The following is a 72,089-nucleotide window of genomic DNA, read 5'->3' as shown; positions in this document are numbered from 1 at the left end:
TAGGTTTGTTCTTATCTATTTTATATATAGGAAAGATGATGCCCACTTATATGACTATGTGGTAGAGATTAATATGAAAGCTAATACCTTTGACAGCAAGTCTTCATTTTTCCAACACTTCATGACTGACTCCATCTTCAATCCTCTTCTATTTTCACTATACTGAATATGTTTTTCCCATGAATTCACAACTGCCCTCAAATTTTTAACTAAAACATGTAAGTAGGGGAAGGTGAGGGAAGTCATTACCCTTCCCCTAATACCTTCTCCTGTGGTGTTTCCACTCTTAGGCAGCAGGTACATAAAGCCACTATCATGGCTTAACATGTAGATTCTATAATGACACCACACAGTTTTGAAGCACAGCTCTTAGCGCTTAATAGTTGTATTCACTTGGGCAAGTTACCTACTTTTCTGTGCCTCAGTTTCTTCATCTAAAAAAAAAGGAAATCATTGATTCATTCATTTATACATTTATTCACTAAGTATTTATTAAATGTCCACAGTATGCAGGACATTGCCCTGGGTCCTAGCAATATATTAGGGGCAAATCAAATAAAATCCCTACTTATATACTAAGAGAAGACAGTCAACTAACAAATAAGTAATAGGTATGTTATTCATTAGGTAGTAATACATGAAGTAAAGAAAAAGGTTGGTTAAGAGGATAGAGAGAAATTGCAGTGTAGAGAGAAGAGTGCCATTTTAGGTGGAACAATCAGGGAAGGCATATTTTAGCTAGGAGAAGACATTTGAGCAATGCAGTGGTTCAGGTTATGTGTCAACTTGGCTGGGCCATGATTCTCAGTGGTTTGGCAGTCATTTGATGTTGTGATCACTTCAATGATGAGATTTGATATAACGTGATCACCTTCAGGATGGGATCTGCTTTGAGTAGCCAATCAGTTGAAACGGAGTTTCCTTGGGCATGTGACCTGCATGGAATATAAGTGGACATTCTGGCAAGGCTCAGAGGCTCTTGCTCACCCTGGATCCTGCAGATAGCTCCTGTTCATCTGACCCCTGGTTCTTGTGACTTGAGATAGCAGCTTACCTGCGATCTTGAATACCCGTCTTGGGATCATCAATCTTTGCAGCCCATGAGCAAGAGCCCTGCTCTCTGACCTGCCAATCTTGGGTTTGCCAGCCCTGTGGCTACATGAATCAGCAGAAGCTTCTGTCCTGAACCACAGACTTGGGATGTTCAGGTCTCTCAACCATGTGAGCCATTTCCTTGATAGAACTCTCTCTGCATATATATTTACAAGCTTTACTGGTTTTTCTTCCCTAGAGAAGCCAGTCTAAGACACTGGCTTATAAAATAAAGACTATCACCCATGAGTAACATGTTCATTCAAGCAATCAACTATATGAGACCAAACAATCAACATTTACCCAAAAGCAAAGATGAGAAAGCAAGGACGGGAAGGAAAGCTAGATGAATAGAAAGAAAACAAACAGAATGGAAACAAAGACAATGTTGACATCTTGTAAAAATTGTAACCAACGTCATGGAACAATTTGTATGAAAACTGTTAAATGGGAACCTAATTTTCTGTGTAAACTTGCCTAAACACAATAAAACTAATGGATCCCAACTATCACAGCTTCCTCCAGACTGAGTCCAGCACAACTAGATGGTGCCCAATAACCACCACCGACTGCTCTGATAGGGACCACAATAGAGAGTTCTAGACATAGTGAAAGAAAAATGTAGTACAAAATTCTAACACACAAAAAAAGACCAGACTTGCTGATCTAACAGAGACTGGAGAAACCCTGAAAGTATAGGCCCCAGACAGCTTTTTAGCTCAGTACTGAAGTCACTTCTGATGTTCACCTTTCAGGCAAAGATTAGACAGGCCCATAAAACAAACAATAATACACGTAACTCAACCACATATATAAGACTAAATGGGCACACCAGCCCAGGGGCACGGACTAGAAAGCAGGAGGGGACAGGAAAGCTGGTAATATGGAACCCAAGGTCAAGAAGGGAGAGTGATGACATGTCATGGAGTTGTTAATCAATGTCATAAAATAATATGTATACTAACAGTTTAATGAGACTAGTTCTGTAAACTTTCATCTAAAGCACAATTAAAAAAAAAAGCAAGAAGGAGAATCAATAGGAACAGAATAAGCAGAATGGAAACAATGACAATGTGGATACATTGTAAAAATTACAACCAATGTCATGGAAAATTTTGTATAAAAAGTGTTAAATGGGAACCTAATTTGCTGTGTAAACTTTCACCTAAAACACAATAAAACTAATGGACCACAACTACCACAGCCTCCACCAGACTGAGTCCAGCACAACTAGATGGTGCCTGGCTACCACCACCAGCTGGTATGACAGGGATCACAATAGAGGTCCTGGACAGAGTGGGAGAAAAATATAGAACAAAATTCTAACTCATAAAAAAAGACCAGACTTACTGGTCTGACAGAGACTGGAGAAATCCCAAGAGTATGGCCCTGGACACCCTTTTAACTCAGTACTGAAGTCACTCCTGAGGTTCACCCTTCAGGCAAAGATTAGACAGGCCCATAAAACAAATAATAATATGTGTAGCTCAACCATGTATGTGAGACTAAGTGGGCACACCAGCCCAGGGGCAAGGATGAGAAGGCAGGAGGGGACAGAAAAGCTGGACAAATGGAAATGGGGAACCCAAGGTTGAGAAGAGAGAATGTTGACAACTCATGGGGTTGGAAACCAATGTCACAAAACAATATGTGTATTAATTGTTTAATGAAAAACTAATTTGCTCTTCATCTAAGCACAATTTTTTTTTTAAAGAAGATAATCCTTTGCTATGGAATAAGAGCTGGCTTGTTCCCAGCTACCAATGCTGAATATTTTGACTAAATATTCTATACAAGAATCCTGATCAAAAGGGGGACCTCATACCACCAAGAAAGTACAGTTAAGAGCATGTGTCTTTTGGACCTGGGGTCCCTGCACTGAGAAGCTCCTAGAACAGGGAAAGATTGATTACAATGACCTTCCTCCAGAGCTGACGGAGAGAGAAAGCCTTCCCCTGGAGCTGGTACCCTGAATTCAGACTTCTAACCTTCTACACTGTGAGAGAATAAATGTCTTTGTTAAAACCATCCACTTGTGATATTTCTGTTATACAACAATAGATAACTAAGACGAGAAGAGACCTATTTGTGGGAGTGAGTACTTGGAAGAGAATCCCACATAGGGAAGAGCAAGTACAAAAGTCTGAAGCAGGAACTGCCCCTGTGTGTTCAAGGAAGAGCAAAGAGGTGAACCTAGAGCACAATAAGAGAAAGGAAGCAAACTAGTAGGTGATAAGGTAAGAGAGGTAACCAGTGGTCAGTTCATGTTGGGCCTTGATGGTCTTCATAAAGACTTTCAGTTTAGGTCTTGGTATGATGGGAATCACAATCAACTCAACGGCAATGGGTTTGATTTTGGTTTATGATGAGAATCGATAAGCACCTTTGAAACATGAGGATATCATCAGACTTACAAAAGATTGCTCCAACCACTGTGGGAAGAATTAGCTTCTGGGAACCAAGGCAGGAACAAGAAACCCAGTTAGGAGGCAGTTTGAATGATCTTAGAGAGAGACAATGTGGCATCAGGATTGGAGGAAGACTAACAATCTGCAATTTGCAGAGGACACAAACTTGCTTTTTGAAAGCAAAGATGACTTGAAGTACTTACTAATGAAGTTCAAAGATTACAAACTACAGTATGGATTATACCTCAGCATAAGGAAAACAAAAATCCTCACAACTGGGCCAATAAGCAACATCAGGATGAATGCAGAAAAGATTGACGTTGTCAAGATTTCACTTTATTTGGATCCGCAATCAATGTCCATGGAAGCAACAGTCAGGAAGTCAAATGACATAATGCATTGGGTGAATCTGCTGCAAAAGGCCTCTTTAAAGTGCTAAAAAGCAAATATGTTACTTTGAGGACTAAGGTGCGCCTGACCTAAGCCATGGTATTTTCAATCACCTCATATGCATGCAAAAGCTGAATAATGAATAAGGAAGACCAAAGAAGAATTGACGTCTTTGAATTATGGTGTTGGTGAAGACTACCGAATAGACTGCCAGAAGAACAAACAAGTCTGTCTTGGAAGAAATACAGCCAGAGTGCTCCTTGAAAACAAAGATGGCAAGACTTTGTCTCATGTACTTTGGACATGTTATCAGGAGGGACCAGCCCCTAGAGAAGGACATCATGGTTGGTAAAGTGGAGGGTCATCAAAAAAGAGGAAGACCCTTGATGAGATAGACTGACATAGTGGCTGCAACAATGGCCTCAAATATAACAATGATTATGAGGATGGAGCAGGACAAGGCAGTGTTTTGTTCTGTTGTATATAGAGTCACTATAAGTTGGAACTGACTCAATGACGCCTAACGACAACAATAGAGAGAGCCAACAGTGGCTTGGGCAAGGGCCGTTTTGATGATAGTGGCAAGGAGTGGCTATATTCAGAATTTTCTGATGAATTGGATCTGGAGGAAGGGAAAGGCTAATCAAAGATAATACCAGGACTTTTGGCCTAAGCTACTGGGTAAAAGTAAAAGGTGACCTCAAATATGAGTTAGAGAACACTAGGGGTGGACAAGTTTTGAGAGAATTAAAATGTCACCTACCTCATAGGTTTAATGTGAAGATGAACACACTCAGAATAGAGCCTGGTGTAATAAGCTGTCAATAAACATTAGATATTTTTAAGATCCATGACAGCATCAATGATTTTACTCTACTTGGGTCAACAATTAATGTTCATGGAAGCAGCAGTCAAGAAATCAAATGACTTAATGCATTGGGTAAATCTTCTTCAAAAGATCTCTTTCAAGTTTTGAAAAGCAAAGATATCATTTAGATGACTAGGGTGCACCTAATCCAAGCCATGTTCTTTTCAATCATCTCGTATACATGTGAAAGCTGGACATTGAAAAGAGAAGACAAATGAAGGATTGATGCATTCGAATTGTGATGTTGCCAGAGAATAGTGAATATATCGTGGGCTGTCAAAAGAATAAACAAATCATCTTAGAAGAAATACAACCAGAATGCTCCTCCGAAGTAAGGATGGTGCTTACATTGGTCAGGCCATTGGAAAAGACAAACTGTTAGAAAAGGACATCATGTTTGGTAAAGTAGAAGGTCAGTGAAAATAAGGAAAAGCCTCAATGAGATGGATTGACACAATAGCCACACCAATGGGATTAGGCATATCGAAGTTAACAGAGGTGACACAGGACTAGACGATGTTACATAAGGTCACCATGAGGTGGAACTGACTTGATGGCAAATAACAGTGACAACGTTTTTATGATCATTACCATCATCACTAATTAACCAAGTCCTGTAAATTTTGTTTCCTAAATAGCTCTCAGATGTATACCTTCCTCTGAATACACACTGCTATGCTTTGTTCAAGCCCTGATTATCTGTTACTTGGATGCTTGTAATAGCCACCAAATGGAGTTTTCTACCTCTAGTCTAGGCTGTATTCAATCCATTTTCTTCACTGCAGGCAGAACAATCTTCCTAATATGGAAACTCAGTCTTGTTTCTTCCAAGTATAAACTCTTCGGTGGCTCTCTATGACCTGTATATTGAAGCTATAACTCCTTAATAATCTGGTCACTGCATACTTCTAGGCACTACCTTCTTGTTTTTGTTTGTTTTGTTTTTAAAATCCGATGATATAAAAATATCTGTGGTTCTGCAAATACTGTAAGGTATTGTGTGCCTCCCTGCCTTTACCTATGCCATTTGCCTTCCCTGGAATAGCTTGCAGTCTCAAGGTATCTTGGAAAATGTTATTCATCATTTTAAAGCCTAATTTGTTGTCAGCTGCCATTGAGTTGGCCCCCGACTCATAATGACTCCATGCACAATGAAATGAAATGTAGATTGGACCATTGTGATCCATAGGGTTTTCATTGGGTGATTTTCAGAGGTAGATCACCCGGCCCTTCTTAGCCCGTCTTACACTGGAAGCTTCCCTGAAACCTGTCATCACAGCAATATACAAGCCTCCACTCACTGTGCGTAAGATGCATTGGCCAGGAACTAAACCTGAGCCTCCCATATGAAAGGCAAGAATTCTACTGATCAGGAATCATCTTTTCCATTAAAGCATTTTATAAACTCTCCCAGAAAGAAAGGTACCACCTCCCTCTTACCATGACTTATGCATAATTCTATAACTATAAATAGTGCATTCCTTTCTTCATATACAGAGATGAAACAAATATATAACATTTACACGTGTATGTTTGTTTCTCCTACATGGTTGTGAAATCCTTGAAGGCAAGAACGATGTCTTCTTTTCCTTTGAATGAATATATGTGCACAGTGACTGGCATATGTGTAGGTCCCTCTTGATTTTTGTAACCTAATAGTATATGAAGAAAGAGTTTCTTTTCATCAATCCATGTGTATCAATCTCAGAGATGAAGAGTAGAGGATTAGAGCACCTTCTGAACTCTGTTTTTTTTTAAAACAGTGCCTGCTTAATACAAGAGTTTCAGGGATTTTACCAGACTTCTTTAGCTTATGATGAATTTTCCAATGAAACAATGGCCCTTGACACTAGTGAGTTGTACTAATAAAGTATGAGTTATGATAATAAAGCATCATATATTTTTGATGTTGTGTACATTCATTCTTTTTTCTCATTATTACCCCAGACTACTTATATCAAACCAGACTGTTTTTACATTCCTTGGAGCTTTTATATTCCTGCTATTTTGAATATTCTTTCATGTTTTCTGAGACTGAAGTCCTAACTGAAGCAATTATAAATCACTACTTCCTTGAAATCTTTACCATTCACTCTGATTTGAATTAATACCTCCCTCCTCAGATGTTATAACATTATCTGCACAATTTCTGTTGGTTTCTAAATATGCATGGTCTCATATTATCTTAGTATTATTTCCTTTGTGGACTTGTTATTTCTTCAAATAGCTTTCATAATCCTTATCTGAAAATACCGTCACATTTTCCTTTTGCATCTCTCAAAGCCCATGGTACAGTTTTGACCTCAGTACAGGTGTTCAATAATAACATGTTGATGTGAAAAGAAAAATGTATACCATGTGATGATCAAACCCATAATTATAATCACTTCAAGCTTACATTGACAGACTCTTGCATGATCTCAGATAGAATATCTTTTTCAGGCCCCAAAAGCAAAAGGTAATAAACACCTTTTCTTTCACCTACAATCATATGTAGAAAAAAATGAACTAAATTACAACTCAAAATTGGATCATCAGTATTCTTTTTAGAGTTAGAAAAAGAATTTCCATTTGGAAAACAAAACAAAAACATGTTTTTCCTTGAATTTTCTAAGAATAACAAATTCACAGATGATGATTTGCCATGCAGAAATGAGGAAGTTGTATTACAACTTCGAATTTCCTTTTTTAAGGAACATTCATCTAATCCGAAAATAGTTGACTAAATATTTCTTCTTTAAGTCCTTCAAGGGACATCCTTGAGGGCCGAACTAAATGGGCCTGAAGGCTAGGGGTACTTGTGAGCCAGGATTGTATCATTTCTGTTCTCCAGGAACTATCAGGGAAACGAATTATCAGATTCACCAGGGTTGAGAGCTTTTGGGGAACCAGTAAAATCAATGCTATTTCGGTAATGTTGTCAGGTGCCATAGAATCAGCTTTGACTCATAGGGACCCTATGAACAACAGAACAAAATACTGTCCAACCCTGCACCATCCTCACAATCATTTCTATGTTTGAGCCCATTATTGCAGCCATTGTGTCAATCCATCTTGTTGAAGGTCTTCCTCTTTTTCCCTGACCCTTCATTTTACCAAGCATGATGTCCTTCTCCAGGGACTGGTCCCTCCTGATGACATTTCCAAAGTACATGAGACAAATCTCGCCATCCTTGCTTATAAGGAGGATTCTAGCTATATTTCTTCCAAGACAGATTTGTTAGTTCTTCTGGTAGTCCATGGTATATTCAATAATCTTTACCAACACCATAATTCAAATGCATCAATTCTTCTTTGCCCTGACTTACTTGTTGTCCAGCTCTCACATGAAGATGACGGGAATGAAAATACCATGGCTTCGGTAAAGTGTACTTTAGTCCTCACAGTGATGTCCTTGTTTTTCAACACTTTAAAGAGGTTTTTCACCAGATTTGCCCAACACAATACATCGTCTGATTTCTTGACTGCTGCTTCCATGGACATTGATTGTGCATTCAAGCAAAACGAAATCCTTGACAACTTCAACATTTTTCCCATTTATCATGCTGTTGCTTATTGATCCAGTTGTGAGGTTTTTTTTTTTTTTTTTTAACGTTGAGGCGCAGTCCATACTGAAGGCTGTAGTCTTTGATCTTCATCAGTGCTTCAAGTTCTCTTTACTTTCAGCAAGCATCTGCATATTACAGGTTGTTAACGAGTCTTCCTCCAATTCTGATAATGAGTTCTTCTTCATATAGTCCAGCTGGTCAGATTATTTGCTCAATGTATAGACTGAATAAATACGGTGAAAAGATACAACCCTGACACACACTTTTCCTGACTTTAAACCACACAGGTTCCCCTTGTTCTGTTTGAACAACTGCCTCTAGGTCAATGTACAGGTTCCAAATGTGCACAATTAGGTGTTCTGGAATTGCCATTCTTCACAAAGTTATCCATAGTTTATTATGATCCACACAGTCAAATGTTTTGCATAGTCAATAAAACACATGTAAACATTTTTTGGTATTCTCTGCTTTCACCGAGGGTCCATCTGACATCAGCAATGATATCCCTTTTTCCATGTCCTCTTCTGAATCTGGCTTGGATTTCTGGTATTTCCCTGTCCATGTACTGCTGGAACCACTTTTGAATGATCTTCAGCCAAATTTTATTTGTGTGTGATATTATTCAATGATTTCTACATTCTGTTGGATCACTTTTCTTTGGAATGAGCACAAATATGGAACTCTTTGAGTCAGTCAGCCAGGAAGCTGCCTTCCAACTTTCTTGACATAGCACCTTCGGTGCTTCGTCCCTTTGTTGAAACATTTCAGTCAGCATTCTGTCAATTCCTGGACCCTTGTTTTTCGCCATTCCCTTCAGTGCAGCTTGGATGTATCCCATCAGTGCCATGATTCTTTTTAATCATATGTTACCTACTGAAATTATTGCCTACTGAAATGGTTGAACATCCACCAATTTTTTTTTTGTTGTTGTTACAGTGACTGCATATTCCTTCCATCCTCCTTTAATGTTTCCTGTGTCAATATTTTCTCTGTAGATTCCTTCAATGTTGTAACTTGAGTCTTGAATTTTTCCTCAGTTCTTTTAGCTAGAGAAATGCCAAGTATGTTCTGTGTTCTTCCCTTTCGATTTTCTAACTCCAGGTTTTTCTACATTTCTTTATAATAATTTACTTTGTCTTCTCGAGCTGCCCTTTGAAGTCTTCTGTTCAGCTCTTTTACTGCATTTCTTCCATTTGCTTTAGCTACTCTAAGTTCCAGAGCAAGTTTCAGAGTCTCTTCCGATATTCTTCTTGTTTTTTTTCTTTCTTTCTTGTCTTTTTAATGACCTTTTGCTTTCTCCACATATGATATCCTTGATATCATTCCCCAACTTCTCTGGTCTTCGGTAATTAGTGTTCAATGCATTTCTATCACCAAGGCCATATTTTCCAATTACCAATCCTTCTTTGTTTCTAGCTTTTGCATTCCAGTCACTGGTAATTACCAGTGCATCTTAATCGCATGTTTGATCCAATTTCAGACTGCAGAAGTTGGTAAAAATCTTTAATTTTCTCATCTTTACAAACTTCTGTAATCTTCAATTTCCTCATTTTTGGCATTAGTGGTTGATGCATAATCTGACTAGTCGTATTAACAGGTTTTTCTTGTAGGCATATGGATATTATTCTATCACTGACAGCATTGTACTTCAGGATAGATCTTGAAATGGTCTTTTGAACAATGAACGCGATGCCATTCCTCTTCAATTTGTCATTCCCAGTGTGATCATTAGGGCTGTGTGCCAACTTGGCTGGGCCATGATTCTCAGTGGTTTGGCAGTTACGATGTCCTTTGGCAGTCATATGATGATGTAATCACTTCAATGGTGAGCTTTGATATAATGTGATTGCCTCCATGATGGAATCTGCTGTGAGTAGCCAGTCAGTTGAAAGGATGTTTCCTTGGGCATGTGACCTGAATGGAATAGAAGTGGACATTCTGGCAAGGCTTAGGGGCTTTTGCTTGCTCTGGATCCTGCAGCTGGCTCCTGTCTGCCTGACCTCTGGTTCTTGGGACTTGAGCTAGCAGCTTGGGATTTGTCAATCTTCACAGCCTTTGAGCAAGAGCCCTACTGCCTTATCTGCTGATATTGGATTCACCAGCCCCTGTGGCTAAGTGAATCAGAAGAAGCCTCCAGCCTGACCCACAAATTTGGGACATTCCAGCCTCTACAACTTTGTGAGCCATTTCCTTTATTTAAATTTCTCTATATAGGTATTATACTCTTTACTGGTTTTGCTTCTGTAAAGAACCCAGCCTAAGACACCCAGCATTGCAGATCATATGATTTTCTGATTCCAAATGGCCAATACCAGTCCATGTCAGCTCACTAACGCCTAGGATATTCATCAGTGGTTGCTAGGGACTGGAGAGTGGGTAGAATGGGGAGCTATTGCTTAATGGGTACTGATCTTTATGCAGTTCATTTTATTTTTGGCAACTTCCAATTTTCCTGGATTCATACTTTGTACATCCCACACTCCAATTATTAATGGATGTTTGTAGCTGTTTATTCTCATTTTGAGTCATGCCACCTCAGCAAATGAAGGTCCTGAAAGCTTCGCTACATCTACTTCATTAAGGTTGACTCTGCTTTGAGGAGACAGTTCTTCCCCAGCTTAAGTGCCTCTCATTTGAGGGACTCATCTTCCCACACTATACCAGACAATTTTCCACTGTTATTCACAAGGTTTTCATTGACAACTTTTTCAAAAGTAGTTCACCATGTCCTTCTTCCTACTCCATTTTAGTTTGGAGGCTCCACTGAAACCTGCCCACCATGGGTGACACTGCTGGTATTTTAAACACTGGTGGCATAGCTTCCAGCATCACAGTGACATGCAAGCTACCACAGTAGGACAAACTGAAAGATGCATAGGGACTTTCATGGCAAATCCTCTCTTTTATTCAACTGCAACCAGTCTTTGGTTTTGACTCCTGAGACAATGGCTTTTGGTGAAGAGGTCTGATGGAATTTCCTCCATTTGATGCATATTAAAAAGTTAAATAACACACGAATGTACTTTTCAGCATTATTCACAATGTCCAAAAGGTGGAAAAAGTCAAATGCCCATCAAAAGATAAATGGATAAGAAAAATGTGATATATACATGCAATGGAACATCATTCAGCCATGGAGAGAAATGAAGTTCTGATACATGCTATGATGTGGATGAACCTTGAAAACAAGTGAAATAAGCCAGACACAAAAGAAAAAAATTTGTATGATCCTACTTATATGAAATATCTATAAAAGGCAAATTCATAAAGACAAAAGTAGATTAGTGGTTACTCGGGACTGAAGAGAGGGTAGAATGCGGAGCTATTGCTTACGGGTACTAAGCTTCTGTCCGGGGTGATGAACAGTTTTGAAAATAGATAGTAGTGATGGCTGCACAACATGGTGAATATAATTAATATCACTGAATTATATACTTAAAAATGGTTAAAATGTCCAATTGTATTATTTTTATATCTATGCATATATACATATTTATGGAGCCCTGGTGGCACAGTGTTTAAGGGCTCAGCTGCAAACCAAAAAGTCAGCAGTTTAAATCTATCAACCACTCCTTGGAAACCCTCTGGGGCAGTTCTACTCTGTCCTATAGGGTTGCCATGTGTTGAAATCAACTCTATGGCAACGGGTGTATAAATAAGTAGATAGATAGATATGTTGTTATTGTTAGGTGTTGTCAAGTTGATTCTGACTCATAGTGACCCTATGCACAGGGAAACAAAACACGGCCCTGTCCTGCACCATCCTCACAATTGTTGCTATGTTTGAGCCCATTGTTGTAGTCACTGTGTCATTTCATCTACTGAGGGTTTTCCTTTTTCCTGATCCTTTACTATACCGAGCATGATGTCCTTCTCCAGGGACTGGTCTCCCCTGATAATATGTCCAGCGTACGTAAGGCAATGTCTCACTACCCTCACTTCTAAGGAGCATTCTGGCTGTACTTCTTCCAAGACACATTTGTTCATTCTTCTGGCAGTCCATGGCATGTTCAATATTCTTTGCCAACACCATAATTTGAAGGTTTCAATTCTTCTTTGGTCTCCCTTATTCATTGCCTAGCTTTCATGTGCATCCAGGCAATTGAGAATACAATGGCTTGGATCAGTCTCTGCATAGTTCTCAAAGTGACATTTCTGTTTTTTAACACTTTAAATAGGTCTTTTGCAGCAGATTTGCCCAATGCATCATGTTTTTTGATCTCTTGACTGCTGTTTTCATGGATGTTGATTATTATATACATATATATTTATGTATTTACCACAATGAAAAAAGTATGAATGGACAAAAAAATGCTAAATAAGGAAACATATTTTTATAATACACAGACTAATGATTTTTACATTGCCCATAAATCTAGTCTACAGATTCCTCAATAGATAATTCCACATTGGCAGTACAGAGATTCTATTACTTCCTTGTTGAAGATATTTTTAAAATGAAATCCAGGACAAAGGGCATTTTAAACAAATTAAAAACTGTCACAGCTGTTCTAAGCAGCTTGGGAAGACATATAGCAAATATTCCTCTTTTTCAAGTTACTGTATTTTTTCTTAAGATAACTATTGGAAAGTTGTCAGCCTGTCATGAAAGAGTCCAATTAAAATTATATATTATTACTAGTTTTCTTTTCTCTGATGTCAATAATGAAGGTCCTTCAGATAACCCTTCGATATCCACTTCTGGGTATTTTAATTTCCTGACAAATCTATCATCTAAAATTTGCCATCAGAAGTAGTCAGTCTCTGAACAGCAATAAAATAGCACAAATCCTGGTACTTCCCTTAGCGTCGTAACATAAAGACAATCTTTATAGATATTATTGTGACCTGTATTCTTATAATCTTACCTCTGTGTATTTCAGTACTATATAAGGATGAAATTCAGTCACAGATTTGATAAACTTATGAAGAAAAATCTGGAAATATGATATCTTAGACCAATGTGTCCAAATTGTCAGGTCTTCAAAGTCTCAAATTCTTATTATGATATTATAAGTCTCTTAAACATACATATCTTGATGACATAACCAATACAATTTTTATTCACTCTCCTTAAAAGGGCCTAATTTCCTAGACAATATATCAAGAATGAGTAGAGATATTTTAAAGTGAAAACATCATTAATAGAGGATAAAACTAAAAATTTTGCAATGCAGGAATTTACTGTTTTTGAAATGCTTTTTATCTAAAGGTATATAATTTTCCTTTGTATGTATAGAAATGCTTAGGATCGGAGGAGAGTAAGAGTTAGGTATTTTTGAGTTGTTAACAGTTCACTTGTTATTTGAAAAACCAAAGTGGAGGCCAGCAAATTAATCTAATTTATTTAGAAAACTAAACTGGATTAATCAACAGAAATAACCTCAAAGCATTTGGGTTAGTTATTTAGTTGGCTTTTCAATAGTGATGGCCTAATTTGGAATAGATAAATTGTTGAAAATGAATGGCTCAAATGTGAGACCTGCTAGGACCTCAGCAACACAGGGTAGTGTGCATGCTAAGGAAGGCCAAGACCCATTAGAAACTAACTTAACAGGGTCCTGAATGGAACTGAAGAAATCATATTTGCAGAAGAAGTTGTCCCCCACTTCATACACATACCTAGGAAGTAAAAGTACAAGAGAACAAGTTTCTAAAGGAAGCCATGTACCCAAGGAGCGTAAGTTTGGACAATGATACATATATATCTAAGAATGTTGCATTCTTAGATAGATATAGCTATAAACAGGCATAAGCAGTATATCAATTGTGAAATAATTCTGGTGGTGTTTTATGTCAGGGACTTTGTACAAAGAAGAACCGTTTGATAGGTGTAAGAGGCAACCAAAGCAGGATTTAGATCTAGGATAAGATGACTGGCAAGAATTAGTGAGGTACCAGGACCCTTAGGCACTGGTTGAGGTTTAGGGAAGGGCCATCATCCTAGAGGAAAACTTGATTGCAAGGTAGAATGGAAGAGAAATGAACAGACCCCCAGTGCCATAGAAAGATAAGAAATGCTGTGACCTAGAGGTTAAATGAACCTTGGCCTCCTTCTCTTTTACCAATTTTTTATTAGTATATATTAAAAAAAAAACCCTTTTGCCATCAACTTGATTCTGACTTATAGCAGCCTTATAGAACAAAGCAGAAATTTCTCCCTAGGGTTTCCAAGGAATGGCTGGTGGATTCAATCTGCTGACCTTTTTTTTTGTTTAGCAGCTGTAGCTCTTAAACTCTATGCCCCCAGGGTTCCTGATCCTTTGTATATGTGGCCACTGAAAGTATTTGGGGACATTGGAGAGTTGGTGGACGGGTGACTTAAGTGTACAGGTTTATGCAAGAATTCCTTAATAGCTGGTGCTTTTTTTCTGCCACAATTGATTCAGTAACTGATACTGAGGATGGGGTGGCGAGTAGGGTAGTTTGCAGAGTGGAATATACCTAAAGGGAGGACTCAAACGTAGTAAGCTGCAGAAGAGGCAGGGAAGTCAATGTGTAGCTTCTATTCATTTAGATAACCTACAAAACAACAAATACTTGATCCCCTTTTATAATGTGACTAGTTTTATGCAGGATTCATTAAGAACTCAAGAAAAGTTTAAAAGATAGTTTCAACTTTTAAGGAGTGAGTCTCTTTTTTTAGCAGAAAACATATTTAAATGAAAATATAAAGTATGTGTCCTAAGTGAAATGAGAGGTGCAGATAACTAAACTTATAAATGATCAGGTCATGGACCTATCAACGTGGATTGAGGTTTAACTGTGCCTTGTAAGTGCAGTATGCCTTGGGTTGGCACAGAAAAAAAAAAAAAAAAAAACTAAAGCATTGAAGCCAGCTAACCTGAGAAAAGATTTTGGATTAGTTGATTAGTGCAACACATTTTTAAAGCAGAAAACAAATTGATCCTACATGAAGGAAAAGCTTAGTTAAGAAGCAAAGGGAATTTGAGGTGTCAGGTTAGCCAGGAAGCAGGCTCTGAGATGGAAACAAAGATTAGTGTGCAGAAAGTGCACCAGGGGTTGCTATCAGGATCAACATCTGTGGGAGGAAAGAGAAGCAGAATTAAGCAGAGGGAGAAGTTGAGCTTCAAGGCTATCTCTCTCAACTAAGGCCGCAGCTAAAGCCAGTGGAAACTCTGAAGCTGAGACGACCCTTCAGAGTTGCAGCAAGAGGACTAGCCATTTTGTCTTACACTGACCTATTATTGAATCAGGTTGCCCCTAGGAACTGGATATGATCTCGGAACAACCAGTTTTCTCCACTTGAGGGCAATTTCTGGAAAGACCTGGCAGCTAAGTGAGTCAGCTGGCAGCACTCCCAGCACCTGAGAGTCTCAGTTTTTCAGTGCTGGAAGGAAATATGAACAACACATCACAGACTCCACTCCAGGCTACTCTTTGTACTTCTAAGATCCAGGATTTGTGTAAGTTATAGGAGAATATCATCCAGGATTCTGGTGTATCACTTTTCCTTAGGGAAAGTTGTAAGAACGTTAGTGGGACATACTACAGCCCCCACTGCTACTACCGATTTGGGGACCACACTGATGCTCATGGTCTCCCGCCTATACTAAAGTCTAAATCTTTTTATCCTCACTAGCACTTCAACTGATCTAGGTGGCTTACCTGATAATGTAACCCTGACACTCATCCCTATGGGGTCAGAGATGCCCTTCTGAGGCTGTAGTTTCTGCACCAGTCCATTTACTGTCAAAAGTGAGCAAAAAGGTATCAACAGGTCTCAAAATGAATCACTTAATGCCAAGCATTTCTTCCCTACTCCCTTGTGTAAAATCAGGCTGATGATAAAACTAAATTACTTTTGCTGATTCTTCTTCTTACCCTATGGTACCTTAGCACAAGGAATTCAGCATCCTCAGGCAACAGTCGGAGGCTATAGTCAGTCCAATGAGTGGGATAATCCTGAGCTGTATTTTACATGTTTCCAAGAGTTCTCCAGAAGTATTTAGTCGCAGTCAATACTAGCCTATAGTTTAACGGGACTCTTGATGTGTGCCCAGGTGGAGGCATTCTCCCTTTGGAAATCAGAACCTTTAAATCCACAGAACCCAGAATTATTGGAATAGGGAAGATAAAGTGATGGTAGGCAGGGTTATTCCTGTTTCCACATTCGTTCCTGTAGATACATAGAACCTTTAGTGTACACTGAATCCTAGAGTGGAGGAAGGCAATCAGTTGTGCATTATTGAGCAGGTTATAACTGTGGGCAACTGAGAGCAGATACTTCTAGAGAACTCTGGGAACCATATAAAGTATGTCACGTAGTTATTCCACCCAAAAGATGAGAAAGCTGGAATATTTTTCCCCGAACTCCCATTAGTCATTGACCGAGAGATGATTCCAGGACCACTAAGGCCTCAGCAATTCTGGCCTGCCCTGCATAACCAAGAGACACCCCTCAGGTGGACAACTACAAGTGCACATAGTGAGAAGCAATAGGCATTTGCCAAAAGTGAATGGGTACATATCTGTTAAACAGACTTTTCAGAAGAGAGCCCTGGAATTAGTATTTTTAATAAGTTCCTTAGGTAATTCATACAATCAAATAAATTTGAACAATACTTACTCTATTGTATGCTAACTGAAAGTTATAACAATGTTAGACAAGGAGATGGCAAACATAAATATATTACCTCCATTGGGAAGTAGGTAGTCACAAAGTTGGAACAGCCAGGGGATATAAGAAGAGTGAATGCAACAAAACCAACCAAAGGAATTCAGTAGCCACAAAATCAGGGGCACTTTGAGGATGAATTTCCAGGTAATCACAATATAATTGGAATTTGGGGAACCCTACTATCTTAACTTTCTAGAGCTGCCATAACAAAATACCACAAATTAGGTGGCTTTAAAGAACAGAATTTATTGTCTCACAGTTTTGGAGGCCAGAAGCTCAAATCAGAGTTTCAATAGGGACGTACTCTGTTCGCTCTAGAAAGAGACTTTTCCTTGTTTCTTTTGTCTTTTGGTAGCCGCAGATGTTTCTTGACATTCCTTGGCTCTGGATGTGCCTTCACATGGCATCTTTCCCTGTGTCTCTGTCTCCATGTTGTTCTCTCCTTTTATGAGACACCACTCAATAGGGATTAGGACCCACTTTACTCTGATACGACCACATGAATTTAACTTATAACATCTGCAAAGAAAAACGCTACTTCCCCAAACAAAGTCACATTCCTAGGTACAGGGGTTAAGATTTCAACATATCTTTTGGGGGGACACAATTCAATCCATAATGCTTGCCAACATGAAGTAGATTACTCCCCCAAATATAATGTGTTCAGTCTATGACCTAAATTACTATAGCTAGTCTTTTTTTTTTTTTGAGAATATACACAACAAAATATGATCTACATTGTAAGTCATGTTTAAAAATAAGAAAATATAGTGTCAGGTTGTAGGTATACTTGTATTCCAGTCCCAAAAATGTTAGTCATTAATACCCACCATTTTATCTGTATTTTCTTAGGATTTTCAAAACAGTTTAGTTTCCATTTTCATTTCAAGGCTTAGAACAGTGTGCTGGAAGAGGTAAACAGGGAAAAATCATTCAGGGTCTTAAAACTAATAGTCAAGAATTTGAATTATTCGCTGTCCATTTTCCTCTAAGTAATTCAATTATTTTAAACAAAGTTACTATTACCTTTAAAAAATCAGATCACTCTTAAGAATTAGATGCAGGCAAGGGTAAACAGTTAAAAGAAGACTGTAGTAGTCTAGACAATAAAGAAGAAGAACTTAAACTAAGGTTGTGAGATTTGATGAAGCAGAATGGACAACTCTGAGATAAATGTTTCAGATGGATTAGTTGAGCCAGCCGGTGAATTGAATGTGAGGATGAGAGTATACGGATACTTAACAAGTATTAACAATTTCTTCCATAACTATCACCCAAGAATGAAGGCAAACTATTAACAAACAGTGAGGGTTTGCTACCACCAAACTCACTGAAGGATGTTCCAAAGGCTCTGTTTTAGGAAAGTGAAAATTGATATCAAAAATAGGACTGAGATACAGGAATTAATGATGACAAAAAAAAAAATAGGCTAGCATGTGGTAAATACTACATAAAACAATGGTAAAATAGTGACCAGTCTAAAGAATTAAAATAACACAATGGAATTAAAACATAGAAAAAGAATGGCACGTAGGATGTCAATGAGTGAACAAAATTAAAGTGTTCCAAGTTTCTTGTATAGTTAAAGACGAGAATGGCTATATAAATTTAGATTTTGTTATACATGAAAACTAAACATTGGAGCATACACTGAAAGAATATAAATAGAACATATAATTTCCCAGCCAGTAGAAAAAAAAAAAAGCAATAAAGAAGAAAGAAAGAAAGGGAGGAAGGAAGAAAAGGAAAAAAAATGACATCAAGGAAGAAAGAAAACAAACAAACATAAAGATGGTTGGATAAAATGAAAGTACAAAATAAAATGGTAGAATAAATCCAAATATGTTGATAATTGCAATATATGGAAATGCTTTATGTTTACCAGTTAGAATTCAAAAATTGATAATTTACATTTTTAAATAATCCAGCTGTATGCTTTTTATAAGAGACACACCTAACAATAACAAAGAACCTTTTAAAACAAGCAGAGTGGATAAAATATACTAGGCATACACTACCTAGAATGTAGCTGGCATGGCGATATAAAAATCAAATAAATGATACTGTAGGATGAAAAGTATTATTAAGAATAAAATGCTTTCTACATACTAATTAGTGATTGACTCATCAGTAATACATAACAATTCTAAACATGAATGTGTCTAATAACATTAACCAATTATCCTTTTGACTAATTGCTCCCTTAAGTCTTAATTCTCTTCACTCCCCTTTGCTCTAGACAGTAAGAGAACAATAGCTGTATCGCAGATGGCTGCTTACAAGCTTTTAAGACCCTGGATGCTACTAATCAAAGTAGAATGCAGAACTTTGTCTTTATGAACTATGTTGTGCTAGTTGACGGAGATGTCCTCTGAGCCTAGGAACTCTCTCCATCTTTTAGTGATTGTGAATAATGCTTCAATGAATAGAGCCTGGATGCATACTGTACACCATGTACAAAAAATAACACAAAATGGATCAAAGGCCTAAGTGTAGAATCTAAAACTATAAAACTCTTAGAAGAAAACTTTAGGGTAATGCTTCCGGATATAGTTTTCAGCAATGGATTCTTAGGTATGACATCAAAAGCATGAGTAACAAATGAAAAAATAGATAAACAGGACGACATAAAAATTAGAAACTATTTGTACATTAACGAGGTGAAGAGACAACCTACAGACTGGGGGCAAAATTTGTGAACCATATATCTGATAAGGATTTAATACTCAATTCAATAACAAAAAGATAAACTATCGAATCAAAGAATGGGTAAAGGATTTGAATAGACATTTCACCAAAAAAGAAACACAAAAGGCTAATAGCAGATGTAAAAATGCTTATTAGTCGTTAAGAGAAATGGAAATCAAAACCACAATGAAACATCACTTAATGCCCACTAAGATGTCTATGATCAAAAAACAGAAAACAGCACATGTTGCCAAGGAAGTGGAGACATAGGAACCCTCATCCCTTGCTAATGAGATTGCAAAGCGGCAGAGCCATCGTGGAAAACAGTTTGGCTGTTCTTCAAAAAGTTAAACAGAATTAATACATGAACCAGTAATTCCACTTTAGGTATATATCGTAATTTTTTCATGGAGTTTGTTCTGACTGTTAAAAACCCCAGACCACTAAACAGCTTGGGTTAGATTGTAAAATATACCCTAAAAAAGTGCTTACATATTGTGATGGTTCATTTTATGTGTCAACTTGGCTAGACAAGACTTTTTCAATTATTAATACCTTACGTGGGATTAGTTAAGTAGATTTTCCTCTGACCATGTATCAAAGATCTTGTGGCAATGGGACATTAAATATGGACAAAGGTATTTATGTGTGATGAGAGAATGTGAAGAAGTCACTGTGAACACAATTTGTAGAAGGAGAGTTAGGAATGGAGGGTGTGCAGAAGAACGACAAGAGGAGAGAACACTCAGGCACACATTGCCTTAGAATAATCACTGACTTCAACTCTGAAGACATTAAAATATAGGCTAAGTTTTACATTCAGCAAGTTTCTCTTAAGCAGCTAGACACATTTTCTACCTTTTACCATAATTATTATCAAGAATTTATTTTAAATTAAAATTTTAAATTCTAATATGAGGTGATATGTGATAAGATTTTGGTTTGGAAGTCATGACAGGCCTCAATTCCAGACATAAGCCCAGAAAAAACAAGCAAACATAGTTCTGTATTAGTTGGGTAAATGCTATTGGAGAAATGCTCCCAAATAAATAGATGGGTCTGTGCCTCAATCTTCCTATCTACAAATTGACAGTCATAAATTTTATCAAATTCTCAGGAAGACTGTGGAGCTGATGATTTGAGGATGCTTTCGGAGGAAATCATATGTTCACTTACTCAGCAAAGACTTATCAGATGCTGATTATATACTACGACTTAGAACAAGAAGCCTGGGTGAGCTATAATGGTGACTTTGAGTAAGACGGTGATGGCGAAAGTGGTGAAGTGTGGCCAGATTCAGGAACTGTTTCAGAGAGAGAGCCAACAGAAATAAATGATGGATTGGATGTAGGATATGAAAGTAAGTAAAGAGTGGAAATGTTTCCAAAGTTATTGTTAAATTTTCTAGCTGATAATCGTCCAAATGTTTTTGTTCATCTGTTTTTTTAATAAATGTAAAGCCTTAAATTTTTGGTTCTTCCCTTCATGGTTTAGATCAGTATTTGTTAAAAGTGGGCTGGTACCAGGACCACCCAGAGAGCTAACAGAGAATGTAGAGGCACAGGCTCATTGATGCAGGGGAGGACCTGAGCGTCTACCTTTTTTACCAAGTCCCCAGGGGATACATGTCCAAGTTTAAGAATCGCTGGTTTAGATGAAGAAAACCTTTTATGAAAATTGACTAATAGCTGAAGTCATTTTTCAACTAAACATATACCATATTTTTATGCAAATAACTTGTACCTTCTGTGTTTGTTTGCTGATTGCACCCTGCTCCCACGAGGTATTTTTGTCAGTGTGCTTTGGTAATTTTTTTTTAAAGCAACAGATGAAGTGAGTGCCTCACAGAGGGGAGGAGAAGGTAGCCGGCAAACATATGGAGAAGGTGTGCGTTATTTGGCTAAAAATACAGTGTGTGTGTTTATGTAAATTTATTTTTATTCTGTGACTAAGGACTTTTTTTTTAATAAGTTATTTAGCATTCATGGAGTAGAAAATGAATCTCATTATTAATCACAGATTTCTTGTTCCTGACATCTCTTTTTCTGCGAAGTTTAACTCCTGTGCTGAGTAAGTAATACAGTTTTCCATATTGTTTTTGAAAACTGAGTTAAGTAGAATAAGGAAAAATCCACGTCTTGGTGCCTGTTGCCCATAATCAGCCAGGTGAGTGTGTAATTCTCTTGTTATTTTCACACTCTCAGGAAGGGATACCTGCTGGCACAACGGAACACCATGGTAATATTTTCTGCTTTGCTACCCTCATTGCCTGGCTCTTTGGGGCTTTCAGCCTCCCATTGTGCCCTCATTCTTCCAGCAGAGGAAATTGTACCACCTACAGGGATCATGCTGTGTTTTCAAATCCAAGCAGTAATGCAACAATGGTCATTCCTGGAAATGAAAAGCACACAGAGAGAGGAAAGCTGTCCCTGAATCTGGGTCATCCCAAGCGCTGATGGTTTAAGGAACAAGCAGGGAAGCCCCAGACACATGGGAACCTGTGGTTGATATCAGTTAATTTTTGCACAGCAGGAAGTCTCTGTATGCCTGAGAGGACGCTTGGTGAGATGCAGCGGAGTGATGGCAACTTCAGGGAAGAGAGGGGAACTTAGGAAAAGTATTGGCCAAAAATGTAAATGAAGTAAAGGTAATGGCCAGCATTACCAGGCTCCGTTGCTTTCAGTAACACAACTGTTTTCAAGAAGATGAATTTTTAGGACAAGGGAAAGACAGCACAGATATAATCTAATTGACAGAACTGTTATGGGCAACTGATTCTATTATTTTCAATAGGCTGAATCAGAGAATCTGTTCAAACGAAGTCATATCTTCTAATAATATTCAAAAAAGAAGGGATATAAAAAAAAAATTTTAAAAAACCTGTGCCGTTGAGTCGATTCTGACTCATAGCGACCCTATAGGATGGAGTAGAACTGCCCCATAGAGTTTCCAAAGAGCACCTGGCGGATTTGAACTGCCAACCCTTTGGTTAGCAGCCATAGCACTTAACTACTACGCCACCAGGGTTTCCAGAAAGGATATATGGGAGTAAAATTGAATTGAATGTTTTTGTACTCTTTGACAGAAATGTCTACTGATTCAAAGCTTCCAATAGGCCCAAAGTATAAACTTGATAAATAGAATCCATGCCATACTAAATCATTTGATTAACATAAATGGCACTTAAAGGAAAAATCAAAAGCAAAATCCTCTCAATCTGATAGTCATCTTTCATTAAAACAAAACCTCATCCTGAAAATTCATGCACCACCATCTATGGAATTATCTGAAAAAAAAAAGGCAGCAGATATTTCTAAAAACTATAATCGATTTCCATAAACTACTGATTTAGGTACTATTTTCCTAGCTCTTAACATATTGATAGCTATTTGCAATATTTTATTTAGCTTTGTTGGCTTAACCATATAAAAATACCTTTGCTTTTATTTTTAAAACCAATTTCCTAAGGTATTTTTTTTTCTCTGTTTTGAATCAGAAAGAAAAATATATATTGAGAGTTTTTTTTTCCCAAACATCCCTAAAGCTATGAATATCTATATATTTTTTCTATATTACTTATTTTAGAAGCACTCACTTCTAAAACTCTAGGGCTATAAGTCTAACTTATAAGTCCAATTAAAAGTCTAGGGCTATAATTTTGAATCACATCTCCACTGATGGAAGTAGACATTAGGTGAAGTAGATTCTGGACAAATCTTTGAACAGTATCTGAGTTTTAGTTTCCTTACCTGTTAAGTGAGGAGAATAAGAATCCTGCTCTACAAACTTTGTAAGAACATCATGAAGTTCATTGAAATTCTTATGAGAAGCGTGCCTTATATAGAATTACTAACATTTTTTAATAAGTATCACAGGGATTTAGACACACTGTACTTGAAAATTTAAAAAAAAGAATTGACCACTCCAGGGATTACTGTGAATTAATACTCCAGTGGCAAGGGTCTTTTAAGTGAGAAAGTGCTTTGTAAACTGTACAGTTTACAAAGAGTTTGAGTTTGGGCATTATTATGAAAAATAACCATCTACATAACAGTGATACGCTGCCGATCATGGTCAATCTCTAGCCCTGAAGAGAAACAATTAAAGGGTTTTGTTTTGTTTTATAAGATCGAGTAAAGCTTACCCTGTTTCTTAAAGTCAAAGTACAATTGGGCATTGCTTTTTTTTTTTTTTAGAACAGTGTGTACTCACTTAACCTACTGACTCAGCAACTAATTCCTTTTTTTTTTTTTTACCAAATGTTTATTATATTACCGTTCAAAGCACTTCTTTCTAAAGTAAGTGTTCTTAAAATTTTTGGAGCCTCATTTCCTTTGAAAATTGCTGCCCTAACCCCAGTACTTAAGATTTCAAGAGATCTTCAAACCATCTGAAATACATGTTAAGAATTTCTCATCTTCAGAGGCCCTGGGGTTAATTCACTCTACAATCATATCTTAAACACGTTAGGCAACTCTGGATGCTGAAGACACTGAAGATACCTAATTAATTAATACTTCACCAGGTATCAGGCCACTCCCAGTCACCTTCCCACCATGTCACTCACTTCCTCTAAGTTGTTTTTCAGACCCTCTGGAGAGCCCTGGAAAAGTCCAGATCTAACCTGCTCAGAATAGCCTGACATGCGCAGAGCAGACCAGGATGACTGACAGACGACCCTGGGCTGCCAGGCATGCTCGATAACACAAGAGAACTTATGTCAAGGAACCAAAAGACTCACGCCAAGGAACCAAAATCACCAGAAATGCATCGACAATGGAAGAGCCCATTTCAAAAGTGCTTGGTTTGTTGGCCACTTCTATGACAAGTCTTAGCCCTGCCTCGAAATAAACAATCAGTAGAAACTATGAATAGGTGAAAACCTCCGATCCTGCCTGCCATTTCCCTCCACCCCTAAACGAATATGTGTAAGTATAAATTGTACATTGCTTGCACAGATTGGGGAACTCAATCTGAGGATGATACCACTGAGTTCCCACTTGCTAGCCTGCAAAATAAACCTTCCTCTCAAAACCATCGTCTGAGACTTTGGCTTCTTGCACGCCTGGCATGGACCCACTGGCCCAGTTTTAAACACTCACTTTGTTCTAACAAATGCCCTAGGTACTGAAGACACACAGGGAAATGAGGCACAGTTGTTATCGGGTGGAAACCCCAGGTTCTTGCTCAACATGACTGGTATTGGCCAATAAATGAGACTGAGGTGGAAGAACAGGAAAGGCATCTTTACTTTCTTGTACAAGGAAAAGAAGTCAGTAGAAGCTGCTGCTACTGCCAAGGCTGCTCCCCAAGGGCGGGCAGGCAAGTTGGTTTTAAGGGGTTTACAAGTAGGGAGTTCATACAAGTTACCTCAGCAACATTCTTAATCATTCTACACAGGCACAATGGGGTTTACATTAAAAAAAAAAAAAATACATAAAAGCAGGATTCAAATGCGAAGCTGGAGAGGAAGGATCCAAGGAAAGAAAATAGGAGTTTTAATGCAGCGCTGTGGGGGCTGTTTCAGTCTCTATCCCAGTGGGCAACATACATACACTGGGTAAAACATGTGTCTCACCTCGGCCCAGAAATGAGTTCTTGTGGCATTATAAGAACAAATAGGGAGTAATTACGATGATTACAATTTTGAATGCATTAAGAGAATAGAAAATATTCAGCTAACGGAGACAATAAGCCTTTTCTTTTCACTTCTACCCTTCTTTTGCCTCGTTCTTTTCATAACCATAAAATGTAAGTACGCATTTTTCTTTCTTTCTTGTGTCCTTTCTTTTGCTTCCTTCGTTTTACAATCGTAAAATGTAAGTAAGCATGAAATCTAAAATTAGCTTTTAAAAAGTATGTTAGAGCTTATACTTGAGTCAATAAGCATTTTCTGGTGCCCACAATATGAAGAGCACTATATTCTAGATACCGTAAGGACATAGATCTAAATATTTCAAAGCCATCTTTTATTTCCATCCATTTCTATGCTTTCATAAGCATGTGTTTTCTTTCACTGAGCTCTTGCCTTTGAAAAATGGTATTTTAACACTTGACTGTCTCTTCAGCAAAAGTCATCTTATTGAAATAATAAAACATACTATATCCTGCTGAGCATGATCTTCTGTGAGGAAATAGAGAAAAGGAATAAAAAGGCTTGCTTAACATTGATGAATGTAAGGAAAAAGAAAATGTTAAAAGATAAAGGATAAATACCCAAAATTACATATCAATGTGTATGTTTGACACAGAGAGTCGTGAATAAAGAATGTGATAGTACTAGCCAGTAAGGAAACCATCCCTCTGTTCCTATGTTATTGTTTCTCATTTGGAAGCCAATTCCTTAGGTCACTGGAAAGCAGGTGAGTGGACTGAGGTGGACAATGTAAATATAGGCAAAATAATGGCAAGGATCCCCTAGGGGCCCTCTGGGAGTTTTCATGAAGTGGGTGTGTTCAGTACTAGAGACAAGAGAGAGACCCAATAAAATGCTTCTATTTCTGCAAAACAATTCTTCACCTGGAAAGGAAAGCAAGAAGCACAAATAATAATAATAATAAAAGGAAAGGACATCAGAATAACAACCACACACGGTCACTTCGGACCTATTCTGAAACAACAGAATACGCTTTAAAAAGCAGTGAAAACAATAAAGATCCAGTCATTGTGAAAAAGGAGAGCCTTAGTTGCAATAAAGACAGTCAATAAAGAAGCTCTCTCATTTAAACATCAAACGCACATTGTTTTGCAACACCTGTTATTCAGCCATAATAGCTTTCTTAACCTGTCAAAGTGTTTAAGCTGAGGAAAAGAAATGGGCCTCCAGCTGTGCAGTTCTGTGGAGAAAGCCTGTGCAAAGCGATATTAGTTTAATGAAATGTGTACAGATTGTAATTGTAGTAATAAGAGGGCAATTCCCTGGGGTGCCGTAGGAAGGCGGTGAGCGCAGCCAGGCAGAACACAGAAGCTTGCAGGCTGAAGAGAGAAAATGCAAGGCGGCCTGCTCAGGAGAGAGGGTGGGAGTGAGCCGGAAACATCCAGGAAAAGGGGGACCCTCCAAATATGTTGTCCTCAGACTCACTCCAAGAACGATGCACATCTACAAGGGGTTAAACCCTCTCCTTGCAACACAGCTGACCCAGAGCTAATCTGAATCAGTGTTAACCCTGTGCAGCAGGTACTGGGGAGCTCAGGGGAAACAGCACTTCAGTTTCCGATAGAACAACCCTTCTGAAACTCATATTCAGTGGGAAAGACAATGAATAATAAAAAATAAGTGAAGTTTAGAGGGAGTGATGCAAGAGACGAAATCAAAATAGATTGCATAGTCACACAAGAATTGCCTTAATCTTGTGTGCATCTGGTCATACCAAGATTTCTTCTGGAAAGAACATTCTTTCAAAGTATTACTGAGAGAAGGAGCCGCTTCCATCAATTATGAGATGGACAATTTGTCATTATTTTAATCTTCCCGAATAATTTAAAAACCCTAAGGTGGGACAATGTTCAGCAGGTCTCTGGAGACAAGCATTCCAGTTTTAGTTCTTTTACTATCCTGACTGTGTGCCTTTGGGCAAATCATGGAACTTCTCTGGACCTCTGTTTCATTGTCTGTAAACCTGAGGATGTCAGTCTATGCAATTATTCTCGATGATACCGACCAATTGTTCCTCGCTGACATCAAGGTCAAGTTTAACCTTGACCACTCTCTACTCATAAGGGTTCATTCATGTCCTGTCTATTTGACTGCAGACTTATACAGAATTATACCAAAATATTAGTGCTTCACCATACAAATGACACTGTTTAATTCCTCTATGACTTGACCAAGGAGAGCTAGCGATGCAGTGGTTAAGCACTCGGCTGCTAACCAAAAGGTTGGTGGTTCAAGCTACCCTGGCAGCTCTACGGGAGAAAGACCTGGAGAGCTGCTCCCGTAAAGATTATAGGCTAGGAAACCATATAGGACATTTCTGCTCTGTCCAATAAGGTTACTCTGAGTCAGAGTTGACTCAGCAGCATACAACAACAGCAACATGCCTTTTCTTCTTGTTTACATTTGCTCAAAAATTATATTCAACTTGTTCAAATGTATTTGTTTTATAGGGTAATAGTGAGGCTGACTTTGTTATGTATTCTTGTCTAAAATGGAGAGCTTCATCCACTCCGCCCACTGTGCCAGTATTACTCTTTCTCTTCCTTCAATTATCAGTTCAGATGTCACTTTCTTCAGAAAGCTTTCTCTTAATGCCCAAGTTTGGATAGGATTCACCCCATATATTTCTATAGCATCGCCTACTGTCCAAATCATAGTATCAATCCATGTAATAATTGCATTTTTAGTATTCTCTAATGTCAGTTAAACTCCAAACTCTTTGAGGACAAGGTTTATGTTAATTTTGTTTATGGTGATATCCCTATAGAGTAGTGTCTGGATGACTCATAATAAATATGTCTTGACTGAATAAATGCATAGATAACTAGGAGGTACTTAGCTTGCCCTCCAACTTGAAGAGGAATGGTGTTGCATTCATCATCAAAAAGAACTTTTCAAGATCTACCCTGAAGTACAATGCTGTCAGTGATAGGATAATATCCATACACCTACAAGGAAGACCAGTTCATACGACTATTATTCAAATTTACGCACCAACTACTAGAGCCAAAGATGAGGAAAGAGAAGATTTTTATCAGCTGCTGCAGTCTGAAACTGATCGAACATGCATTCAGGATGCATTGATAATTACTGGTGATTGGAATGCGAAAGTTGGAAACAAAGAAGAAGGATCAGTAGCTGGAAAATGCGGCCTTGGTGATAGAAACCATGCCAGAGATCGAATGAGAGAACTTTGTAAGATCAACAGCTTCTTCATTGCAAATGCCTTCTTTCACCAACATAAACTGCGACTATACACATCGACCTCACCAGATAGGACACACAGAAATCAAATTAACTACATCTGTGGAAAGAGACTATGGAAAAGCTTGATATCATCAGTCAGAACAAGGCCAGGGGCCGATTGTGGAACAGACCATCAATTGCTCATATGAAAGTTCAAGCTGAAAATGAAGAAAATCAAAGCACATCCACGTGAGCCAAAGTATGACCTTGAGTACATCCCACCCGAATTTAGAGACCATCTAAGGAAAAGATTTGATGCATTGAACACTAGTGACTGAAGACCAGGCGAGCTGTGGAGTGACATCAAGGACATCATCCATGAAGAAAGCAAGAGGTCATTGAAAAGACAGCAAAGAAAGAAAAGACCAAGGTGAATGTCAGGGGAGACTCTGAAACTTGCTCTTGAACATCGAGCAGCTAAAGCAAAAGCAAGAATTGATGAAGTAAAAGAACTGAACAGAAGATTTCAAAGGGCAGCTCGAGAAGACAAAGTGAAGTATTATAATAAAATGTGCAAAGAGCTAGAGATGGAAAACCAAAGGGGAAGAACACGTTCAGTGTTTCTCAAGCTGAAAGAACTGAAGAAAAAATTCAAGCCTCGAGTTGCAATAGCAAAGGATTCTCTGGGGAAAATATTAAATGATGCAGGAAGCATCAAAAGAAGATGGAAGGAATACACAGGGTCATTATACCAAAAAGAATTAGTCGATGTTCAACCATTTCAAGAGGTGGCATATTATCAGGAACCGATGATACTGAAGGAAGAAGTCCAAGCTGCTCTGAAAGCACTGGCGAGAAACAAGGCTCCAGGAATTGATGGAATATCAATTGAGATGTTTCAACAAACAGATGCAGCACTGGAGGTGCTCACTCGTCTATGCCAAGAAATATGGAAGACAGCTTTCTGGCCAAGTGGCTGGAAGAGATCCATATTTATGCCTATTTCCAAAAAGGTGATCCAACCGAATGTGGAAATTATAGAACAGTATCATTAATATCACACGCAAGCAAAATTTTGCTGAAGATCATTCAAAAATGGCTGCAGCAGTTTATCGACAGGGAACTGCCAGAAATTCAGGCCGGTTTCAGAAGAGGACATGGAACCAGGGATATCATTGCTGATGTCAGATAGATCCTGGCCTAAAGCAGAGAATACCAGTAGGATGGTTACCTGTGTTTTACTGACTATGCAAAGGCATTCAACTGTGTGGATCATAACAAATTATGGATAACATTGGGAAGAATGGGAATTCCAGAACACTTAATTGTGCTCATGAGGAAGCTTTACATAGAGCAAGAGGCAGTTGTTCAGCTAGAACAAGGGAATACTGATTGGTTTAAAGTCAGGAAAGGTGTGCATCGGGGTTGTATTCTTTCACCATACCTATTCAATCTGCATGCTGAGCAAATAATATGAGAAGCTGGACTATAAGAAGAAGAACTCAGCATCAGAGTTGGAGGAAGACTCATTAACAACCTGCGTTATGCCGATGACATAACCTCACTTGCTGAAAGTGAAGAGGACTTGAAGCGCTTACCAGTGAAGATCAAAGACCACATCCTTCAGTATGGATTGCACCTTAACATAAAGAAAACAAAAATCCTCACATCTGGACCAATCAGCAACATCATGATAAATGGAGAAAAGACTGAAGTTGTCAAAGATTTAATTTTACTTGGATCCACAACCAATGCCCACAAAAGTAAAAGAATAAAATAAGTAGCAGTTAAGAAATCAAAAGACACATTGCATTGGGTAAATCCGCTACAAAGGACCTCTTTAAAGTGTTGAAAAGCAAAGATGTCACCTTGAAAACTAAGGTGCGCCTGACCCAAGCCATGGTATTTTCAATTGCTTCGTATGCATGTGAAAGCTAGACAATGAATAAGGAAGACGGAAGAAGAATTGACACCTTTGAATTGTGGTGTTGGCGAAGGATATTGAATATACCACTGAATGTCAAAAGAACAAAGAAATCTTGTCTTAGAAGACGTACAACCAGAATGCTCCTTAGAGGCAAGGATGGTGAGACTGTTTCTTACATACTTTGGACATGTTGTCAGGAGGGATCAGTCCCCGGAGAAGGCCATCATGCTTGGCAGAGTACAGGGTCAGCGGAAAAGAGGAAGACCCTCAACGAGGTAGACTGATACAATGGGAGGTGGATTGATACAGTGGCTGCAACAATGGGCTCAATCATAATGACGATTGTAAGGATGGCTCAGAACCCGGCAGTGTTTGGTTCTGTTGTGCATAGGGTCGCTGTGAGTCGGAACCGACTGGACAGCACCTAACAACAACAACAACATCTTAATATGTTCCACATGAGTTAAATATTCTATGTCTTTATATCCATCTCACTCATCAGAGTATTAACTTCATATAAAAAAAAATTTTTTATATATATATATATTTATATATAAAGCAGGGATTTAATCAAGCATCCACACAACACCTATACCACTAAAGGTGTTCAATAAGTAGTCACTGAAATGTTTGTTTACAGCTTTAAAATTTTATACAGATTATATGAATATGAGCCATTTCCTGAAAAGTTTTTAACCTGATGGTATTCTTTACCTTTACTGACAAATACTGATTAAGAAATTATCTATCGAAAGTGCTCAGTATATGCCTTGTGTCTTAGAGAGCATACATAAAAATTTAAGGAAAAAAAAAGACAAAAACCAAATGTAGTAATAGAGTAGATCATAAATTTAACCAACTCAGCCTTTTCTTTACCCTGAGGACAGAGGTACTGTGGGAAATTATGATTCTTGTCCCCACAAAATCATATATATATAAAGACCCTGGATTATGAACATCCCACTTACAATTTGTACTCGCCCTTTAATACTACGTAAATTTGATGTCACTTTGAAACCAACCCCTACTTGCAACAAATTCTTCATCACAATCACCTTCGCTTGTTTCACATGCAGCTTTTAAATCATTGAAAAGGCTTGGAGCCTTTTCTTGCGCTAAATAACAGGCACATGCACCTGTTCTTATTTATTTACAAATTTGACTTAAAGACACATTTAGGAATGGATCTCGTTCGTAACCGGGGACTGCTTGTATATATATGTGTGTGTATAGGAATGTATATGTTAATATATGTGATTATTATAATAATATATATTACTATATATATAATTATATATATTAACATATAAGAATATACATATGAATATATATAAACAATTAGTGTAAAACTTTTTGCTGTATTTTTTAAGCCCATAATATGTGCCCAGGGATCAGTTTTTAAATGTAAATTAAATAAAAATTAGATTAACCCTTTCATAAAACTTTAATAAATCTGTTTAATTACTTTATCTCCTTTATAATCAGAAGGCAATGGAAGGTGGCTTAAACTTAGAAATAAAAAATAATAGTGCTAATTAGGTTTGCGTCCTGGCTCTACCAGTTTCCATTGGTTAGCCTGGCTGAGCCTCAGTCTCTGCATCTGAAAAATCAGGATAATAATGCCTACTTTAATTTCTATTGATTTCTCTAATTTCTAAGCTTTATGTAGCCCTAACAAGTACACATCCATAGTACAGACACCCTGAAGTTTTAAGATAAGAAAAGAAAAAAATCCATGAAGCACAGGACCAGCTGAGCCATATTCTTCTTGCTTTGTATGGAATTTGAGATTTGTAAGCCCTCTTTAAGTGCTGAATATCACTTGGGAACCAAAGATATCCTCGTTTCTTCCTCCATGTAATTACTAGACAGTGAAGTCAAAAAGATATTTAGTTAACTACTCAGAAATCACAGAGTACCCAGGAGTATTAGCTGATAATATTAGCTAATATTTACAGATAGCTTTACAGTTTGTACAGCATGTTCATTAACAGTTGCTCATTTAATGTATGTAAAACACTTGGAACTATGCCTAGAATATGGCAACCAAAACCAAACCTACTGCCAATGAGTCGAGATTTCGACTCATAGTGATCCTACAGGACAGGGTAGAGCTGCCCCTTAGGGTTTTCAAGGCTGCAAATCTTTATGGAAGCAGGGTGTCTGTAGAGCAGCTGTTGCATTAGAGCTGCTGACCTTTCAGTTAGCAGCCCACTGCTTTAACCATTGGGCCACCAGGTCTCCTTAGAATATGTTTAAAAAATAAATAAATAAAGGAATATATTGCCATCAAGTTGATTTTGACTAACAGCGACCCTACAGAACGGAGTAACAATGTCCCCTAGGGTTTCCAAGAAGCTGGTGGATTCGAACTGCAAACTTTCGATTAGCAGCCAACTGCTTTAACCACTATGTCACAAGGGCTCTAGAATACGCTAAGCCCTCCATAAATGGTAATTTTTATAATAAGATTACTTCAACAACTCTTCTGAGGTGAGGAAGGATAATATTTTTTCCCCTCCTAGGCTATAATGTTTTTCTCTTCCTTTTTTTTTTTTTTAAATTGTACTTTAGATGAAGGTTTACTGAACAAACTAGTTTCTCACTAAACAGCTAATACACGTATTGTTTTGTGACATTGGTTAACAACCCTGTGACATGTCAACACTCTCAGTTCTCGACCTTGGGTTCCCTATTACCAGTTTTGCTGTCCCCTCATGCTTTCTAGCCCTTACCCCTGGGGTAGTGTGCCCCTTTAGTCTAGTTTTGTTTAATGGGCCTGTCTAATCTTTGGCTGAAGGGAGTGGCTTCCGGGGGCCATACTCTCGGGTTTTCTCCAGCCTTTGTTAGGGCAGTAAGTCTGGTTTGTTCTTGTGAGTTAGAATTTTGTTCTACATTTTTCTCCAGCTCTATCTGGGACCTTCTGTTGTGATTCCTGTCAGAGCAGTCAGTGGTGGTAGCCAGGCACCATCTAACTGTACTGGACTTAGTCTGGTGAAGGCCATGGCAGATGTGGTCCATTAGTCCTTTGAACTAAACTTTCTCTTGTATCTTTGGTTTTCTTCATTCTCCCTTGCTTCCAAAGGGCTGAGACCAGTGGAGTATCTTAGATGGCCACTCACAGCCTTTTAAGACCCCAGATGCAGCTCACCAAAGTAGAATGTAGAACATTTTCTTTTGTACACTGTGTTATGCCAATTGAGTTAGATGTCCCCAGAGACCATGGTCCCCACAGCTCTCAGCCTAGCAATTCAGTCCCTCAGGGAGTTTGGTTGTGTCTATGGAGCTTTCAAGACCTTGCCTTGTACAAGTTGTCCTGGCTTCCCCAGTATTGTGTACTGTCTTACTTTTAACCAAAGTTACCACTTATCTATTGTCTATTTAGTGCTTTTCCATGCCCACCCCTCTCCTCCCTCATAACCATCAGAGATTGTCTCCTTTTTCATGTAAACCTTTTCATGAGTTTTACAGTAGTGGTCTCATACAACATTTATCCTTTCGTGATTGACTTACTTCACTCAGCATAATACGCTCCAGATTCATCCATGCTATGAGATGTTTTGCAGATTCATCACTGTTCTTTATAGTTGTGTAATACTCCATTGTGTGTATATACCATAGTTTGTTGATCCATCATCTGTTGATGGCCATCTAGGTTGTTTCCATCTTTTTGCTATAGTGAACAATGCTGCAATGAACATGAGGGTGCGTATGTCTATTCTTGTGATGGCTCGTGTTTCTCTAGGATATATTCCCAGGAGTGGGATTGCTCAATCATATGGTATTTCTATTTCTAGCTTTCTAAGGAAGTGCCATATCATTTCCCAAAATGGTTGCACCATTTTGCATTCCCATTAGCATTGCATAAGAGTTCCAATTTCCCCACAGCCTCTCCAATATTTGTTATTTCCTCTTTTTTTGATTCGGGCCAGTAATGCTGGGGTGAGATGGTATCTCATTTTGGTTTTGACTTGCATTTCCCTAATGGCTAGTGATGGCGAGCATTTCCTCATGTGTCTGTTGACTGGTTTAATGTCTTCTTTGGTGAAGTGTCTGGTCATTTCCTTTGCCCACTTTTTAATTGGATTATTTATCTTTTTTGTTGTAGAGAAGTTAGATTTTCTTGTAGATTTTAGAGATTAGACCTTTGTCTGATTTGTAATAACCAAAAATTTTTTCCCAGTCTTTAGGTTCCCTTTTTACTCTTTTGGAGAAGTCTTTTGATAAGCATTAAGTGTTTAATTTTTAGAAGATCACAGTTATCTAGCTTATCTCCTGTGTTGTTTGTTATGGTTTGTATCCTGTTAATGCCAAGTATTAGGGCCTGTAGCGTTGATCCTATTTTTTCCTCTATTATCTTTATAGTTTTTGGCTTTATATTTAGGTCTTTGATCCATTTTGAATTAGTTTTTTTATATGCTGTGAGGTATGGGCGCTGTTTCATTTTTTCACAGATAGACATCCAGTTTTGACAGCACCACTTGTTAAAGACTGTCTTTTCCCCATTTGATGGGCTTTGGGCCCTTGTCAAAGATCAGGTGGCCATAGGTGGATGGATTTACATTTGGGTTCTCAATTCTGTTCAGTTGGTCAACATATCTGTCATTGTACTAGTGCCAGGCTGTTTTGACTACCATAGCTGTATAGTACATTCTGAGGTCTGGTAGGGAAAGTCTTCCAATTTTCTTCTTCTTCATTAGTGCTTTACTTATCTGTGGCTTCTTCCCTTTCCATATTAGGTTAATGGCTAATTTTTCCATCTCTTTAAAGAACATTGTTGGTATTTGGATCGGGATTGCATTGTATTAGTAAATTGCTTTGGGTAGAATTGTAATTTTCACAATGTTGAGTCTACCTATCCATGAGCATGGTATGGTTCTCCATTCATGTAGATCTCTTTTGGTTTCTTGCAGTAGTGTTTTGCAGTTTTCTTTGTACAAGTCTTTTACATCCCTGGTTAGATTTATTCCTAAGTATTTTATTTTTTTAGTGGCTATTATAAATGCTATTGTTTTCCTGATTTCCTTTTCATCATTCTGTTTGTTGGCATATAGGAATCCAACTGATTTTTGTATGTTTATCTTGTATCCTGTCACTCTGCTGAATATATTAGTTCTAGTAGTAGTTTTGAGGAGTCTTTTGGGTTTTCTATGTATAGTATCATATCATCCTCAAATAGGGACAGTTTAAATTCTTCATTATCAATTTGGTAATGGACGCCCATTTGTTCTTTTTTTTTTTTTTTTTTTTGCCTTATTGCTCTAACTAGGACTTCCAGCATAATGTTAAATAGGAGTGGCAATAAAGGGCATCCTTGCCTTGTTCTTGTTTTCAGGGAGAATGTTTTCAGCTTCTCTCCATTAAGAATGATGTTGGCCATTGGTTTTGCATAGATGCCTTTATTATGTTGAGAAATTTCCCTTCTATACCTGTTTTATTGAGAGTTTTTATCAGAAATGGGTGTTAGACTTTGTCAAATGCCTTTTCTGTGTCAATTGAGAGTATCATGTGATTCCTCTCTTTTATTTATGTGATGGATTATGTTAATTGATTTTCTAATGGTGAACCATCCTTGAATTCCTGGTATGAATCCTACTTGTTTGTGGTATATTATTTTTTTGATATGATGCTGAATTCTATTAGCTAGAATTTTGTTGAGAAGTTTTGCATCTATATTCATGAGAGATATTGGTCTGTAATTTTCTTTTTTGTGATGTCTTTGTTATTTTGGTATCAAGGTTATGCTGGCTTCATAGAATGAATTCAGAAGTGTCACTTCCTTTTCTATGTTCTGAAATATTTTGAGTAATACTTGTGTAAGCTCTTCTCTTAATGTTTGGTAGAATTCTCCAGTGAAGCCATCTGGGCCAGGGCTTTTTTTGGTTGGGAGTCTTTTTATTACCTTTTCAATCTCTTCTCTTGTTATGGGTCTGTTCAGATTTTTGACATCATTTTGTGTTAGTTTGGGTAGGTAGTGTGTTTCTAGAAATTTGTCCATTTCCTCTAGGTTTTCAAATTTGAGTATAGGTTTTCATAATACTCTGTTATGATCCTTTTTATTTCAGTTGAGTCTGTTGTAATGTCCCCCATTTTATTTCTTATTTGGGTCATTTGTATCCTCTTCTGTTTTTCTTTTGTCAATTTGACCAGTGGTTTGTTGATTTTGTGATCCTTTCAAAGAACCAACTTTTGGTTTTGTTGATTCTATTGTTTTACTATTCTGTTTCATTTATTTCTCCTTGATATTTATTATTTCCTTTCTTCTGGTGACTGTGGGCTTCTTTTGCTGTTGTCTTTCTATTTGTTCGAGTTGTATTGTGTCCCTTTGGAGGAATAATATTTTAATGCATGGTGTACAAACAGGAAAACTGACTCAGAAGATAAAGTGACTTGCCTAACCTTTTGCCACTAGGAATTGGTAGGTTAGAATCTGAATCTAGACAATACAATGCAAAATTTTGTGCCACTGTCATTTCTTTAGAAGTCCTGGTGGCACCGTTTCAAAATTACACACTCCTTTTGCTCTCACCATAACTATATTCTCCTTTGACATTTTCATCACCAGTGTGCCTTATAAATAATTAACTTCCGTTGAGGACATACTATGTGTGAAATTCTATAAAACTAAGAGCTTTACCATCATTTTTTCGTTTCATTCTCACCTCACCCCTAGGTGGTAAATACTATTCCTTATTTAACAAATGAGGAATTTGAGGTTTAGAGTTGCTAATTGAATTTCCAAGTACACACAGTTAATGAACAGTAATGTTAGAATTTCAAACCAAATCTATCTATCATCACCACAATATAATACCTTGGGGAAATGATGGAAACAAAAGTCAAGCATCTGATTCAGAGCCGGCGGAGCCAAGATGGCGGACTAGGCAGACGCTACCTCGGATCCCTCTTACAACAAAGACACGGAAAAACAAGTGAATCGATCACATACATAACAATCTACGAACCCTGAACAACAAACACAGATTTAGAGACGGGAGAACGAACTAATACGGGGAAGCAGCGATTGTTTCCAGAGCCTGGAGCCAGCGTACCAGTCAGGTACGGCACAAGCACAGAGACCTGCTCCACCCTCCTGAACTAACCCCGGGAGGGGGACCAGCCGGTTCCACGGGCGGCGTGGGATGCAGCTGGTAGGAGAAGTTCCCGGGAGGCAGTGACTGGTCTTGGAGCAGAAAGAGCAGCATCCGAGCCGGGGAACCGTCCCGCAGGGACTTGGACTGGACGCAGAGGATTTTCTGGAAAAACTAGTTTCCCAGTGATGGCTCAGAGACAACAATCCATATCAAACCACTTAAAGAAGCAGACCGTGACAGCTTCTCCAACCCCCCAAACAAAAGAATCAAAACCTTTCCCAAGTGAAGATACAATCTTGGAATTATCAGATACAGAATATAAAAAACTAATTTACAGAATGCTTAATGATATCACAAATGAAATTAGGATAACTGCAGAAAAAGCCAAGGAACACACTGATAAAACTGTTGAAGAACGCAAAAAGATTATTCAAGAACATACTGGAAAAATTAATAAGTTGCAAGAATCCATAGAGAGACAACATGTAGAAATCCAAAAGATTAACAATAAAATAACAGAATTAGACAACGCACTAGGAAGTCAGAGGAGCAGACTCGAGCAATTAGAATGCAGACTGGGACATCTGGAGGACCAGGGAATCAACACCAACATAGCTGAAAAAAAATCGGATAAAAGAATTAAAAAAAATGAAGAAAGCCTAAGAATCATGTGGGACTCTATCAAGAAGGATAACCTGCAGGTGATTGGAGTCCCAGAACAGGGAGCGGGGACAGAAAACACAGAGAAAATAGTTGAAGAACTCCTGACAGAAAACTTCCCTGACATCATGAAAGACGAAAGGATAGCTATCCAAGATGCTCATCGAACCCCATTTAAGATTGATCCAAAAAGAAAAACACCAAGACATATTATCATCAAACTTGCCAAAACCAAAGATAAACAGAAAATTTTGAAAGCAGCCAGGGAGAAAAGAAAGGTTTCCCTCAAGGGAGAATCAATAAGAATATGTTCTGACTACTCAGCAGAAACCATGCAGGCAAGAAGGCAATGGGACGACATATACAGAACACTGAAGGAGAAAAACTGCCAGCCAAGGATCATATATCCAGCAAAACTCTCTCTGAAATATGAAGGCGAAATTAAGATATTTACAGACAAACACAAGTTTAGAGAATTTGCAAAAACCAAACCAAAGCTACAAGAAATACTAAAGGATATTGTTTGGTCAGAGAACCAATAATATCAGATATCAGCACAACACAAGGTCACAAAACAGAACGTCCTGATATCAACTCAAATAGGGAAATCACAAAAACAAACAAATTAAGATTAATTAAAAATAAATAAATAAAAATACACATAACAGGGAATCATGGAAGTCAATAGGTAAAAGATCACAATAATCAAAAAGAGGGACTAAATACAGGAGACATTGAACTGCCATATGGAGAGTGATACAAGGCGATATAGAACAATACAAGTTAGGTTTTTACTTAGAAAAATAGGGGTAAATAATAAGGTAACCACAAAAAGGTATAACAACTCTATAACTCAAGATAAAAACCAAGAAAAACGTAACAACTCAACTAACATAAAGTCAAGCACTATGAAAATGAGGATCTCACAATTTACTAAGAAAAACGCCTCAGCACAAAAAAGTATGCGGAAAAATGAAATTGTCAACAACACACATAAAAAGGCATCAAAATGACAGCACTAAAAACTTATTTATCTATAATTACCCTGAATGTAAATGGACTAAATGCACCAATAAAGAGACAGAGAGTCACAGACTGGATAAAGAAACACGATCCATCTATATGCTGCCTACAAGAGACACAGCTTAGACTTAGAGACACAAACAAACTAAAACTCAAAGGATGGAAAAAAATATATCAAGCAAACAATAAGCAAAAAAGAAGAGGAGTAGCAATATTAATTTCTGACAAAATAGACTTTAGACTTAAATCCACCACAAAGGATAAAGAAGGACACTATATAATGATAAAAGGGACAATTGATCAGGAAGACATAACCATATTAAATATTTACGCACCCAATGACAGGGCTGCAAGATACATAAATCAAATTTTAACCAAATTGAAAAGCGAGATAGATACCTCCACAATTATAGTAGGAGACTTCAACACACCACTTTCGGAGAAGGACAGGACATCCAGTAAGAAGCTCAACAGAGACACGGAAGATCTAATTACAACAATCAACCAACTTGACCTCATTGACTTATACAGAACTCTCCACCCAACTGCTGCAAAATATACTTTTTTTTCTAGCGCATATGGAACATTCTCTAGAATAGACCACATATTAGGTCATAAAACAAACCTTTGCAGAGTCCAAAACATCGAAATATTACAAAGCATCTTCTCAGACCACAAGGCAATAAAACTAGAGATCAATAACAGAAAAACTAGGGAAAAGAAATCAAATACTTGGAAAATGAACAATACCCTCCTGAAAAAAGACTGGGTTATAGAAGACATCAAGGAGGGAATAAGGAAATTCTTAGAAAGCAACGAGAATGAAAATACTTCCTATCAAAACCTCTGGGACACAGCAAAAGCAGTGCTCAGAGGCCAATTTATATCAATAAATGCACACATACAAAAAGAAGAAAGAGCCAAAATCAGAGAACTGTCCCTACAACTTGAACAAATAGAAAGTGAGCAACAAAAGAATCCATCAGGCACCAGAAGAAAACAAATAATAAAAATTAGAGCTGAACTAAATGAATTAGAGAACAGAAAAACAATCGAAAGAATTAACAAAGCCAAAAGCTGGTTCTTTGAAAAAATTAACAAAGTTGATAAACCATTGGCTAGACTGACTAAAGAAATACAGGAAAGGAAACAAATAACCAGAATAAGAAACAAGAAGGACCACATCACAACAGAACCAAATGAAATTAAAAGAATCATTTCAGATTACTACGAAAAATTGTACTCTAACAAATTTGCAAACCTAGAAGAAATGGATGAATTCCTGGAAAAACACTACCTACCTAAACTAACACATCAGAAGTAGAACAACTAAATAGACCCATAACAAAAAAAGAGATTGAAACGGTAATCAAAAACCTTCCAACAAAAAAAAAACCCTGGCCCGGATGGCTTCACTGCAGAGTTCTACCAAACTTTCAGAGAAGAGTTAACACCACTACTACTAAAGGTATTCCAAAGCATAGAAAATGACGGAATACTACCCAACTCATTCTATGAAGCCACCATCTCCCTGATACCAAAACCAGGTAAAGACATTACAAAAAAAGAAAATTATAGACCTATATCCCTCATGAACATTGATGCAAAAATCCTCAACAAAATTCTAGCCAATAGAATCCAACAACACATCAAAAAAATAATTCACCCTGATCAAGTGGGATTTATACCAGGTCTGCAAGGCTGGTTTAATATCAGAAAAACCATTAATGTAATCCATCACATAAATAAAACAAAAGATAAAAACCACATGATCTTATCAATAGATGCAGAAAAGGCATTTGACAAAGTCCAACACCCATTCATGATAAAAACTCTTACCAAAATAGGAATTGAAGGAAAATTCCTCAACATAATAAAGGGCATCTATGCAAAGCCAACAGCCAATATCACTCTAAATGGAGAGAACCTGAAAGCATTTCCCTTGAGAACGGGAACCAGACAAGGATGCCCTTTATCACCGCTCTTATTCAACATCGTGTTGGAAGTCTTAGCCAGGGCAATTAGGCTAGACAAAGAAATAAAAGGTATCCGGATTGGCAAGGAAGAAGTAAAGTTATCACTATTTGCAGATGACATGATTATATACACAGAAAACCCTAAGGAATCCTCCAGAAAACTACTGAAACTAATAGAAGAGTTTGGCAGAGTCTCAGGTTATAAAATAAACATACAAAAATCACTTGGATTCCTCTACATCAACAAAAAGAACACCGAAGAGGAAATAACCAAATCAATACCATTCACAGTAGCCCCCAAGAAGATAAGATACTTAGGAATAAATCTTACCAAAGATGTAAAAGACCTATACAAAGAAAACTACAAAGCTCTACTACAAGAAATTCAAAAGGACATACTTAAGTGGAAAAACATACCTTGCTCATGGATAGGAAGACTTAACATAGTAAAAATGTCTATTCTACCAAAAGCCATCTATACATTTAACGCACTTCCGATCCAAATTCCAATGTCATATTTCAAGGGAATAGAGAAACAAATCACCAATTTCATATGGAAGGGAAAGAAGCCCCGGATAAGCAAAGCATTACTGAAAAAGAAGAAGAAAGTGGGAGGCCTCACCTTACCTGACTTCAGAACCTATTATACAGCCACAGTAGTCAAAACAGCCTGGTATTGGTACAACAACAGACACATAGACCAATGGAACAGAATTGAGAACCCAGACATAGATCCATCCACATATGAGCAGCTGATATTTGACAAAGGACCAGTGTCAATTAACTGGGGAAAAGATAGCCTTTTTAACAAATGGTGCTGGCGTAACTGGATATCCATTTGCAAAAAAATGAAACAGGACCCATACCTCACACCATGCACAAAAACTAACTCCAAGTGGATCAAAGACCTAAACATAAAGACTAAAACGATAAAGATCATGGAAGAAAAAATTGGGACAACCCTAGGAGCCCTAATACAAGGTATAAACAGAATACAAAACATTACCAAAAATGATGAAGAGAAACCCGATAACTGGGAGCTCCTAAAAATCAAACACCTATGCTCATCTAAAGACTTCACCAAAAGAGTAAAAAGACCACCTACAGATTGGGAAAGAATTTTCAGCTATGACATCTCCGACCAGCGCCTGATCTCTAAAATCTACATGATTCTGTCAAAACTCAATCACAAAAAGACAAACAACCCAATCAAGAAGTGGGCAAAGGATATGAACACACATTTCACTAAAGAAGATATTCAGGCAGCCAACAGATACATGAGAAAATGCTCTCGATCATTAGCCATTAGAGAAATGCAAATTAAAACTACGATGAGATTCCATCTCACACCAGCAAGGCTGGCATTAATCCAAAAAACATAAAATAATAAATGTTGGAGAGGCTGCGGAGAGATTGGAACTCTCATACACTGCTGGTGGGAATGTAAAATGGTACAACCACTTTGGAAATCTATCTGGCGTTATCTTAAACAGTTAGAAATAGAACTACCATACAACCCAGAAATCCCACTCCTAGGAATATACCCTAGAGATACAAGAGCCTTCATACAAACAGATATATGCACACCCATGTTTATTGCAGCTCTGTTTACAATAGCAAAAAGTTGGAAGCAACCAAGGTGTCCATCAACGGATGAATGGGTAAATAAATTGTGGTATATTCACACAATGGAATACTACGCATCGATAAAGAACAGTGACGAATCTCTGAAACATTTCATAACATGGAGGAACCTGGAAGGCATTATGCTGAGCGAAATGAGTCAGAGGCAAAAGGACAAATATTGTATAAGACCACTATTATAAAATCTTGAGAAATAGTAAACCTGAGAAGAACACATACTTTTGTGGTTACGAGGAGGGGAGGGAGGGAGGGTGGGAGAGGGTTTTTTATTGATTAATCAGTAGATAAGAACTGCTTTAGGTGAAGGGAAAGACAACACTCAATACATGGAAGGTCAGCTCAATTGGACTGGACCAAAAGCAAAGAAGTTTCCGGGATAAAATGAATGCTTCAAAGGTCAGCAGAGCAAGCGCGGGGGTCTGGGGAACATGGTTTGCGGGGACTTCTAAGTCAATTGGCAAAATAATTCTATTATGAAATCATTCTGCATCCCACTTTGAAATGTGGTGTCTGGGGTCTTAAATGCTAACAAGCGGCCATCTAAGATGCAGCAATTGGTCTCAACCCACCTGGAGCAAAGAAAAATGAAGAACACCAAGGCCACACGACAACTAAGAGCCCAAGAGACAGAAAGGGCCACATGAACCAGATACCTACATCATCCTGAGACCAGAAGAACTAGGTGGTGCCCGGCCACAATCGATGACTGCCCTGACAGGGAGCACAGCAGAGGACCCCTGAGGGAGCAGGAGATCAGTGGGATGCAGACCCCAAATTCTCATAAAAAGACCAAACTTAATGGTCTGACTGAGACTAGAGGAATCCCGGCGGCCATGCTCCCCAAACCTTCTGTTGACACAGGACAGGAACCATCCCCGAAGACAACTCATCAGACATGAAAGGGACTGGTCAGCGGGTGGGAGAGAGATGCTGATGAAGAGTGAGCTAATTATATCAGGTGGACACTTGAGATTGTGTTGGCAACTCTTGTCTGGAGGGGGGATGGGAGGATAGAGAGAGAGGGAAGCAGGCAAAATTGTCAAGAAAGGAGAGACTGAAAGGGCTGACTCAAGAAGGGGAGAGTAAGTGGGAGTAGGGAGTGAGATGTATGTAAACTTATATGTGACAGACTGATTGGATTTGTAAATGTTCACTTGAAGTTTAATAAAAGTTATTAAAAAAAAAAAGTCAAGCATCTTGTTTTAGATTTTTTTTAGAAATTCTCAGGTCTTTAATATACTAATGTACATTAGCTTCTCCAGATGAGGGTATGTTTTTGTCATTGTAAGCCACCATTTAGTTGGCCCTTAACTCATGATGACCCCATACACAATAGAACCAATTGCTGCCAGGCCCTGGGCCATCCCCATGATCAGTTGTGAATTGGGCAATTGTGATCCATAGGATTTTCACTGGCTAATTTTTAGAAGTAGAACACCAAGTCTTTCATCCTAGCCTGTCTTAGTCTAGAAGCTCCCCTGAAACTTGGTCAGCATCACAGAAACATGCAAGCTTCCACTGACAGATGGGTAGTAGCTGTGCATGAGTTATGTTGGCCAGGAATCAAACCCAGTTCTCCCGCATAGAAGCCAAGAATTCCACTACTGAGCCAACAATGCCCCTAGATGGGAGGATAGAATGCACTATTACTCATGTTTCTTTGACAGTTTAACTCCCCCACCCCAAGAAGATCCTGTAGAATTCTAAGTCTGTAAACTTTAAGAATTAATTAGACAATTTCTAAGGAAACTTTCTGTCCTAATATTCTACAGTTTTAGTCTTAAGTTTACTCACTGGACCTCTGTTCCTTTTATATCTGGATTTGCTTCTTTTTTTCTATTTTTTTTTTTTATTGTTGGAAAAATCTATATAATACATTTTCCAATGCAACATTTTTCACATGTACTATTCAGTGATAACCAATTACATCATGTTGTGCAACCATCACCAATATTCATTGCCAAATTTTCCATCACCATAAACTTAGCCAGCTCTGTTTTTTCCATGTAAAAAGGTATCATATAAACACAGATAGTTGTTGTGAAGGTCATATATGATATTGGACACCAATAACAAGACAAAACAACACAAAACAAAAAGTATTTGTTTCTGAAAGGTGATGAGTACTTTGTGAATTTATATAATATAAAAATAAATTAGATCATCAATTGAAAAGCCAAGATAGGTTTTCCTAACTAGCTTAAAAAGCATTTTTAAAGTAATTTTCAAATAAGTCATATAATTTACCAAGTGTCCCAGAAGATTAAATGTGAGCAGAGTCAGTGAGAGAATTCTAATATCTGTGTCCAAACTAATCATGACTTTTGGAACCAACTTTGTCATTGTTTACTCCCATTCACTCTATATTTTTTGAGATAAAATTTTGGACCAAGTTGAATTCAAGAAGTCCAGCTAGCTGGCCTTTTAATCTCCAATGTGTGTTCCTTTTAATGATGGGCTGGAGGGTCTCTGAGACCCTCCCCAGCTGAGACGTCGCATTGTGCGGTGACACCATCACCTTTCATCATCTGCACTTGCTCTGATCCACGATGTCATGTGGAGCTTCATGACTAATCAAACCTGACACACCATGTCATGGAGCCAGATGCACCAGCTGGGAAGCCTACTGAGCAACAAGCTTCAGCAAAGGGCAACTTGGAGGTTAAAAAGATGGATTTTTCCTTGTAGACAATTTACTTGAATTACAGAGAATCCTTCCCAAATCTAAGTCAAGCAAATGACTTAGAATCAGATTAATGTTCATTTTGACTCTAACAAGATTCTAAGCCAATACTACATCTATATCTACTTTTGATTTTTTTTTAATTAAAAAAAGTGTTTTTTCTTTTAATATTGAAACAAACAAAAAAGAAACTATTAGACTAGTATATTCTTATTAAAGCTCCGAACTATATTTGAGCTAACTGATACTAGTGGATTTCTTAAAACAGACTACAGATATTACTTTTACACTGAATTCTAGTAGAGTTTTAGAAGGAAAATGGTCAAGACCTAAGAGTAACTTATATTTTGAGTACGGGGATGTGGGAAGGGTATTTCCACATGGCAATCAGCATTAGCTTTATTCTTTTAGAAAATACCTGGTAATGTTTCCATGGGAAACAATCTGCCTAGGTATTAAACTGATGTGACATTATTCCTACTACTTTTGACATTTAGGAGTCCCTGGGTGGCACAAAATGGGCTAAACATTTGACTGTGAGCTAAAAGTTTGGCCATTTGAACCCAGCCAGAGATGCCTGGGAAGACAGGCCTGGCCGTCTGGTTCTGAAAGGTCACAGCCTTGAAAACCCTAGGGAGCAGTTCGATGCTGCACACATGGGGTTGCCATGAGTCAAAATCAACTTGAAAGCAACTAAGAAGAACAACAACAAGAACTTCTGACATTATTTAATTGTGCCCCCATTTCAAAAAGAAAACTTGACCTCTGTGGTCATAATAGAAAATAAACTTAAGCTTTGGCCCTTGCACTAACTCGTCCATTCCAGTGGCCCTGAATTCAGCACGTAAGAGAAACTTCCCATGTGAAAAACCTCTGGAAACATTTAAAGCAATGCATAAAAATTAGTTGCCGTTGAGTTGATTCCAACTCATGGTGGCTTCATGTGTGTTAGAGTAGAACTGTGCTCCACAGGGTTTTCAGTGACTGATTTTTTGAAAGTAGGTTGCCAGGCCTTTCTTCCAGGGTAACTCTGGGTGGACTCACACCTCCAATCTTTTGGTTAGCAGCCTAGTGCCTTAACAGTTTACACCACCCAGGGACTTCAGAGCAGTCAGCACCTATTGCCCCTACGTTACGTAGCTGAGCTTTTTCTCCACTTACTTTTTCCTACCCAAGGCGTCTTCTTCCATTCTACATCTGAACCCCAAGAAATTATATCTTATCTTACCTCATCTCCCTCTGTCAGCAATGTAAGATGAATTTATTTTCATTTAACGTGAATGAGTTTCAACCAATGTGTTATGCTTCCACAGATATTTAGGCTATTTCTCAAATAATGGAAACAAAAATCCCTTGTACCCCATTAAAAGAAACAGTTTTACGTTAATTGAATAGAGTTAAATGCAGAAAATGTTATTGCCAGTGGAAGGAAAATCCCCTAAATCCCCTCTAGAAAAGGAAAATTTCTGACCAGAATGGCATTAGAACAGGATTTAGCCCTTGCTCTATGTATTCGTTCAACAGAGTCTATACCTATGCAAATATTTCCCTGTTAAAGAGTAAAAAGCTTGATGTCTGATAGTTTGCAGAATGAGCTCTGTTCATAATGTCATTTTTGCCATCACTAATATCAGCAAGGTGAGACTCGGCTATTTCTATTCTACTTTAGCCTTCAGCTTCAGCAGAAAACTTATAAGAAAATGTATGAGCTACTTGCATTGAAAGACCTTGTTCACTGAGTCTTCTGTATGTGCTCCCTGGGCACCCAGAAGTTCTGCAGTGCTTTGTTCAAGCTGCTCAAGGCTGAGCATTTATTCACACTACTTTGAAATTGATACAGTCATAGATTTTCTGAAGCAACCTGCCTATTAGGTCCAGGCCTTGCCACCTCTGGTCTCAGGGAAGATAATCAGAACAGCTTCCTTTTCTCTTTTCTGTACTTTATTTTGTGTTTCAAGGTTGAAAAAATACAAGATCAATGATTTTCCTTTAAAATATGGCAGAGCTATTTCTTGCACACAGAATAGATATCATAGATTTTCTCAGGGCACTGGTCGTGATACCAGATGAGCTCGAGTTTAATGAGTTGGTTTGGGGCTGCTTGATTCCTCTACCCTTTAGAGGACTGATTCACTTACTGTCTTTACACATCCCTACTGACATTTTAAAATGGTGCATTTGTTTCCTTATAAGCATAGCCCACAATACGAAGTCCAACAGCAACTTCATCCACCCAGAAGCAAAGACCATATTTTAAAAACTAACAGACGAACGAAAAAAAGATCTATTAGAAGACATAAAACGTTAATTCTGGCTTTGCCTAGGATACTCATCAAACATAAGGAACACTATTGGCCATTTGCTGTTGTTAATCAACGCAGCTTTTAGCACTTTGATTTTCATTTATTTTGGTGATATGGCTGATAGCAATCTGCCTGCATTTTTTATTTTTATTTTTCAGATGATCACTCCCAAACCTGTGAATCTCTACTACTGGACCACAAATTTTCCTTCCACACAGGCTTTCATTGAGCAAATCTGAGCCACTCTTCCTGGTATTAGGAAAATAATATCTTCAATCTAGGTGAATATATTCAAAAGAAACAGTATTTTCTAATGCTGGCTTGTAGCTTTCAGTTTCATTAACATGTTGACTACCACAGTAGAATTTCTAATGAACACATTCTAATAAAAGTAGCTTTTTAGCAGCTTTAATCCAAACTAAGACTAAGAGAGTTTCCAGGTCCATGAGAATGCCAATAATTTTCTCTTCTTTGAAATAAAATCAGAAACCAAGAAACATAGAATTTAAGAGCACAAACTTTCAAGCTAGCCAGATTTTGCCAATTATTAACCATTATTTTACCCATGTGATCCATGTGTATGTAGAGATGTTGTACATGAGATAACACATAGCCTGGCATATAGCTAATGTTCAATAAACTATGATGCTAAGCTTTATTTTTTTCTTAACATTTGCTGACAGCAAGGATGAGTTCCTCCAAGTTTGCAGAAATTGGATAATAGTTCTAGACTCTTAGGCTAAAGGTTATCATTCTATAACACAATAACCAATGGATATTTAAAACATTCACTTAATCTCGTACTCTCTACAGGAGTGAATAGGAACCTTCAGCATTTGAAGGTTCCATGTTAATCATACCCTGGAACATAGAATGAGTTTCACCTCAGGTGCTGCTACTGCCATGTGATTTTACTGCACATTCTAGTTCTTACAAGCTATGCTGTTTATACAAAAGCAGGTCATAAAAGGACTGAAGTCTGTGACTTGGAAATCAAAGTTTTTGATTTAAATCACCAGTTCCTTTAACCAATATGTCTCCTAAGTAGGCAATTCCTATTATCAAATTTTATTTTCTTTCTCTACGATTGTATTTCACCCATCACTAATTCTCCATTTCTTTTTGTTCTCATTAACTGCTTCCTTTATATCTTTTTGCTTACCAGTCCTTTGAGGAAATGTGCTCTACAAAATGTTTTAAACAGTAACAAGGCCATATTTATTTACTGACTGAGAAAACGTTAATAAAACATCTACTCTGTGTAAAGAAATGTGCTAAGGATGGTCAAGTATACGATGATAAACAGAGTAAAGTTACTGTCCTTAAGGACATAACAGTTACTAGAGAAAATGGCAAAAACATTCGCACCAAAGAATAACATAAAACAGATTCTGGTAAATTCCATAAAGCTATCATCTCATTGGATTTTAAATGATTTCATAGCTTCCAGTCTTGCCTAGCTCCAATGTTTACCTCATTCTGAAGTAATAATACCAAAAAAAGAAAAAACTCGTTGCCATCAAGTCAATTCCAACTCATAGCGACCCTATAAGATAGGATAGGCCTGGCCCATAGGGTTTCCAAGGAGTGGCTGATAGATTTGAATTGCTAACCTTTTGGTTAGCAGCTGAGCTCTTAACCACTACGCCACCAGGGCTCCAAAGTCATAATTATCTTTATAATATGTGACTCAGAACATTGCCACCTTAAATCCCTTGAATGGATATCATTTTCTGTCAAGAAAAACTTCAAATTCCACAGCATGACTTCAGTGCTCTTCAAGGTTTGATCCCTGTTCAGTCCTCCAGTCTCCCCTCTTATCCTTATCTACCCCAAGCCCACTCCACAACTGTTTACTTGTGTCCACCACAGAAGCAATGTCCTGTTTATTGCTCTGTCCTCAGCACCTGGAAGTTCCTGGCTCATTGAAGCCAACTGATAAATATTTTCATTCAGGAAAAAAGTGATGAGTCTTTATTTGGAAATGTTGATTTCAGTTCTGACATAATATTCAGACAAAGATGTCCAGCATGCAACTGGAAATGTCAGAATGATACTTGAGGTAGAAACTGGAGTCCATTATATAGATATCAGAGTTATCTTCAAACAAATAACCCTTTAAAACAGAGCAATAAGTGAGAAACCAAAAAAAGAATTTAAAATAGTGTTAGATGTTTAGTTAAATACCTTTACACAGTTTTCTTTATTCTAGGACTTAGAAGAGAATCCAATATACTAATGTGAATCTTCAAGAAAAGGGTATAATTTGAAGTATTTGTCAAATTTATGTGCTCAAAGAGCACTTTAATTGTATTTTATCATCGGTTCACAAACATTAATATAGAGAAAAAAAGAGATAAGGAAATGGGATGTGGTCTGAAAGGCAGAAAAGAGATCCAGGTAAGTGGAATATCTTGAAAACAAAAGAATCAACTTTAAGAATGAAGTAGTGTCTGATAAATGTAATAATCTTGTAATCAAGGAGAATTTCACTGACTTAAGATTTTCCAATAAAATAAAATATAACCAGTTCAAAAACAAGGTGGAGTAGAAAGAGAATGGGAAGAGGGCAATGAGTAATAGATGCAGGCAGACAATAAGACAACATTGGAGGAATGTATTGAACTTGAATACAGCCATTTTGAATCGCTATTGTCCTAATGCTATAAAATCAAAACCAAACCCATTGTCTCGGAGTCGATTCCAACTCATAGTGATGCTACAGGATGGAGCAGAACGGCCCCATAGGGTTTCCAAGGCTGTAATTTTTTTTTTTTTTAATCTTTAGGAGGAAACCCTGGTGGCCTAGTGGTTCAGTGTTACCGATGCTAATCAAGATGTTGGTAGTTTGATGCGCCAGGCACTCCTTGGAAACTCTATCGGGTAGTTCTACTCTGTCCTATAAGGTCGCTATGAGTGGAAATCAACTTGAAGGCAGTGGGTTTGGGTTTTTTTGGTAATCTTTAGGAAAGCTGACTGCCACATCATTCTCCTGTGGAGCAGCTGGTGGATTTGAACCACAGTCCTTTTGGTTAGCAGGTGAGTGCTTAACCACTGCACAACCAGGGCTCCTCCTAATGCTCTAAATGAGATGAAACCACCACTATCTGCTTCCAGCTCATGAACCACACCAAACTGAGCCAAGAATTCTGCAGTCTTAATTCATTCAGTACATATAGACATAGCCCAAAACAGAATCTGGCTGATGGTTGTGCCTGCTGGAGTTAGATAATTGATAGGCAATAGTCCCCAAATTGAGCTTTTTTTTTTTTTTTTGATAGCCCAATTCATTAAAATAAGCACATTGTTTAACATTCGAGAATCACTAGCTAGGCGACAAATAATAAATATGACCCCAGAGAGACTGCTGGGTGCCAATATACCTGTGCTTCCCACTTCCGTTCCATGTTAACTATCAGTCCTCTGTTTTACTTCACTTTTTCCCTTTAGAGTCATTTTTTTGGTGAGTCTCATTTTTCCACCCTCCTTTTTTTTTTTTTTGTCCTCCTTTCTCTGACCAAAAATACTGTACAGCAGACAGACTCATTCATCTCTAGAACCTTATCTGGGGGAGCATATGTTTCTTTTCTTTGAGGTCAGATTAACTCTTCCTTACATGCAACACAAAGAAGAAATATGCACTGGCAGCGGATTCTGCTATGCTGAAAAATCATTTCTGCCCACTGTGTTAAGCCCGTTTAACATGCTTAAACATGCCTTTGTCATTGACAGCAAAAGCAAAAGGCAGCTGAACTCTGGTTTGTAAATCATTTTGTGAGGCAGAGAGACTGCTTGGGAAACATGATGCCAGACATTTAAGACTGTTCTCTAAAGAATCTTAGTTGTGAGTTCACCCAATTCCATCACAATGAAAATTGTTTCAACAAAAGATATTTAAAAGACCAAAAGGAATAACTAAATCTGAAAATAAATTCAGTGAACAGTCGAGACAGACTTTATATCTGCAGTTGGGTTCATTAGATAAATTATTATTCCACAGAGAAGAATGAGCAATAGGAAGAGATTATAGAGGTAATTCAACCTCAAATATATGAATTATAAGAAATGTTAACATGTGTATTTCCAAAAATCCCAAATATTCAACCTTTCCCTCCCTGAGCCCCATTTTCATTGTTAATTTAAATAAAATACTTTATTCCACTATCAATAGAGTATATAGTAATGAGGCTAATGTGATCCCTCAAAAGCATATTGTAAAGAATTTACCACAGGAGGCAGACTTCCTCAACACAAAGAAAGGTTCCACTTGAAATGGTGACAAAAAATGAGAGGTAAACTTGTGGAGACTACTTATTTACCTGAAACAGCCCCATATTGGATCACAAGCATAAGAACCCACTTTCTCTTTCACTCACAAAGGTAAAGTGACTATTACAGTAAAAAATTCTCAAATGCCAGGTTCTAATTAGCATACTATAATTATCACTGCCAAATATTTGAGATGATACCATAAGCAGGACTCACCATTCACATTCTTGCATTTAATTTTATTACATTATTAAAAAAAAAAGAGTGCTGTAAGGTACATTCATTTTAGGTATTCCATGCATTCATTTTAGGTAGAGCACTTTCAGATCAGGTGATGTGTTTAGCAATCCATCTTTAGGTGGCCTGGGATGAATTTTTCTGGCCTGACTTTTATCTTCTCCTCCCACCCAGCTGGTACATGACTTTTAGAGCTTGGATACACTTCCAAACTGAGCAAGCTCAGAGCGAAGGGGAGTAAAAGCTTTTGAATACACAGGTGCCACTGTACGCAGGATCACGTTGCCATGCTTACTGATGATATAGGGGAACAGTAAACAACCCCATCTACAATACACAGTCATTTCAGTCTCTGACATTGTTCCCAGATCGGATGAGCAAAATACCATAGTTCCTATGGGCATATATGGGGAAACTGGGCTGGATAGCTTTTAAGGAGATACCAAAAGCTATGCATATCTATAGGCAGTAGAGAAAAATAGCATATCTCTGGCTAGTCTATAGCTTGCTACTCTCTGTGTGACAACATTATATTTCTATGAATACTTTACCCTTAAAATAATTAGGTCCTTAATTTTGCTAAAAGCACTTAAAATAACCATAACACTTATTTGTCGGTTACTGTGCTAAATGCTAATTCATTCTCTCTCTTTTACGTAAGAACATTGAGCTAATAAATTATTTAGTAGGTCCTCTGTGATTGTACATTTTATTGGCTTTGCTTAATGCACAGGATACTGCTGAGAGACAACTTCTGCCTAAGTTTAAGGCTAGTTTTAGTCCATACATAACATCCCCACCATCTTTATAAGCTAATATTTATTAAAAAACAAAACAAAACTCATTGCCTGTCAAGTCGACTCCAACCCCTAGCAACCCTCTAGGACAGAGTAGAACTGCCTCATAGGGTTCCCAAGGCCGTAAATCTTTATGGAAGCAGGCTGCCACCTCTTTCTCCCATGGAATGGCTGGTCAGTTTGAACAGCCGACCTTTTGGTTAGCAGAGGAGCTCTTAACCACTGTGTCACCAGGGCTTCTGTATTTATCAAATACGTATGTGTTAATTATCTAGGGCTGCCATAACAAAACACCACAGATTGTGTGACTTTAAACACAGAAATTTATTGTCTTTATATTTCTGATGTCTAGTAGTACAAATTCAGGGTGTCCACCACACCGTATTCTCTCAGGAGACCCTAAAGAACGGAAGATTCTTCCTCTTCTGTCCCAACTCCTATTTAACCCAGGTGTTCCTTGACACATAACTGCATCTTCACATGTCCTTCCTCTTCCCTTTGTTTCTCATCTCTCGTTTTATAGGATGAGACCCAGATTGGATTAGAACCCGCTCTCTTCCTGTATGGCCTCATGTTAACTTATTAACATCTTCAAAGACCCCATTTCCAAATAAGGTCATATTCACAGATGCATAGCTCAGGATTGCAACTTGTCTTTTGGAGGAACACAATTCAATCCATAACAACATACTATTCCACAGGCAATTTTCTAAATGCCTTAGTCATTTAACCTTCATAATAAAGCCATGAAATATTGTTATCTCTTTCCATGTTACATACAGATGAGGAAACTGGAGGCAAAGAGGTTACTTGCCAAAAGTTATGCACGTGATAGGAGGCGCAGAAAGGATTTGAACTCTGGCACTTTGGGTGTTTGTTCTAAACCACTTTAATATACTGCCTTTTGGAAATCCTGGAATAGCTTACTTCTCAGAGTACTTACTTGCAAAAAATTGTAAGTTTTTAATAAAATAATTTTGATGAAGGGAGCATCGTATTCTGGTACTATGCAAACAGTGGTAATTTATTCATCCCTCCATCAATTTATTCATTTACTGCTGCGTTCAACTAAGGAATGAATGCATCTAAGTCAGTAAAATGCTGTTTTTCTAAGCCATTGTATTATTTCACGTGCTAGGCTGACTTCTCCCTTTCCATCTAGCTGCAAAAGGTAAATAATATTTATTGCAATCTATTCATTTTAAAATTATACTTTGCTAATCCAAATGTAGTTTGAAAGAGTTTAAAACTTTCAAATATCTATCACTAAGGTACACAATTTAAATTATGTTTTAATTTACCAGCACCTGCTTCCTGATAAAGCTTGAAAAGAAACTTTGCTTATTAATGTAACTGTAAATATCTCAGAGAAAATACTAACAACTTAAAATCAACTGCATGTGATAGCCTATCATAATCAAGTTTACACCAAGAATGCAAAGATGGTTAAATACTAGGATACGTATCATAAAATTTATTACATCATTATGTCAAAAAATAAAAAATCATAATAATAGGCAGCAAAAAGGTAATTTTAATATTTACCCCTTATTTTTATTCCACATAGCAGCCAAAAATATCCTTTTAAGATATTGAGCTTATAACGTCACTCCCTTGCTCAAAATTCTCTGATAGCCTCCCATACACTTGGAATAAATTTAAAAGTTATTACCATGTCTTAAAAGCTCTTGCATGATCTAGCCCAGACTGATCTCTCTGATTTTATTTCCCCAGCTGCTCTTAAGATACTATAAACTGGTTCCTGCCTCAGGGCCTTTGTACTTATTATCCCTTTGCCTAAAAACCTCTTCCTTTATATTTTCACATAGTCTTACATTCTCGCTTTATTCGTATTTCTACTCAACAGTCCTTAAAGAAGCCTTCCTTACCCCCACAATGGAAAAGGTCTTCCCACTTTCCTCCCACATCAAGTTACTTCCCAACACTGCATTATTTCTTCCTAGCATGTATATCACCCAGAAATCATATTTTATGTTTTTGTGACAGTTGTTTGTCTACCCAATGCCTGGCACACTGAAGATGTTCAATAAATATTAACTGAATTAAGGAATGAATACAAATTCGGTGATTGTCATGACGAATATAAGGATATGCCCTTAACATCACCAAAATAACTGAGATAAACTATTGCCAGCATCATATTTAAAGGAAAATTTTATATGCATATAAAAGAGTGTGTAGGGTACATAACAGTAACTTTGGAGAGAAAAAATAAAGCAAAATATATATTTATAGGAAAAAAAAAAAAAAAGACAAAGATATACCAAGATGTTACCAGTAGAATCTTTAAGAAATAGAGCAATTACATGTTTTTGTGGATTTTTTTTTTTTTACTTTCTTTTCATTCATTATTTCATTTTATTTTTATACTGTTTACAATGAATTTCTTTTAGTTTTCTATGTCCATGTAATGGTATAGAATATCTGTGTGTCAGAGAAACCATTTGGTTGGTAAAATGAACAGAAAAGTAATCAAGTCATAATCTAATTACTCATTGCCACATTGCATACTGAACTTAAGGACAAGAGTCCTGTACTTTTTGACTTTCTAGACTGTTTAAATTCAGAAAATAAATACTGCAAGTATTTTAAAGTGTTGAAAAGCAAAGATGTCGCCTTGAAGACTAAGGTGCGTCTGACCCAAGCCATGGTATTTTCAGTTGTGTGATGTGTATGCAAAAGCTGGACGATGAATAAGGAAGACAAAAGAATTGAGGCCTTTGCATTGTGGTGTTGGCGAAAAGTATTGGATATACCATGGGCTGCCAAAAGAATGAACAAATCTGTTTTGGAAGAAGTACAACCAGAATGCTCCTTAGAAACAAGGATGGCAAGACTGCATTTTACATATTTTGGACATGCTGTCAGGAGGGATCAGCCCCTGGAGAAGGACATCATGCTTGGCAGAGTACAGGGTCAGCGAAAAGGAGGAAGACCCTCAACGAGATGGATTGACACAGTGGCTGCAACAATGGGCTCAAGATTAACGATAGTAAGGATGGCATGGGACGGAGCAGTGCTTCATTCTGCCCAGTACAGAATGTGGTACACAGCGTAACTATGGCACCTAACAACAACAACAACGAGACTGTTTAAATTCAGAAAATAAATGTAAGCTTTTATTAGCCCAGTAACTATTACATGCATCTCTTTGATGAATACATCTATTTATGTAAAGAATAAAAGTCTATGTCTTAAGATGTACAAATCAGCACCTTATGATGCACACATAAAACTCTTCTGAAGCCAGTAATTACAAAAATCCACTCGAATGAAGGATCCAAATACTTTTGGTTTAAGATGTTCATTGCAATGTCAACGTGAAATAAATAATTTAAGTATATTTTTACAATAACATGGAGCTAATAAACATCATGTTTTAGAGTAATGCTATGGAAAATTACAACATAAGATTATGTGAAAATAGCAAAAGAAAAAATATTCTAGGATCTTAATTTTGTAAAAAAATTGAATGCTGTAGAAATACATTTTTAAGAAGCCTGGCACAATAGCACCTTTTAGATGTGGAATTGTGATAATAATTTAGATAATTACTATCTTTTTTGTATTTTTTTATTATTTCAAAGTTTTCTACAATGAACATAATCAGATAAAACAACTATAAATTGTATTTTTTTCAGTTAGAGCCTTTCTTCTTACTAAAAACCTGAGTATTACTGAGACATATTAAAGAATTAAGATTTTGTAAACCAAAACACACCAGAGGGACATATAAGGAAATATCTACGTTTTTTTTTTAAGTTGGAGGATGTACAGAAGTAAAAACATAAAATGTAAAAAAGGCTATCTCAAGGCCACCAGTTACTGCACAGTCGACTCCAACTCATAGCGGACCCACACGTGTCAGAGTAGAACACATGCTCCAGAGGGTTTTCAGTGGCTGATTTTTCAGAAGTAGATTGTCAGGCCTTTCTTCCGAAGCACCTCTGGGTGGACTCAAACCGTCAACCTTTCAGCTAGTAGCCAAGCTCATTAACTATTTGCACCACCCAGGACTTCGAATGTTTGCTGCAATTAACAGTATCTTAAACATCTTTGATGTACTAATTTCAGATTGGACAGAGAGTATTGCATGCCAAAGAGTGGCTGAGGAAATAAATAAGGACAGCCTGAAATAGTAAGAATAAGAGGAGGTTATCATGAAAGTTGAAGATACACAGTCACAGGAAGGAGCGACAACTATTCGTAAAGGGAAGGTTGCTGTCCGTGGATCAAAGGTAGAAAAAGCTCACATATAACAGCCTTAGCCTTTTACATGAAACAGTTATCAAAAGTTTTATCACTAATGAATCAGTGGCGAAGGAGAACGTAAAATTCTGGTCAATTCACAAACCAACTTAGGGCAGAAAAAACTACCCTATATCCAGTCAGATCTGCACAGCAGCCCTCTTCCCTACATGTACTTGCTCCGAAGTAGCAGAATCAGAAAATGAAGTCAAAATATTTCTCCCACAAAATTTCAGAATGTGAAGGTCAATGAAGAGAGAGGTTAAAGCGATAAGCCTTAGAGAAGTGGACAGTTAATAGCAATTATAAACTCAAAGTCTTTGAAACCAAGAGAATAAAAGTTTTCCTTTTCTTAGGAGGAGGCACCATTATTCATTTTCATAAGCCAAAAACCTAGGAGTTATCAGTAATCCCCTTCAACCAATTTAGTACCAGTTTTAACCACTAATTATTTCTCAAATCTAGTATCTTTTTCATCTTCAATTTTCCTGTAATCTGCACACTTTTCTTCCTCCAATACAGCTTCTACACTGAAGCCAGAATCATGTTTTTTCAAAACAATCTTATTCCCATCCCCACCCCTAACCTAAAACCTATGAGTGGTACCCCATTGACCATAGAGGGAAACCAAGCTTTCTTCCAGGATCTGCTTGGTCACGCCCTGCCTGGTTCACCTTCTGTAGCGCTCTTCTTCAGGATTCAGTCATAGCGGTCTGGTGTCAGTGGCTCAGAGGTACCAACCACAGAGGCCTTGCCCACACTTTGCCTACTCACTGTGCCGAGTCACCCTGAGTCATTCTTCACATTTGGGCTCAATGATTAAATCACCACAACTTTCCATGCTGCTTAGTAGGTTGCATTCCCTTATTAAAAGCATTTTTAACATCATGTATCTCTCCTTTGTGAAGATTACCTTGTAATAACACACTTATTTTCGTGATTATTTCATAACTATGGTTTTCTCTGTTCCCTTGTCTCAATGAAATCCTATGAAGTCAAGAACATGACCTGTTTTGACTTATTGTTATACTCCCAGGTCCAGCAAAATGTCTACCATGTAGTAGTTGATTAATAAATATCGATTGAATGAACATCATGACATTATTTTTAAAGCCTATAAATCAGAAAGACAAACTTTAAAACACCCATTACATAAATGGGATGAAGAAATAGAAGAAACAATAAAACTGATTGGTAAACACATTTTAAAAAGTAGCCTTTCAAATCATGTTTACAAAAGATAGAAACTGTATATGCAGAAATGAAAAAACTTAAATGTTAAACTGAAAAACTTCAATGTTAACAGTAGTATCTCCAGGTGTTGCTGCTACGGATCTTATTTTCTTCTTTCTGCTTCCAGTATTTTCTCAGATGATGTTGTTGTTGTTGTTAACTGCTGTCAAGAGGACCCTGACTCATGACAACCTTATGTATAACAGAATGAAATGTTGCCAGAACCTGTGCCATTTTTATGATTGTTAGTATGTTTGAGTCCACTGTTTCAGCTATCATGTCAATCCATATCATTGAGGATTTTCCTTGTTTCTGCTGACCCTCTACTTTACCAGACATGATGTCCTTTTTTTAGTGATTGGTCTTCCTTGATGAGGTATTCAAAGTAAGCAAGCTGAAGTCTCACCATGTTCCCTTCTAAGGGAGCATTCTGTTTGTATTTCTTGTAAGACTAATTTGTTTATTGTTCTGACAATCCAGTGTATTCAATATCCTTTGCCAACACCATAGTACAAATGCATCAATTCTTCTATCTTCCTTTTTCACTCTCCAGCTTTCACGTGCATATGAGGTGGTTGAACAGAATATAGCTTGGGTCAGGCACATACACCTAGTCATCAAAGTGATATATTTGCTCTTTAGAACTTTAAAGACTTTTTTTGTTTCGTTTTCAGGAGATTTGCCCAGTGCAATATGTCATTTGGTTTCTTGACTGCTGCTTTCATGGGCATTGACTGTTGATCCAGGAAGAATGAAATCCTTGACAATTTCAATGTTTTCTTCATTTATCATAATGTTTATCAATCTAGCCATGAGAATTTTCATTTTCTTTAAGTTCAGGTGTGATCCATACTGAAGTCTTTTACCTTCATCAGTAAATGCTTCAAGTCATCTTCATTTTCAGTAAACAAAGTTGTATCATCTGCATATCACAGGTTGTTAATGAGTCTTCCTCTAGTCCTGATACCACATTCTTCTTCACATAGTCTGACTTCACAAACTATTTGTTCGGCACATAGATGAAATAAGTAAGATGAAGGGATACAACTCTGCCACACATTTTTTCCAATATTAAACCACTCAGTATCCCCTTGTTCTGTTTGAATGACTGTCTCTTAATCCATGGATAGACTCCACCTGAGTACAATTAAGTTGCTGTTGGCTAGGCTCTGACTCATGACTCTGACTCTGGAATTCTAATTCTTCATAGTGTTATTCATAGTTTTTTTTTTTTATTCGCAGAGTCAAATATCTTCATGAAGATATTTCCATGGTATTCACTGCTTTTGGCCCAAATCCATCTGATATCAGCAATGATATCCATCATTCCAAGTCTTCTTCTGAACCTGGATTGAACTTCTGGCAGTTTTTGAATTGTTTTCAGCCAATTTTTACTAGCATGTGATATTAATAATATCGTTCTATAATTTTAGCATTCCATTTGATCACCTTTCTTTGGAATGAGCGTGAATATGGATTCTCTTCTAATCAGTTGGCCAGGTAGCTCTCTACAAATTTCTTGATACAGGTGAGTAAGCGTTTCCAGTGTTGCATTCAATTATTTATTGAAGCATCTTGATTGATATTTTGTCAACCCCTAGAGAGTCGTTTTTTTCCAGTGCCTTTTTTTTCAGTGCAACTTGAACTTCTTCTTTCAGCACTAGTAGTTCCTGATCATATGCTATCTCCTGATTCATTTTGGTACAGTGATTATGATAAATATCAATTAATTTTATTATCATTTTAAAAGAAACATAGTTATTTTTTTTACTGTAAGGTAAGGAAAATGATTCCAATTAAGTTAAATAATAAGGACATTTACCATCTTACATATCAAAAAGGCCAGATGTAGGGAAGCCTCAAGTCTGTTAGGTTCAGTAGAACAGGGATGCCATCAGGAACTCAAGTTGTTTTTTTTTTTTTTCCTCTGTTCTGCCATCCTTCTTCTCTTGCCTTTCCTTGATTTGGGCCCTCATGGTCTCAGGGTTGCTGCCAGCATCAAATGGATACTGTTCACATTTTGTGAATGAGAGGGAGAAACTTCTCCCCCAATCATAGAATATAATTGGCCGAGCTGAGTTCACACAGCCAGCTCTAGACCAGTAACATCACCCCAAGGCAATGTCATCTGTTTCTTGGCTTAGATAAATCAGGATTTAGTGGCTAGGTCAGCTTTCCTTCAGTCTCAGTGGGGAAAGGTGGATACATAAATAACATTGTAGTGCTGTAGCAGGAAACAAGGAGGTGGAAGATGGATACTAGTTCAGGAACTAAGAGTAGGTGTATCTCCCTTTATTGACACACATTAGAAAGTAAACACACACAAAAAAAAAAGCCACAGCAGAAGCAAGCAAAACTTGGTCAAGTATCTCCCACCAAGCACAGTAATGGATGCCTTACGCGCTTTTCATAATTTATGTATTATAGGAATATACATAAAATTTACCCAGTCCAAATGATAAATATCAACTTTATGTCAAAATTTTTCTGGGTAAGGAATAAAAATTTAGGTTTTCAAGTATAGAGATCTGTTCTGTATGATGCACTTTTAATTCAGCCAGACACCTAAGCAGGTCTACAAATACAGTGGAATGTCAAATGACCATCCGTTTGGTTCATTATATAGTGCAAACAACCTAATTAAATACACCCAGCCTACATCCACAGCTGCACATGATAAAACTGACACTTCTGACCCACAAAGGAGAGAGTTTCTGACTTTGCAAATTAATATAATGGACCAGTGACAGTATTTACAGTACAGTGCAAACCCAAAAAACCAAATCCATTGCCGTCGAGTCGATTCTGAATCAGCGACCCTACAGGACAGAGTAGACCTGCCCTAAGATTTCCAAGGAGTGCCTGATCGATTCAAACTGCTCACCTTTTGGTTAGCAGCCATAGCTCTTAACCAGTACACCACCAGGGTTTCCATTCACAGCGTAGCCGCCCACTAAAACCTGAGGAATTAGGCTTTTAGAGGACACCAGAAGTTCAAGCAGTATACTTCAGTTTTCTATTGTACTATAACGTTCTGGATATCCTTTGTATTTAATGATACTGGTTCCTGAACATATAAACTAGATTGAAAGATGTGCATAAAATAGCTCTTTTAAACAAAATATATGTAGTTGTTTGTATGGGTGGCTAGATTAATTAAACCCCCAATGCAATAACACTGAATTCTTTCACTGACAACTTCTTTGATATGCACAGCTTCCACCTTTACTGCTTGCGTATTTGTATTAAGTGAAGGAGCATTGCTTTCTAAGACAACTTTGAGATTTTAGCTGGATCTTTTCTTATAACTGTTGGAGGAAAAAATAAATGAATATAATTTTGACTCTGCCTTCAGAAACTTCTCCATGAAATGTCAGATTCTCAAAAGACTTGTCAAGGAAACCATAAGTTACAGCAAACCCCTAGATTTGGATATGCTCTCAGAGTACATAACCTACTCTAGGTCTGTGATGTGAAGGATATATACACAGCTAGAGAGAGACTCTGTTTTTACTTCAAGATTCAACATTAAGCAGGAAAATAAGGGGACGGGGGATGAATTAATTTATGAGGGCAGCTAGCACAAATGGAATTTTATTTCTTCCAGTATCATTTGAGGAGTGGTGTTTACTTGCTCAGTTCCGTCCAATGACCAGGCCAGTGAGCCAGTGTCCACAGTGTTTCTTCTTAAATTTACCTGAAGGGAATCTCAGCTTAGTATTTTCATGAAAAATTAAAATAAATAAATAAAACTTGAGAATAATTGAACTGATATTATGCAATGAACTGACTTTCATTTCATCTCACAGAGGCACAAATATATGTAAAAAAAAATGTAGAAACTTATAATTATATACAACCATAATCTCCACATAGTTTTAATAAATCTCAACAAGAAAGGAATAAATGAATCCTGTAAAGGTATAAGAGATCACTTTAGTGCATATTAATAAATGTTTTCATAGATATTTTAATAAAAAAAGATTAATAGAGTGTACAACGTATCTTTAGGTATAATATTATTCTCAGTGAATGGAATATTTCTCATTCCCTAATGTGATTTCACTTTTTTCCAAACAGTTCCTTGTTGTCCTTATAAAGTCATAAGGCAAAGAATCTTATTCATGTATAATTTTAAAAAGATGTAGAAAACAAATTGATCCAAATAATATTAATAGTTGCTATTAGGTGGCATGAGCTGTTTGTGGTAAACTTCTAACTGAAAGATTGACAGTTTAAACCACCCAGCAGCTCCAAAGAAGAAAGGCCTGGCAATCTGCTTTAGTAAAGATTACAGCCAAGAAAACCCTATGGTTTTGTGACACATGGAATTGCCATGAGTCAGGATAGACTTGACAGAAATGTGTTTGTTTGTTTTTTAATTATATATCTAATTTAAAGTAAGTGATATTTATTACCAAATAAGATTCTGTGGAAACTGTAAAGAAGCTTAAGGCATGAATTCCCCTTCAAAGAATAAATAGGTCATTGTGACTAAACAATATGAGTAGATTCATAAATAAATCATATGAATAGCACTGTATGTCAGTATTTGGTTACCTGCAAAATATATTATCTCCTGTGTAGATATTATGGAAATTCAGAGAAAGTCCTAATAGGTGTAAGATAAATTGGAAGTTTTGTTTCCTCAAGAGACAGAATTGTATAGAACTTATTTCTGTGATACAGGCTACAAGTGCCTACAGCAACCTCTATTCTCCAAACCCACTTCAGTAACACAGCACAAATTTTTTGGATCCGTTTCTACCCAGAATAAAAGATGAAATTTCCCAGCCTTCCTTTCAGCAAGATTTCCCAGGCTTCCTTTCAGAAACTTTCATGTGACTAAGTTCTATCTACTCAGATATAAGGTAAAGTTGAAGATTATATCACTTCCATGAGGGTTGCTTAATGAGAGATAATTCATCGGAAAGACACTGCCTTTTTTCCTTTTTGTTTTCTTCCACTTTGGGGCTGAAATTAAAATGTGATCACACTAGGATGATATCTTCATCCTAGGAGCAGAAATGGAGAACCAAAGATTTCTTCTGTATGTCTTGTTTAGATTACTGCCACTTTAAAAACAATGCAGACAAACTTAAGCCAAAGAATATAATAGAAACAAGCAGAGATAGGGTAGGTAGGTGTTCCTGCCTGGGGCACAAAAGAGTGTTTTTTGTATCAGGTTTTGTATCAGGAACTCCACTCTGGAGAGGAAAAATATGCTGAGCAAGTGTCTTTTCCTAAAATGATCTTCAAGGTATAACAACTTGGACTGATTTGGATTATAGAAGTAGATAACACATGTGTCAGTTTTACTGTGAAGAGAATGTCAGGTTGTCTGAGAGAATTTTCATTATTATATAATTTATCCCAAGCATGTTTAAAAAAATCCATACCTTTGAATTAGACTTCACTTAATAATAAGTACGTTCTTAGAAAACACACATGCACACACACACATAATCAAAGAATTGGCTTATAGAAATGATAAAGCAATTATCTTTAAAAAAAAGATTAATAAAAGAGAGGGGATTAAAAACCGATTTGAATCATCTTTCAAGAATTTATACAATATGTAAACCTTAGAGAATATTAATATGCAAATAAAAAATGAAGTAGTTCTTAGGAGTAGTTATTTTTATTTGATCTTTAGAATAAATAAATAAATATTTGATCTTTAGAATAGGTGTCCCTTAAATGTTTAAGGGCCAGAATTATTAAAATATGTTTTCAATGTGTGAATTATTTGCATTAACTTCAAAGCCTAAACTGAAATGCTTGCAATGTGCATAACTTCAGCAATTACCAAAAATTTTTTCTGCCTTGCTTTGCCTTCATTCCATAATTTATTATACATAAATACTTCAAATATGTATTAGAAATATTTTAAAATTTTTACCTAATAAAAAGAAATATAAAGCAACAAGGTACTCATAATTATAATGCAAACATAAAAGATTTCACATTCCTCGATGGCAGAAACAAAAATTTTGAAAGCACTAGTAAAACCAGAAGATCAATTTAATAAACTTCCGGCAGTTTGTCTCTTTTAAGTTTTATGAATTTCTACCTGCTTTATCTGAAATTTTTTATCTGAAAAGAGCAACTGCAGAAGGGATTTTAAGGCCTATCTTACTATCCTTTTCAGATGCCATTTTGCCTTCCTCCCTAGAATAAGGTGAAAATTCTGAATTAATATAGACCCCTTGCTTGGATTTAATTTGGATACCTTCACTCTTTTTATGAGCCAGAAGTTGTAGATAAACAGCTAAGGGCTCTGTTTGGAAAGCAGTTGGCAGGTGGACCCTTCCCCCTAGAGTTTTGAGTAGGAGGGTCTATCAGTGTCAAATCTAATTGCTTTCAGTGTTTCCCACAATTAATGAAGCCAACAAGTCCATAACATACCGCATCATTATAGCTTTCTCACTGTGGGGTTGATTGGTGCACCTGCCCATGTCTGATCAAGGGCCATTCAGATTTGTTTGTTGTGTGTTTTGTTGTTTTTGGTTTTATCTCTCTACTGTTTTTGCAGAGTACAAGCTGCCTCCAGTCCCAAACATGGGCTCACCTATCGTTTAGAAGAACATTTCTTCATTACAAAATTTGCAAAGAAACAAATGTTGCCAATTTTAAACATAAAAGAGGTTTTTTTTAAAAAAAAAAAAGCTGATAGTCATGCTTAGACATGACATAGACTTATGGACAAAGTTCAAAGTAATTAAGAGGCAACAGTGCATCATGAAGAGATAGTTAAGGGACACACACTGAGAAAACCGACAGCTCTGGTGGCTGTAGATTCCAAGGGTCATCAGATTACAGTCTGTGAAATTCATGGAGATCATTTTGTGTAATACCAAATAAAAATGATCACCACCAAGCTTGTCCTGCGTTCCCTGTGCTATGCTTGTTCAGACATGGCGAGCCCTTTGAAAAGGAGCCATACTGAGAGGAGTACACTGATGTGAGTTAATGGACACAACTCTACAGAGGACACAGGAATAATTGCCTATTTTGATCTTAGAATGGTCAGGTAAGTCAGAGTACCAACAGCACAAACATAAACATGTGTGTACATGTGTGTCTCTGTATATATAATGTATAGAAAACTACAAAATTAGAGCTCTATCTCAAGACCTGACAGCACATAATTAATGATTTTATAAACCTGATTTATTATTCTCAAATATCTATTAAAAAATAAAGTATAGATGTATGTATTTTACTGTAAATGTGAATTCTGAAAATATCATACCCTAATAACCTAAAACTCATCTTCAATATAAAAAATTTAGAATGCCTAGACTATTACTTTTTCTTTTTTTTTGGCTTTCAATTTTGATTTTAACATCAACTATCAATCAAAGTAACTGATCATGGTCAATTTGCTTCCCATCCCAAAGGCCATTAAACAGGAAGCAGTATGTTTTCTCTTAGAGGCTGTGCCAGTTTCACTGTGGAACAGATGGCAAGTCAACTGGGTTTAGGTGGGTAGTCTAGATAATGCTATATTAAGTGACACTTTCCAGCAGGAAGTCAATTTCATTGGATACTGGTGCCACCTTGTCACCACAAGGCTACGTGCTGCTTTCCATCAGACCTGTTGCCACTGACATGTGAAAATAGAGAATCTTGGACAGTCACTGGGATACTCAAACAGTGTACTCCCGGAGGTTTATTACAAAAACACCTCAGCTTCCGGGTGAATTTCTGGCCTTTAACTCTTCAAACAGAGAAAGGAGTGTGGTTCCAGTTCTCATTCGGGAAGACTGTTGGTTTCACAGACTAGGATGCATCACACACGCAATCCATAACTTTCGGTCAGGTTGAAAACAACACGTAGTGATACTATATTCCCTTTGGAGCGCCGGTGGTACAGTGGTTAAGAGCTATGGCTGCTAACCAAAATGTGGGCAGTTCGAATCCACCAGCCACTCCTTGGAAATCCTATGGGGTAGTTCTACTCTATCCTATAGGTTCACTATGAATTGGAACCGACTCGACGGCAAGGGGTTTTAGTCTATGCAGTATAATCTCATAGAATAATTGAAGATCAGTACTTTCATGGTAAAATAATAAAAAGTGTCATAATGTGTGAAATTTCTCATCAGTATTATATTCTTACCAAATTAAGATATAGCTGACTCCCTAGTTTAAAGTCAGGTTAAATTTGATGTGAATCTGTACAACCTTAGCATTAGCTTGGAGTAGAAATAATTTCCTCTTATGCTTTTCCGGAGCTTTGACTTTTATTTGACTTTAGCTCAGCACTTCCATTCCCTCACTGGTATTCAATTCCTCTGAATTGAAATAACGCCTCAGCCAACAAGCAGATTCCAGTAGGTGTCATGTAACTGGCATAGCCACGGCAGAAACAACACAGTGCTCTGCCAACATTCCTGTTTCATCTGTCCTGGGTAACTTTATTATTGTGCATATGTTTATGGCCATGAATCTTCATGTCTAAAGATTACAATACAAAAGAAACGGGCCTCTTCCTCTGAAATGATGGCTAAAGCTTTAAAATGTGGTGTCTTTGATAGCAAAAATTGTAGCTGGGCAATTTGCAACCCAGAGCAAGAGTCCCTACTTTTTGCCAGGTTGTAATCAGTTCTAAGATGGTCTCTGTTTTACTAGCTGAAAGAAATATGCAGATTGCCTTTCATCAGCATCTTTTAAAATTATCTTCATGCTTAGCTGGTTCATCATTTTTTTTGAAAAAAATAGGCAAGACCTTTGCCAGTTCCTGGGCTTAATTTCGTGTGATATTTCAAAGAAACAATGGTGACCTTTCATCTTCAGACCAGCACACCTGAATTTGTATCATACATCATGAACATTGACAAATGAAGAAGAATCAAGCATTCTCCTCTGGTATCTTCATCTTTGGGGTTAGCTTTAAAATCCTTCTCGCATACACCTGCCTGCCATGAGGAACAGCCAGTATGTTTTGTTCAAAGCTCAGTTCTGTAGAGCACTGCTGGGTGGCTAGTACAGATGACAAGAAATAATAAGCAAAATTATCTGGATCTGGATCTTGACCAGGAATTCTACTTGAACCTGGGAAACAGGCTCCATGTTTCTGTGGTTTCAAAACATTCCCCTCAAATTTATCTGCAGCACACACAGGGCACAGGAAAGCATGTACACCTGAAAGATGGTCATTTTGGTTTGTGTGTTTCTTGACACATCCCAAAACACCCTCCACCTCCAACCCATGGCTCAAACTAGACTTGTTTCCGTGCAAGGGAAGGTTAAAGAATCTACTCACGGCAGACAGATTGCGGGCATCGTATTAGGTACTCTATATGGTCTTATTTCATTCTCACAGCAGTCATTTGAGTTAGGCTTTATTAGCTCAGTTTTACAGTAGAGAGAACTGAGTCCAAAAGAGTTTAGGTAACACTTCAAGACTCACAACTTAAAAGTAAAAGCTAAGAGCCAAGATTTGAACCCAGGTAAGTACAACTTTAGAACTTATGCTTTTTTTTACTATCACTGATGGCAAAAGAGTTTTCCATCTTGTGTCGCCAACTCCTATTGACTGGCACTATCCCTCTGGAGGGTTGTCTTTAGAAAGATTCTGCGGTCAAGTTAGGGATCATCAGGGAAGCGTATTGGAACCTATTAGTAATGCCCGAGTAGTTGGGAGAGGGACGTGTTGCCACAGGTGCTTTGTACTTGACATGAAATCATTTGGCCTTCCAGTACCACCTGTTCTCTAATCTACAGGCTGGGAAACAGGGTTTTATACTTTTTTACCATGCCACTCACAGTGGAATTGACATTATTGTTAGCTCTGCTACAATGCTTGCTTTGAAAACATAGATTTGTTCCAAAGAGACTGATATATTAAGGAACAACCTGCGAATAATGTAAATTTTGCATTCGTTTAAGCACAATTTCATGAGTGAGAAATGCTAGATGAAGGCAGAAAACTGCTCCCTGCTGAACCAAGACATACAGGAATACACAAAATGCACATAAGCACACGCGTCAAACATCTACCAGTTATCTCGGTTAACCAAGGGTGTTATGTGCCACACCCACCCACATCTGGTGTTACAACTTTTCAACCAATTTCAGATAACCCTCTTTTTACCCCTCCATAGTAACTTAGAAGCAGGTCTTCTTGCAGGCCTACTTCCAAGCAAACTTCAGGTCTATTTCAAGGCAAAGTGGCATATTATAGTATTTACATATTTTTTTAGTCATGTAAAACAATGCTACCATTTTTATTGGATCCCTGTCCTCTTTTTTTTTGCTTTCAGTTTCACTGATGAATTTTTTAGTATTGCGATGCTAACTCCATTTTTCCCACAAGCCCTGTGATTTTGATTGCACCATTTGATATAGCGATTTTTAGGAACATGTACACCTCCTTATGGCAGATTGGATTGTATCTGAAATAGCTGGATTAGATAGACTTTGATGCATTAAATACACATTGAAAAAATACATATGGAGATAATGTAATTGATTCAATGGCAAATCAAGGGTAGGGTAGCATGAACCATGCCCCCTCTAGGTACAGGCAATTGGTCTGATTTTTATTATTACCATGCACCAGGGATTCTAAACAATGTTAGTGTAAATCACTACTCTGTGAAAAAAAAAAAAAATTCCAGTGGTCAGAGTTTTATAAACAATTGCTGCAGTTAATGTTGGCTTTTATTAATATACAAATAAGCTTCACATTAACACATTTTTATTACTTATTCTTTAATAAATAGTGTAATCCACATGAAAGTTATTTTAGACAACTTCCAATTATACAATTGGCCCTGAGACATGTGGACTCAACCATATATATTTGAATATAAATTCATAGCAATTTTTTTTAGTATTGTACTTTGTTTCTAGGGTCTGTGAAGTACCCTATGTTTACTTAATTAGATTAGAAATAAAGATATTCTTGAGTTAATGTTAAATAAACATGAACCAGTTGCCATTGAGTCAATTCCAACTGATGGCGACCCCGTGTGTTACAGAGTAGAACTGCTTCATAGGGTTTTCTTGGAGCCTTGGTGGCACAGCAGGGAAAACTCTTGGATGCTAAGCATAAAGATTACAGTAAAAAAAAAAAAAAAACCCTATGGGGCAGTCGTACCCTGTCATATGAGGTCCCCATGAGTCGGAATCGTCTAGAGGGCACCTAACAACAACAATCTTTGCCTAAGCAGATCACCAGGCCTTTCTTTCATGGCCTGCAGGATGGGTTCAAACCACTAACCTTTTGGTTAGTAGTCAAGTGCAAATGGTTTGTGCCACCTAGGGACTTTTAATTTTCTGTTAATAATTCTAATCTAATTTGTTAGATTAGAAATAGCACAGTAATTATAAAGACAAAGAAATGGAACTCAAGTTCCTTTAATTTTGTCAATCTGTGTGAGCCTTTGGACTTTTTATTTCTATTTAAAATGTAAAACAGTGAAACAAAGTGCGAATTATAAGGTGTAACATTTTTCATCGATATAGTAGGAAAAAATCACCCCTGCAAATATAGCCATGTCCTAAAAAAAAAAAAAAATTTTTTTTTTTTTTTTAATCCCAGGACCTGTTGTTATATTACCTTACTTGGCAAAAAGCGTTTTGTGGATCTGATTCAGTTCAGGATTTTGAGGTGGGAGATTATTTAGGATTATCCAGGTAGACCTAGAATAATCACAAGGGTCTTTATAAATGAAAGAAAGAGGCAGGAGATTGAGAGGAGATATAACAATGGAAACAGAAGTCCAATTAATGTTACTATTGAATTTGAAGAAGGAATGGGGGCGGCCTCCAGAAGCTAAAAAATGCAAGGAAAGGGATGTTCCCTGACAGCCTCCAGTAAAAACACAGTCCGGTTGGCACTTTGATTTTAGCCCCATGAGTCTCACCTTTGACTTCTGACCTCTAAAACTGTAAGATAAAAATTTGTGTTGTTATCAGTCACTAAGTACATGATAATTTGTTACAGTAGTAGCAGGAAACTAATAAAATTGGTTAAGCGAAATGGTAGTTCACACATGAAATATTTTAATGAATTTGAATGGCACTAAAAATGAAAGTAATCCTCTTTAAACATGTTGTTTTATTAATAAAGAAGAAATAAAATATAATGAATATTACCAATTATTACACAAATATTACTCAAAGTAATTTTTATTATAGAGAGGGTAATGGTGTTTAAAAAGAGATGCCAAGTATTCTAGGGACATCACAGCATTGGACCTGAGGTTCTAGAATTTTGTTGACATTAAAAAAAAAATCCCTGGCTCCACCCCCATTCTATTACATTTGTATGCTGTCTTCCCTGGTATATTAATTTCCAAATTCTTCTCCCTCTGTGTGGTTGTTGTTAGGTGCCGTTGATTCAGCTCTGACTCATAGCCACTCTGTGTACAACAGAACAAAACACCGTCCAGTCCTGTACCATCCTTACAATTGTTGTGATGCTTGAGCCCATTGTTGCAGTCACTGTGTACATCCATCTCCTTGAGGGTCTTCCTCTTTTTCACTGACCCTCTACGTTAGGAAGCATGATGTCCTTCTCCAGGGACTGATCCCTCCCGATAACATGTCCTTGCTTCCAAGAAGCATTCCTGCTGCACTTCTCCCAAGACCAACTTGTTCATTCTTCTGGCAGTCCATGGTATATTCGATATTCTTTGCCAACACCACAATTCAAAGGCATCGATTCTTTTCGATCTTCCTTATTCTTTGTCCAGCTTTTGCATGCATATGAGGTGACTGAAAATACCATGGCTTGGGTCAGGTGCACCTCAGTCCTCAAGGTGACACCTTTGTATTCCAACACTTTAAAGAGGTCTTTTGCAGCTGATCTGCCCAATGCAACGCTTTTTTTTTATTTCTTGACTGCTGCTTCCGTGGGTGTTGATTGTGGATCCAAGTAAAATGAAATCCTTGACAACCTCAATCTTTTCTCCGTTTATCATGATGTTGCTTTTTGGTCCATTTGTGAGGATTTTTGTTTTCTTTATGTTGAGGCATAATCCATACTGAAGGCTGTAGTCTTTGGTCTTCATCAGTAAGTGCTTCAAGTCCTCTTCACTTTCAGCAAGCAAGGTTGTGCTACCTGCATAATGCAGGCTGTTAAAGAGTCTTCCTCCAGTACTGATGACCCGTTCTTCTTCATATAGTCGAGCTTCTCAGATTACTTGCTCAGCATACAGACTGAATAAGTACAATGAAAGGATACAACCCTGACCCACACATTTCCTGACTTTAAACCATGTGGTATCCCCCTGTTCGTTTGAGCGGCTGCCTCTCGATCCATGTACACAGATTCCTCATAAGCACAATTAAGTGTTCCAGAATCTCTGTTCTCCACAATGTTATCCATAATTTGTTATGATCCACACAGTTGAATGCCTTAGCATAGTCAATAAAACACAGATAAACATCTATGTTATCATATATTCATAACACTAACTGGGTTGAATACAGTTTTGTTTTTAAAGTTGTATCAATATACTTAGACTACAGAAGGAAAAG

Source organism: Loxodonta africana, chromosome 5 (genome assembly GCF_030014295.1).
Source record: "Loxodonta africana isolate mLoxAfr1 chromosome 5, mLoxAfr1.hap2, whole genome shotgun sequence".
In the NCBI taxonomy this organism is placed as follows: Eukaryota; Metazoa; Chordata; class Mammalia; order Proboscidea; family Elephantidae; genus Loxodonta; species Loxodonta africana.
This window is presented reverse-complemented; position numbering follows the sequence as displayed.